General features: G+C 35.3%; 4 protein-coding genes and 1 non-coding gene across 8 annotated transcripts in view; 3 read left to right on the forward strand and 2 right to left on the reverse strand.

Annotated features, from left to right (window-relative positions):
- LOC137741695 (G-type lectin S-receptor-like serine/threonine-protein kinase At4g27290) overlaps positions 1–2,896 on the forward strand; it is a 4,890-nt gene extending 1,994 nt beyond the window's left edge. Inside the window, exons 4-6 of one of the 3 annotated variants that reach the window (XM_068481403.1) lie at positions 1,813–2,023; positions 2,116–2,386; positions 2,474–2,896. In XM_068481403.1, coding sequence (XP_068337504.1) covers positions 1,813–2,023; positions 2,116–2,386; positions 2,474–2,756 — 765 coding nt within the window. In that variant the 3' untranslated portion in view covers positions 2,757–2,896. Of the gene's footprint in view, positions 1–1,812; positions 2,024–2,115 lie in introns of all 3 variants that reach the window. The other 2 variants (XM_068481404.1, XM_068481405.1) reach the window with 2 other exon arrangements.
- Positions 2,897–11,068: 8,172 nt separating this feature from the next.
- Positions 11,069–15,071, forward strand: LOC137741694 (G-type lectin S-receptor-like serine/threonine-protein kinase At4g27290). Of its 2 annotated transcripts, none has more exons than XM_068481401.1 (7): positions 11,069–12,460; positions 12,580–12,696; positions 13,186–13,334; positions 13,428–13,638; positions 13,739–13,979; positions 14,077–14,227; positions 14,302–15,071. In XM_068481401.1, the coding sequence occupies exons 1-7, from the start codon at positions 11,179–11,181 to the stop codon at positions 14,590–14,592; spliced, it is 2,442 nt and encodes an 813-aa protein (XP_068337502.1). In that variant the 5' UTR covers positions 11,069–11,178; the 3' UTR covers positions 14,593–15,071. The 2 variants fall into 2 exon arrangements, with proteins under 2 accessions (XP_068337502.1, XP_068337503.1); XM_068481402.1 differs by having other exon boundaries at positions 12,583–12,696.
- Positions 15,072–24,398: 9,327 nt separating this feature from the next.
- On the reverse strand, positions 24,399–24,501 carry LOC137743959 (small nucleolar RNA Z103). The gene has a single exon (XR_011069564.1). It is a non-coding gene; the product is annotated as a small nucleolar RNA Z103 (small nucleolar RNA).
- Positions 24,502–40,663: 16,162 nt separating this feature from the next.
- On the forward strand, positions 40,664–44,176 carry LOC137742547 (G-type lectin S-receptor-like serine/threonine-protein kinase At4g27290). The gene is made up of 7 exons (XM_068482450.1): positions 40,664–42,117; positions 42,270–42,392; positions 42,514–42,647; positions 42,744–42,954; positions 43,055–43,292; positions 43,388–43,538; positions 43,630–44,176. Exons 1-7 carry the CDS (start codon positions 40,839–40,841, stop codon positions 43,927–43,929), a joined length of 2,436 nt encoding a protein of 811 aa, XP_068338551.1. The 5' UTR covers positions 40,664–40,838; the 3' UTR covers positions 43,930–44,176.
- A 5,703-nt stretch (positions 44,177–49,879) lies between these two features.
- On the reverse strand, positions 49,880–50,629 carry LOC137742861 (uncharacterized). The gene has a single exon (XM_068482806.1). It carries the CDS (start codon positions 50,627–50,629, stop codon positions 49,880–49,882), a length of 750 nt encoding a protein of 249 aa, XP_068338907.1.
- Positions 50,630–54,129: the final 3,500 nt, after the last annotated feature.

Consider the following 54,129-nt stretch of genomic DNA (forward strand, 5'->3'; position numbering starts at 1 on the left):
GTAAATTTTTATATAAAGGTTTTTTTATTACACCCCATATTCAAATTTAATATTAAATGATTTGTATACCTGAATATGCATTGACAATTTTGATCTTAAAAGGTTTAAAAAAAAAAAAACAAAAAAAAAACGAATTCTAAATGCACCCCAATCACTTTTAACGTGTATATTTCAAGATTATTTATCTTCATAACTCTCTAAACTACTCTCACTGTCAAGATAACATATAGAACAAAACCCTAACCAATGAACTACAGACACATTAGTTAAAAAAAATTATTTTTGACAAATGTAACATGAAATCTACGTTTCAGAAGCTTCACATGAGGTATGACTTCATACTTATTATTATTTTAGTGAGTTCAACGACATCGGCATGCCTATAGCTGCGTTAGGAATGATATTCCTATCGGCATGCCTATATCTGCGTTATGAATGATATTCCTAAAAAAGTATGGTTGATGATGACAATCACACACTAATAAACTCTAGCCATATGTGATCACAAAAATCCGAAGATGTGAAGAGTGTGTGGGGTTAAAAAATTAAAAAAAAATTAAAAACATAAAATATGTATTTGCACCTACGATGTGAAGAGTATGAGGTGTATGTAGAAAATGTGGGGTGTAAAAAATACGGGGTGTATGTTGAGAGTGTGGGATGAGGGTATTACGAGTAAGTATGTATGGTGTATTAAGATAAATTTTAATTGAAAAAGTAAATGCGGGGAGGGGGTGTATTCAATAATATATGAGTTGTTAGTAAAACAAGCCTTATATAAATAACAAATAAGAAGGATTACATCCAAAAAGGGAAGACACGGATGGAAGAGAAAAGCCTCTATCCTGTAATAAAAAAATCTGTAACAAATTTCCATAGAAAAAGAGAATTTCAAGGATGAAACTAAGAATTCCAAACCTAACGGTCCCAAACCACTGAAGGTCGCTTGCTCTATTTAATATCTTAGGCAAAAGAAAGCGTGAGATGACCGTCAAAATAATCAGCCCAAACCAAAGTCTCATCAATTTCAGCAGTCTTAGGCAAACAATGGACCAAATTTGATCCAAATAGGATGTAAACTATCATGGAGAGAGGCAGAACAAATCTAATTCCCATCCACAATAAAATTGGAGACCCGTGCATGCAAAGTTTTTCCCAAAGCCTTTGGAATATTTAAAACTTCAATTAAGGATTTATCCAACAAATTGGCATGCAAAAGAGAATTTTTTTGACATGAACAAATAATCCAACATGACTTCTGTTGTAATTCAAATAAAGAGGACGAAGACCAGGCCACATAGAAGAACTCTTGTACAAGGAGGAGGGCAAACCATGATTATTGAAAAAACGACCACGAAAAAGTGAAGAAGCCGAAAGAGAGGTGACCAAGATGTCCCAAAACTTTTCCAGAAGAAAAGCCTGATTCAAAGAAGTGAAATTCCGAATGCCAAGACCATCCTCATTTAATGGAGAATAACACATTTTCCAAGACTGCAATAAAAAAAAAAAAGAGGCGAAAGTGGATCACCTTGTCGAACACCACGACTGCAACTGAAAAGGTCCACCTGAGAGCCATTAAAGAGAATTGGTAAGTGTGCTGAATGAAAAATAGAACCAATCTACTGAACAAAAGAAGAATGAAAATCAGGAGCCCGAAGCACTCAAGTTAGGAAAGCCCAATAAAGAGTGTCAAAAGCTTTAGCAACATCAAACTTAGTTGCTATATTACCCTCATAGCATTTATTGTCAAGCAAAGTAATACATTCCGAAGCTTTTCAAGTTAGCAGTATTTGAGATAGAGTGAATTTCCAGGGGACACTAGCAGATGGACAAGAAATTGCTGTGAAGAGGCTATCAAGAAGTTCAGGCCAAGGATTGAACGAGTTCATGAATGAAGTTATAGTAATTGCGAAACTTCAGCACCGAAATCTGGTAAAGCTTCTTGGTTGTTGCGTTGAAGGAGAGGAGAAAATGCTGATCTATGAATACTTGCCCAACGGAAGCTTGGACTTCTTCATTTTCGGTTTGGACCCTTGGAACCTTATAAAGTTTTGCAGAACTAATTTGTTAATAGCTCTAAAATAATTTTGTGTATCGGTTCTAACTTCTAAGCAGTTTTGCATTCGGATTTACCTGTGCCAGATCAACCGAGTGGAGAACTTCCGTTAGATTGGCCTAAACGTTTCAACATTATTTGCGGAATTGCTCGTGGTCTCCTCTATCTTCACCAAGATTCGAGGCTGAGGATTATTCATAGAGATCTGAAAGCAAGTAATGTTTTACTTGACAATGAAATGAACCCGAAAATTTCAGATTTTGGCTTGGCTAGAACATTGACTGGAGGAGATCAAACTGGTGGAAATACAGAGAGAGTAGTTGGAACATAGTAAGTCTGTGTTGCAGTACCTTCTATTGATCCACTTTTGTCATGAATGGTTTGTTTTCTGATCTATAATGTTTGTACTTTGTACAGTGGTTACATGGCACCTGAATATGTTATAGATGGGCTATTTTCTGTGAGGTCTGATGTCTTTAGCTTCGGTGTTTTGGTACTGGAGCTCATTAGTGGAAGAAAAAATAAGGAATTCTACCATCCAACCAGCCCTAATCTTATTGGACATGCAAGTATCAAGTGTAATATTTCTTCTTCTTCCATAGTAGCTAGGCCTATAATTGATGAAGAAATTTTGGAATGTTTCAGGCATGGAGATTATGGAATGAAGGCAGGCATTCAGAACTTATGGATACATGTTTAGGAAGCTCATGCGTGCTATCAGAAGTGTTACATTGCATACACGTTAGTCTCTTGTGTGTGCAACATCATCCTGAGGACAGACCAAGCATGGCGTCTGTGGTTATAATGTTGGGAACTGAGATTGCATTGGCACCGCCCAAACAACCCGGTTTCTTTATGGAAAGAGAATCACATGAAAAAGGTCCTTGTTCAGGCAACGAATTATCCATTACGGTTTTGGATCCTCGATGAGGATCGACTATCCATGATTGAAAAGTAAATAGCCGTCTTTACTTGGTTCAAGCATTGAGGCAAGATAAGGACCATTTGGCTATAATATCTCAGTAGGCCTCTGTTGAGTCAGTCTTCTCCAATTAAGCAGCGAGCTTCTGTTGCACTTCATCAAATGCAGCCTTGTTGTTCCTCTTATGAATCAGAAGGGACCCCTAATTTAAATGATTGTCTTTGATTCCATGCATAAGTAAACCCCTGATATAAGGGATTGGGTTTTGGATTGGAACCGATTCCACACTGGTTCTTCACCACTTCTACAAAAGCTGAATCATTGGAGTTTTATATTTGCGACAATATTTATTGAGAAGATAATCTGGTTGTTGATTGCTTAGAATTTGTGGCCCGTGCTTATTTTACCAAATTATAGGTGTCTCACATGCGACCATTGATAAATAACTAATCTTGTCAAATTATTTTCTCTATTTTTATGGAAACATAAGAAACTAAGTCTTTTATTTTATTTTTTTTATTCTTATTCTTCAATACAACAATGGAATTGGAATCAAATATAAGACCTCAAGTAGTACAAAGAAAAATAATCTTAATAACTTTTGTAACTAAGCTACCTGCATACCCTTTAATTGTTAAAATCGAGTTCGACAACATATCTGATATTCAGGTTTGGCGCAGTTAATAGCCCAAATCGAATTCAACCAAACCGCTTGTACTGTATTGAATCTTGATACTCATTTAAACTTAAAGTATATATTTTACTTGAGAAAAGTTATTTCTGCACATATTATACATACTAGCCTTTCTGCACGCGCTTTATGCATGCGAAAGATTTTTTTTACATAAAGGCGCGCTACGCGCGGCATACAGAGTTTTAATAAAGCTAATAATTTTGAATACACTAAATACCCAAGGCCAAATTCTCACACGCAACATATGTCAACATAGCCCAAAGAATTATAGAGAACTTTCCCATTGTAACTAGTCAATATAAAATTCATTAAGTGGTTACTACAGATTGATCCTGGACTGCGTTGTCTCTGAAATTTGATGGTTAAATAGTAACCGTGAAAACTGAAATGCATGGAAACTCATCAACCAAAACCAGGAGGCACATCGGGGTCCTCATCACTACCATCACATGCTCGCTTGTGATCCATTTCTGTAGATATACCAGGTGCCAGTCTGTTATCATCGGGAGCCAGCCTGTCCTGCAGCTGACGTGAACTTTCCTTCCGTCCTTCCATGGCTCCCTTTACATGAGGTAGTTAATGGATATCAGGACAAAATAAAATCATCAAACAAAGAAAGCGAACAATGGTTAAGGGGATGTAATTAAAAGTGGCTTCTAGAACTTCAGGATCAATAACATTTGGAAAGATGTTAGGGTAGAGGAACTATAATGTTGGCATCAAATGAAACCTTTCTCATCTGACCAACAAAGTACATTACATGTCATATGCCATCATCATGGCTGCAAAAACCTTTTCGGTTAACACTTATAAACATGGAACAAACTCCAGAGTATAAAGATTTCACAAATAGTCAAATAGGTTAAAAAAAATTTGAACTTTCAGTCAAATGGTCTACCTTGTCTCTTTTTTTTTTTTTTTTTTTTTTTGGCATTACTGAAGGGGCAGATTTTTCTGTTTCTTTTGTCCTTGGCAGTGTTTGTTGGAATAAGAGTGTGTGCACCTAATGGAATCACCAACAAAGTGATTCAAACTTTTGCAGAGCCTGCAGTTACTCTCTAGAGGCCCCATCATTGTTCGTAATTCTGCAAAAGAAAGAAGAAAATGAGGATGGCGATGGAAGTACTCACCAATTCAAAAATGGACCATCAGAAAATTTAGATGGTGATTGAAGCCTCGAAGAGCTATATTCTTCTCTACCAATTAGTGCAGATCAGAAGAGTAATTTAAAAGACAAAAATTCCCCAAACCTAAGTCATGGAGGCGAAGCATACACATTGAACCAAAAGACAAACCATCAAATTATTAAAATCCAGTCAAACACAAATGAGTTAAACATAAAAAAGAAACGACCTCCATCATCAAAATTAAATCGTACCTTTGCATCGCCTACCCATCCGCGGGAACAGCAAATAGAAACCTCGCACTGGAATTTTCAGAAAGCATCCTCATCCACCCGAACAACACATAGAACCCTCGCCCTGGAATTTCCTTAAGGCATATGAATTAATAAAGTTTAAGTTTCTCAGTTAAACCAATTGCTCAAACAATCACTTTTTTTAATAAAATTGGGTCTTCATATATTTTCTACGTAAACAATCACTTGCATTTGCGATTTAAAATAAATAAATAAAAAAGGATAGAGTTTACCTGGGATAAGGGAACATATCAAGATGATAGTATATGGGCTTCGAGGTATCAATTTCATCTGGGGTTCGAAAAAGTCTGATTTCCACTCAATGACGCTACCATTTGAACTCGATTTCATGGAAAGTATAGGGCCTCACCACCGGTTGCTGCTCGGCTTCTGCTCCACCACCCCATCGGCTTTCTCGGCCATCGAATTTATGAAAATAGTGCAATGGAAAATTTGGATTAACATAACCAATAGTTCCATGGAAGCTGAAATTAAGCCCATTCTCTTCGCCTCGTCAAGAAGTATGATTTTCTTTTTTGAATCACTCGATTTCATTGAGTATTCAAGAAGTTATGAACGTTTAAAGTTTACCCTTATTCCGACGAGTTTTCAAGTTTTCCTGCAGAACAGTCAACTTTCAGACTATTTTTCGGTCATGTCTGGCAACCATTGGGCTTCCAAATAGGTATAATCTTGTTCTACACTTCCTATGTTCATTTTGATATATTATAGGTCGAATTTGGCTAAGAAACAATTGAGTTACGAAGTTTTGAAAATTGCCCAAACTTTCAGTCAAGAGCTCCGGGACACTTAACGGAGTTTTTAACAGAATGACCAAAATAATGGATGATGGACAATCATAGAAATCATTTCTATTGATTTGCAATCTCAGGAACCAAAGTGATGTATTATACAAATCTCAGGGATCATTTTGGCTAAAAATCCTTTTTTTTTATTTGATTAACAATTCAAACATACCTTTATTTTAGTAGTATATTGATTTCCTTGACAATTCAAGTAGATCTTTTGTGTGTGTGTGTTTTTTTTTTTTTTTTCGTTTCTTTTCTGGGTGTTTGATTTTATTTGAATTTCTTAATGAAAAGTGTTATTGGCACTCCAAAAATCTCATTCTACACTCTTCACAAGTGTATTTTTCTTTTCAAATATATAAAGTTTAGAGTGTAGAATGAGATTTTTGGAGTGCCAATAACAATTCCGTGTTCAAAGGATGCTTTGGTTAGTAGCCATTTTATTTATTGATTTTTTTTCTTTTTTTTGGATTTATGGCACCAAGGGTATTGGTGAATGGTGAAGAGTGGGTTCACGTATCTTAAACATGTAGTGGGAAGTGAGTGTTTTGTTTTAGTGTTTTAGATAATTTGAGGAACATGTAGATACTATGATTTGTGGTTGCTTTCTTAAACCATGATAAAGCAGTCCATGTAATTTTAACATAGATATCATTTTTTATCTAATGCAAGAGTATATGAAATGTTAAGACGATGAAATATTAGGCAACACTATGTGATTTAAAATGCAAAAAGAGAAAATGAACCGTGTTTGATATTTTGTTTGTGTGAAAGTTTGCATCTTTTTTATGGTTGGATTCATGGGTTTTTTCTTAAGCTTTGAAGTTCTTAGTTTTTATCAATAAATTTAATCTGGGTTTCATTTATTTGTGAAACTAGCACTTTTTTTGTGAAAGATTTTCAGTAAATGATTGCGTATTTGGCTTTAAATTTGACTTCTTTAAATATCCAGGTTGTTCTAGACTTTGTCAACAATGCAGGGTTGTCTTCGGCACAGCTCGATAGCAACTTTGGGTGAGTCTAAATTGCTAGTAGATATGATTTTTCTTTAATTTATTCATCTTTTTTCGAATTTATTTGCAAATATTTTTTAAGCCCATGTGATTCAAAGTTCAAATTTATTTGTGAAGTATAAGTGTGGGTGTGGACACCCAATATGACTTTTAAATGGTGTTGCTATCTGGTATTTGACAGAATTGTATTGGGGATAAATAATGATAATTAGAATGTCCTGAAGAAAAAAAAAGATCAAGCATTGTAGTGTTCAGGATGATAATTTGTATCCAATATGATCATTAGCCGGTCAGAGAACTTAATTTGGGAAGTGGGTTTTAAGGTTTTAATAGTTTTGTTGTGTGTAAATTTCTTGCTTTGCCTAGCTACCAAGAATCTGATAACCAAAGGCTTAGTTATTTACCCCAAATGGTTTTCAATTTGTTGTAGGTAAACGAGAGCTACTATATCGTTATGCACAACAACACGGGAATGGAAGGAAAGTAAAAATTCAAGCTTTTAATACAAATTAGAAATGAAGCAACGCTAAACAAAAGATAGGTAAAACTGACCATTACTTTTTTTTCCATTTAAATATAAATCAATTGATTAAGTGTGTGTTTAAAATGAAGTTTCAATTGTTTTCAAATTCTAACAACGAACTCCTACGCGTTAAGATAATTTATTTAGAGTTTTGATCCACTTTTGATTATTCAGAATTTCAATTTTTTTTCATATAAAGTTTCCATTTTTCTTTTGAGTGAGAGACAAAGCTTTAATTTGGGTTTACAATTTTTCCCTTTGTGGATTTTCGAAGTAAGACCGAGATTTCAAAAGGCACTTCAAGTTCTGGAAATTTTTTTTGTTATGCTTTTGTTATATCAGGTTCTAATTTGTGCAAACCATTTCTTTACTTAGAGAAAATTAAGCACAATCCTGCTTATATACATATTGTTATTTTAAGAAACAATTTTGTTCGTCTTAATAAGAAACTGCAATTTACTTTTGGGTTTCATCCTTGACTGAATTTGAATTTATGCCTAAGTCTAATCTTCTCCAAAGACAGGCTGAGCAAAAGGAGGAAATGTTTAAGCAGGTATGTGTACTATGTGTTTTCATCAGTTCTTTCTCAGAATGTGCCTTCATTGTTGGTTTATGTACTATTTTTCTCTGCCTAAAAAATTGAAATAAATATGATCTTTTCACTATTGCTTCTTCTTCCAAGTTTTTTCCACAGAATATAAAAAAAGAAATAAATATTTGTTTCCCTTTTTCTACTTTGTTCTTTTGCAGCAAAACAAGCATGATTTTGTTGGTACTGCTTATTTAGTGAAGCAACGGTTTCATATTGTGAATTGTCTTTGAATGTTTATCACTTTATTCTTTACGATTCCAGCTTCCTAAATGAAGTTTGACATGTATGGAATTTGACAATTTATAACCATAAACTTCATTTTGCCCATGGACACCTATTTTGTTCCTTATTGTTGGTAGAGTTGTATATAAATTTGCACATGCATGTGAATAGTATTGTCAAATGTATATACACATATATATAAAAAATTTAGAACTTCTACATGTGTTATACAATTTTCAATCTCGCAGCAACACACATGCACCCTTGTTAGTCTTTTTCTACATGTGCACATCCATGTTAGACATAAATAAAATAGACAAAGGATGTGTGAGAATCCCTTTTACCGGAAAAGGATCATTGCTGGATTCTTTTCCTGGAAATCCCGTGATCGTGACCGTTCATCATACATCGTGAGGTCAGAAATTATTTCAAAATTTAAAATTTAAAATTAAATATAAATAGTATCTAACGAAAACCGACCATATGATGTACAATAAACGACCACGATCATGGAAAAAGGATCCGACGAGGATCCTTTTCCCTTTTTACCAAACAAAATCGGGACCACATTGTTTATTGAACAAGACTTGACTGCTGAATATTCAGCAGCACCTCCTGCTGCCAACCAATCATGGCTAGACACGTGTCCAAGTTGTAAATTTTTTAATCAAATTTGGACACGTATCCAACCGTGATTGATTGACAGTAGAAGATGTTGTTGAATCTTTCAGCAGCCAATTCATTTCCTTGTTTATTTTACACAAAACTTCAATAACAAAATAAACCAACAATAAAAACGCAAAGAGAGGTAACAAATCAGAGTGAGATCACTTTCGTTGTCGCTGCCAGAAGAAGAAAAGCCACATCTGCAGCCCTGCTGTATCATCCTCTTTGCTGGCGTGCGACTGCCAACCATCACTCGAGTACCCAATACCCAATTTTCTGCTTTCAATCCTCTTTCGAAATTTTAAATTTGTCTAAAAAATCTGCAATTTTTCTTCATTGACATGTAACATATTTTTTAAAAGTACTGCTAGATAGATTAAATTTTGTTCATTGACATGTAACATATTTTTTAAGAGTAGTGCTAGATAGATTAAAATTTTAAATTAAATTTGCAAATTAAGTAATATGTCATTAATATGAAATAAGCATGTTAATCAATATTTAAATAATAATCAATTATCAACAACTACATCATTTGGTTTACAAAATTTGGTGTAAAAATTTAATCTTCCTAGCATTATTTAAAAAAAAAAATTAAAACAACAATGTCACTTCCACTCTAGCATCGCTATCATGGAAAATACATTGTTGTGAACATATTGCTACCATGGTATGTAACTTGAGTAATACGGAAGATGAATATATGAGGTTGAAAATAAAAGATGTAGTAGTTGTAGAAATCAAATCTAATAGCTAAAACATTTGTACTTGAGTGTTACGTAGCATTGAAGACAGACCTCAAAATCTGATGATGTTGGATAGAAATAAGGTTATTTCACATGCAATGAAAGTAAAAGAATGAAGCGGCGAGCAATCAAGAAAAGTAATTGGAGAATTGGTAATTCGCGTGTTAAAAGTTTATTTGCTGCTATCATATTCCGAAAATGTATATTTGTTGATTCACAATTGGCCGGAGTCAAAATTTGGCCTAATTCTACCTTTTAATTACCAAAAACGGGATTTTAATATTTTAAGATCTTTTTAATATTTTATTATTTGTTTAATTCCTTTCTTATTTGGTTTTGCTAGGGTTTCTAGGTTAAGAACATTATAAATAGGTCATCCTGGCCTTAGGTTTGTAATCTTATTCCTATTATTAGTCAAATTGGACTTTATTCTTTCTTCCTTCCTAGAGAATTCTAGGGGTTTGCTTGTTGTTTTGTAGCCAAGGAATAACGTTCGAGCTTCCTTTCTTATATATGCAATGTCATCTGTAAAAAAAAAAAAAAAAAAAACCCAAAACTTGTTTTAGACCTTTTAGTTTCTCATGAACTCTGAACTTCAAAATAAAATTTTCTTCCTTCCTATTTCTCTTTCATTTTCTCTCATCCTCTCACACATTTCATTTTATTTTTACTTTCTACAACAAATATTATGAAATGTTAATATCACTTAAATGTGATCATTCAAATATAAATGAAGAAGATGGAGAAGAATCTTACTCCCCTGCTCCTCTGTTAATATTCAACCTTCACGGCGACTGATAGTGACATTGACAGGTTGCCATATTCACATGGCAGAAAACAACGACCAAGATATACCCAGCCTGTACAAACTTGAGAGGACTCCAAGGAGTTGGTCTTTCATTCATATCATTGATGCACTCTTTTGACCTACCAGGGTATGAATCGATTGTACGGAAATATCTTGCTAGAGTAATGTTAGTCAGATTAATTTTTTAAATTAAAATTTGTAAATATTTATTGATAATTGAATTATTATTAAAATATTAATTAACATGTTCATCATTATAATTATTATTATTAAATGAGTTTCAATTTTATAATTTTTGTAATAGAATAACGTTGGTGAAGACGGTAGTGAATATGAGCACAAATGGCCCGAGCTAAATACGGTTACGCGATGGGTCGAGTCAGCAGGTAATAAAAGACTTTCAGTTTTGTTTTTATTTTTTTTTGCTTGAAAACCATTCATTTTCCACCACTGTTGATGCTTGAACGAGAAAATGCATATTCTTGACTGCTTTACGGAAAGAACAAAACTTAGCCGCTGAACAATTCGGCAGCCACTCCTGCTTACCCACACGTGTCCAAGTTTTGCTTATACGTAGTTGCCGGTCAATAACCAATCCTGCACGACATACATCTCCTATCTTCTGAATTAACGATCACTGGGGTCTTTTTTAGTTCTATCCTTAACTTGGATCAAACCCAGTAGGAAGGGAGATCAAAAACAAAAGTTCAATGGTTCATCTTTTATTTTCGTTGGTGATCGGTACTAATTTGCTCTTCATGTTATCCACAATTTGCTTTGCAGTTAACAGCATTAGCCCCTCCCAGTCTGTTCCTGATGGCACGACCTTGGTTTCGAAAGATGGAAGCTTTGAGCTTGGTTTCTTCAATTCAGGTAGTTCCACGAACCGTTACTTGGGGATTTGGTACAAGAACATTCCAGTTAGAACTGTTGTTTGGGTTGCAAACCGATGCAAACCCATCAATGATTCTTCCGGCATGTTGGTGATAAACGGCACAGGTAATCTTGTGCTGTTGGGTCAGAACAAGAGCGTCGTTTGGTGGACAAGCTCAGTTAAAAATGTCCAAAGTGCAAGGGTAGAGCTTTTGGATTCTGGTAATTTAGTCCTAAGAGATGTCGTCGCAGGAACCTATTCGTGGCAAAGCTTCGATTATCCTTCTGATACGTTGTTACCAGGAATGAAGATGGGATGGGACTTGAGGACTGGTCTAAAACGGAGTTTTTCAGCATGGAAAAATGCAGAAGACCCTTGTCCGGGAGATTTCACTTACGGGATCCAAATGCAACTTAATACATATCCTGAGGCGTATGTGCGTATAGGCACTGCAAAATTCTATCGTACTGGCCCATGGAACGGCCTGAGATTCAGTGGTTCACCAGAATTAAAGCCTAATCCACTTTATAGTTTCAAATTTGTGTATAATGAAGATGAAGTGTACTACATGTACAACCTTGAAGATAAGTCTGTAATCTCAAGAATAGTTTTGAACCAAACCACCAGGTCGCGTGATCGATCTACATGGATTGAAGCGGATCAAACTTGGAGGGCCTATTCATCGGTACCTAGGGACTTGTGTGATCATTATGGCTTTTGTGGAGCCAATGGAAAATGTATCATAGGTGAGAATCCAGTCTGCCAATGCCTGAAAGGATTCAAGCCTGTGTCCCAAGAAAAATGGAATTTAACCGACTGGTCTTTAGGATGTGTGCGGAAGAAACCATTGAGCTGCCAAGGAAGAGATAAAGATGGGTTTGTTAAATTTTCTGGATTGAAATTACCAGACACTACACATTCTTGGGTGAACAAAACTATAAATCTCCAGGAATGCAGAATCAAATGCTTGAACAACTGTTCATGTATGGCTTATACAAGCTCGGATATCAGAGGAGGAGGCACTGGTTGTGTCATCTGGTTCGGTGACCTAATAGATATCAGGCAGTTTCTGGTTGGTGGGCAGGAGCTATATATTCGAATGTCAGCTTCTGAGTTAGGTATGGAAATTTGCTCTGAAACAAAGTCCATTCTGCTTCTATCAAAATTAACTAATTGACCTTAATTTTTCCCTGTTCTCTGTTTTCGTTGCAATTTTATTTTGTCTACAATCATGAAGAAGACAATGATCGTCGATGGAAGACAGCAATGATAGTTGCAATTACCGTAGCAGCAATAATTTCTGGTCTTCTGTTAGCTGGATATTACATTCACCGAAGGAGGACAAAATTAAAAGGTAGATGAAGTGGAATGAGCCATCTTTGCACATTATCCGTGGATGTTCTTTGATTGTATTTGAATAGATATTTGAGAGAAAGGATTTGAAGTTCTGTTGTGTTTAATTTGGTTAGAAGAGATATGCTTAAACTAGCACATGTTCCATCTGCATATATAGGTTTTAGTTGGCTTAAACTAGCACATGTTCCATCTGCATATATAGGTTTTAGTTGGCTTAAACTAGCACATGTTCCATCTGCATATATAGGTTTTAGTTGGCTTACTCTTACTTGAAGGCTATAGCTAAATATTCTGGTCCCGGATGTTTTTTATTTTATTTGGATGAGATGGATGAGTATTTGAAAGAAAAGTATTTAAGATTTTATCGAATATAATTTGGTTGAGAGATATGGTTAACCTAGTACATATTCCATCTGCGTATACAAATTTTAATTTGCTTAATCTTACATAGCTAACGTGAAGTCCATTCGAATACATGAGAAAACAGAAGTAAGAGAAACAAATCAGAACAATGAAGCGGAACCAAAGGAGGACCTGGAGCTTCCTCTCTTTGACGTGACCACAATAGCTACTGCTACAGATAACTTTTCAAGCGATAACAAGCTCGGAGAAGGTGGTTTTGGATCTGTTTACAAGGTAAAGTTGTAATCTGCTTCATAATACAGGCCAAACTAACAAACAGTCACTTCATCCTGTGTTTCGTTATATTGAAATACTGTAAATTTTCAGGGGACGCTAGTAGATGGACAAGAAATTGCTGTGAAGAGGCTTTCAAGAAGTTCTGGCCAAGGATTTAATGAGTTCATGAATGAAGTTATAATGATTGCCAAGCTTCAGCACCGAAATCTCGTAAAGCTTCTTGGATGTTGTGTTCAAGGAGAGGAGAAAATGCTGATTTATGAATACCTGCCCAACAAAAGCCTGGATTCCTTTCTTTTCGGTTTGAAACATTGTACCTTATAAAATATGGTTGCTTTAAAATAATTTCATATATAGGTTTGTATACAGAACTGAAGTTGGATTTCGATTGAACTTGCCAGATCAAACAGGAGAATTGCTATTGGATTGGCCTAAACGTTTCGACATTATTTGTGGAATTGCTCGGGGTCTCCTCTATCTGCATCAAGATTCCAGGCTAAGAATTATTCATAGAGATCTGAAAGCAAGTAATGTTTTACTTGATAATGAAATGAATCCGAAAATTTCAGACTTTGGTTTGGCTAGAATATTAGTTGGAGGTGATCAGACTGGCGGAAATACAAACAGAGTGGTTGGAACATAGTACGTTTCTCTTGAAATTATTGCCACGATCTACTTTTCATTCTCATCGGTGGATTATTATGTTCTCACTGCTCTATGATGTTTCTGTGTTTTACAGCGGTTACATGGCACCGGAATATGCTCTTGATGGGCTATTTTCTGTCAAATCAGATGTCTTTAGCTTTGGTATTTTGGTCTTGGAGGTCATAAGTGGAATAAAAAACAAGGGATTCTACCATCCAAACCACAGCCAAAACCTTGTTGGACATGTAAGTAGCAAGACTAAACTTCATACACAGAGACCTATGGATAACAATTGACGGAGTTTTTTGACATGTTTCAGGCATGGAAATTATGGAACGAAGGCCGGCCTTTAGAACTGATTGATACATGTTTAGCAAGCTCATGTATGCTATCAGAAGCGTTACGTTGCATCCACGTTAGTCTCCTATGTGTGCAACATCATCCTGAGGACAGGCCAAACATGGCGTCTGTGGTTATAATGTTGGGAAGTGAGATTCCATTGGCCCACCCCAAACAACCTGGTTTCTTTACAAAAATGGAATCACACGAAGCAGGTAACCAGTCGTCTTCAACCAATGAAATATCAATTACGCTTTTGGTGCCTCGATAAGGGTCGTTTAGTTGTGTATAGGTTAAACACCTAACGCGTGCGTGGTCAGGAAAGAAGCAGTTTGATATACAGATCCAGGTGGTCTGTCTGTTATTGACCAATAGATGGGGCTCTTTATAGATGGTTCGAAGCAGGCGAAAATGATAAAAGAAAATTTGGTTATTCTTCTATACTACATTGATATACATCTTTCTTTACCAAAGTCTTTGTATATGCACAGTGCCTTGTTGAACAATTTTTGAATGAGGCTACGAGTGATTCGTATGTTCTTTCCAACAGGCCCAATAGAAGCGCTTAGCATTTTACTGTCGGACTTGACCTTTGGGTTGTAATTTTCATATTATTCAGTCAATAAATTTGGAGGTTTTCTCAATTGCTGATAAATTCCAGATTGGTAGTGAATTTTAACCTAGGGGACAGTGCATATTTGCGACTTTATGGTCAGATAATAAATTGTATGTTGCTCAAGGTTAGCATCAGGGCGGCCCTGAAATTTTAGGGGCTTGTACAAACTATAAGCAGAAATCACCTAAAAATAAGCTAAGTGTGGTGGTGGTCAGACACTTCAACTCATACAGAATTGTTTTGGGGTCAAAACTGCTTGATACTTTTTACGAACTTCTTGTTGGAGTTAATGATTAATATGAAGAAAAAAAAGAATATCGGGGAGATTCAAACTAGTTTGTTAAGAAGCGGAAGAACCACAGTGTGCACGTTTAAATATATGTATTCCCCCACTTTTCTTCCTTCTCCAAGTTTAACCATTGAAGGAAAATTTGTAAAAAACTAAGTTCATTAAGCAACTTATTGCATGCATTTAACAATTAAATGGCAGAAGTATGTTTGTATGCACTTTGAAACAAAACTTTAACTATGAAATTCAAAACCTAGTAGTTGTGATGAACCAAGACTCAACTCAAATCAAAGAGATAGAGTTGAGATTTCTTTATACCTTTAGAGTTCCTCTTTGCATGAGCAAAGGCTAATCACCAATGAGAGGGTCTTCATTCCTTTCCTTGAGTTAGGACTTCATGGCCTTCATCTTCATCTTGTAGCCTCCTTGGATTCTTCAATTTGGATGCTTGAATGATTTTCCAGAAGTCCCTAAAGTTGGAGACCTCTGAGTTCTGACACCAAAGATGGTGAAGGAAGAAGATGAGAAACCATGGGACTAAAGAGTACTAATAAAACTCCCATGGTAGCTAGCCTCCTAGAGGAAGAAGAGCGCTTTGTGTTTTTCTCTCTTTCAATCTTGGAAAACCCTAATGAGGTTAAGCCTTATAACTTCACTTATATACCATCCAACAATTGAGTGGTAAACTTGAAAATAAAGGCAACCCTCTCTATGGCCAGCCTCACTATGTTAGAGGGGCTTGTGCCCTTTTGTGTTTAAGTTGTCATACAACTTAAGATTATGGGCATGAGGCTCCTTTTAGCAAGGCTCAAAACTAACCCAAGGTCTAAAACGAACTTATTCGTTTAATTAATTAACTTAATTCTAACCACAAATAATTGAACTATTTACTTATTCTTACTCATTTTCATTAAATCCAACAACCTTTACGTTACACGGTGTGTGATCCATTAGGCTCCTTTTACCGAGGCAGTAAGCGATCAAAACATTTTCTAATTGATTGTGAATTGAAACTTACTTTCAATCCTCCCTTTAGTGATTATACACCTTTAGGGTTTCTACAAGCCATGAGTGACACCTAGCAATATGTCATGGCTACCTAAGCTAATCAGAAGATGCTGGAGAACCTATTCAGTTTGGGATTACAAATGCAATATTGTCTTTCTCTAATACAATACTCTTGAACAATTGTTTGGTTTGATAGTTTATTCATGTCTACTATCCAATATGATTCTCTTACTTATATGATTACCTTAAATGTGATTTGGAACGACTTCTTAAATCTCATTCATACTTGGCCGAAGATTCTTAATTGTATCATAGAGTATTCTCTCTCAATGGTTTGAACATTAGAGATTCCTTATTGCGCATTCACCTGCCTTCACAGTTAAGTAGCTTAACCCCATCTATGTCGTGCACACCCTCTGATAGAGTGTCTTTGACACTGTCAAAGATCAAGGACCTAATCACAAGATAACTATGATTAGGGGTGGGCAAACGGGTTCTAGACCTACAGGTCAGGCCTCGTACCCACGATTCTAAACACAAAACACAAAACGGATTGGGGCGGGGCGGTATACGAAATTAGTAGGGCGAGGTGGTTCTAAAAATAGAAGGGAACGGGCCCCCGGCCCGGCACGTTTCTAGCATACAATTAATTGGATTAGAGTTTTATCCTCATCCCAATCTTCTCAAATACACAGACTCAGACAAAGTTACTTGGTTTCCCTTTCTTCCATTACTTCACACTTTGATCTCTCCTCCTAAATTGCTCTCACCATCCCAGTTCCGTTCGCCGACATCATCATCAGACCTCAATCCAAGGTAATTGAAAGCCGCTCTCCTCTTTTTTTTGTCAATTTATGGCGAATTTTTTCCTTTTTTGTAGGTTTAATTTTTGAATACATGCAAGGAATTCATATGGGAAATGCAATTGTGATGGATGATCTGGTACTCCTTGATTTATAATGTAACCCTAAACCTCTACTATGTGTCTCTCTCTCACTCACTCTCTCGAAATCAGTCCCTCTTTCGAACTCGAAGGGACGAACAATGAAGTCGAAGAACTAATTACCCATCCCCTCTATATGACTCAGATTCATAGTTTTTTAAGGTATTATATTTTAGGGATTTAGGATTGAAAATTAAATTAGGGTTTTCTAGATTTAGGGATTTTGTTGGGTTGGGAATCTTGACCTCTGTTATGTTCCAATTTCAAATCTTTTATTCAAATGATTTGCGTGGATGGGGTCGAAATTAGGATTAAGCATCAGCTGGTATTAGTTTAGGAATTTAACCAAAGTTAAAATGGGATCATGGTATCTTTGAGAACTCTAATGTCAATGATTTGGGATTATATTTATATGTTGATGTGCACAATCTGTGTTTCATTACTCCTAATGTGTAATATGTGATGCTGCTGCTATGCACTGCAGTGTAGCAGCTGCTACCCCATTTTAAAATAATTAAAAAAATTGGAAAAAAAAAATAGAGTTGGACCCGTAAACCGGCCCGTTTGAAACATGTTAAGTAAGGTCTAGTTCCAAAACTAAAAATCTTTGTACCTGGCCTGGCTCTCCTCGTTACAATTTACAATGGGTAAGGTTTGGTTCCTTCAAAATTGGGCTTAGCACGGCCCGTGCCCACCCCTAACTATGATGCGTCAAGTGAAATGACTACTTTGCATTATCCCAACCATGTGTTCTCATGTGACATGAGTATGAGAACTCCTTGTTGATTGCATTCAATAGGCTCATTCTCTATTGAGCACCTATATATTTGTATTGATGTCAATTACACCAATGACTCAAGACCAGTCACTCTTCCGGAGAGAAGACATAGCATATACTGATCTTAATGGATAGTTAATGCCCAATTGGCAATCTTATGATCATGAACGTTTAGGATATGTGTACAAAAGAGAATGGTCTCATGAATCTAACTTCTATAGATCACATTCTCATAATTACATATTCCTTAGATCGATGGAGAAGGAAGGTAAGGGCTATCGAGGAAGATTGGGGGGTGTGGGAGTCTAGTTGATGAGACGAGGATGTTACGGTTTAGTACTATTCTTCTTCAGTTGTAAATGAGAGGTATAGGTTCGATACTCACCAAAAACAAATTTCAACCACATTATTGCTAGCTCATTATGAGACTAAGCCCACCCCTACCCCTCAGTGTAGATAATATTGTTTGCTTAAAAATACATGTGAAATGTTTGTAAAGTATCATCATATTATTGGGTTTAGAGCACACTAGCAATTGAGCACGCGCAATGCCGCAGGTTTTAAAATTATGTTAAATGTGTGAAATATATTAAAATCTATTTACATCCATATCAAAATTTATTTACATATTTATGTTCAATAAGAAACAAAAGATGAGAGATTAGATGTCAAATGAATCCATTGTGATGCTTATCAAATACCCTACACTACAGATTCTTATTAGTAAAGAACCATATGAGAAAGTGATATTAATGTCCCTTTTTGTGAAAAACCATAAAATGGTCACTTCCAAGTACAGGTATTCCAAATACCCCACATGATATGAAAAAGTGAATCTGTCCCAAAGTTTTGTAAAATCTATAATAAGATCTCTTCCAAGGACATGAATTATGTCACTCACAATTGCTACAATTTTATTCAAATACAAACATGTATACTGCTTCCAGATTCAATTATCCAGACACCAAATATTGGGAACTTTCGAATTATAAGCTCATTGGACATAATATCCCAACTATAGGCATAGGGAGATTCGAAATCACACGGGTATGAAAAGTGAAGCAAAAGAAAAAGCAAAAGCAGGAGAGTCCACTCACCCCAGGTGAATATGCCCATCCACGTTTCAAAAATTAGTCTGTCACAGCTACTAAATCCTTTTCAACTTTGTACCAAAAAAAAAAAAAAAAAAAAAAAAAATTCTCTTTCTTATGTTTACTTGGGAGTGTTGATTTCAAATCGGTGATCCCCTTCTCATCCTGGTAACATTTAACAATTGCAATCAATAAACTTTTATTGATAAGGGAAAAGAGAAGGGTAAGTCATAAGCAAAGTAGACAGATGTAACAGACCAACGCATATAAAATTTTATATGAAACTTGAATTCCTTTTAACTCTTAGCCTTCTAATAGTTGCAAGCAAAATTAAGGTTCACATTCTATGAACGTGCTATTGAGGTTTCATATAGAAAAGGTCAGTTGTTTCTTATTTTATATACTATTATTCAATTTTGAAAGTTTGAAGGGTTTTCTAGTTGCTTCATTAGATTTTGAAAAGAGAAAAAAAGTACAAAAATATAGAGTGCAGGGAAGATAAACCACAAATCTTAATTAGCAAGGACTAAAATACGTATAAAAGCACTTGGAGTCAGGAAACGTCCATAGAAGAGAATGCGTGTGTGTTCTGTCACTCCATGTTCATGTTTACCTCAACCACAGCCAAAATTTGATTTTTCACACCCAATTTGATCAATTAAATGGCTTTGCTTATTGGTATCCTCGAAAGATGTCATCAAAACCATCCCCATTATCAGGGAAATTAAAGAGGTAAAATCCACTGACTAATGATTAAAGCATAGAATGTATGAAAACAACTAAAATTATTGACAAAAGATACAACAAAGATAAAAGAACTCATGTAATTGGAAAACCCAATACACAGTGAATGACGATAAACACGTCACATAGTAAAAGAAAACTACCTCAACAGACCATCCATTCATCCACCACAAATACATCTAAAGAGTAGCCATTGGTTGTCGAGAAGACGTGCTCCACGGATGTTAAGTCCTAAATCTGAAAGCAAGGAAGAAATCTACAGAAAATGACATAAGTTAGAAGGATGCGACCAGAGTACATCTAAAGAGTAGCCATTGATTGTTGAGAAGACATGTGCTCCACGGATGTCAAGTCCTAAATCTGAAAGCAAGGAAGAAAACTACAGAAAATGACATAAGTTAGAAGGATGCAACCATAAAAAACATCTTCCAATACGTCTTCTGACAATTATATTTAATACCCAAGCTTACTGTATTGAGGTGCCATCGTGTTTAGAGTCTAGACTCTAGACACAAAAAAACATCTGATGGAGAACCATAAAACATGAATGATAGTCAACCACGGGAAATACAATTATAGAAGAACCAACACACTAATAGCATAAAATTAAGCATCCAACTCAAACTTAATCACTAAGAGAGAAGTAGCAACTTTCGTAATTTCTTTTTCAGTACAAAGGAATGAACATCCTAATACATGGATAATGTTGTTTGGTAAACAACTCTCCTCCTCTACTTCTTCAAAACTCAAAACTTTCACACTCATTGAATCAAGTAAGCCTTGTTAATACCCTTTTGGAGTTTGATCTACCAGTTCTTTAATAATGCAAACAAAACTACATAGTTTTACAGACACAATCATATAACAAAAGTCTAGTGGTACATTACTCTGAAGTGGCTAGAGCTGAATGCAATACATCTTCTAGATAGTTCTCCGCAGCAGCATATTGCCTTCTCTTGTCCTCAATTGCTAAAGCATCCAAAGCTTTATCCTGCACAAATACATATCTCATAAACCTCCCAATCTTTCTAGGACCTAAATAAAATTTGACCAATTAACCAAAGTAGAAAACTACCGGATGCTCAGAGTATCATGAACAGACTTTTGTCTTCTCTAATTCCTTTCTGTGTTCGGCCAATTCAACCAGCACCCTGTGGCTAATCTTTGGGGTGTAGTCCATGCAACCAAGTTCTGTAAATCACATTCAAACCACCCCCACCCCCCCCCCCCCCCCGGCCCTTCTCCCCACAACAAACCCAGAACTGTAATGAAAAAATTTAATCCTTAAATTTAATTAGACAAAATCATGAAATTTTTCTAAAGCCTAATTTTATTATATCACAAATTCAAAACAGATTTTAACATGCAATACAGCTATAAGATAAGAATCCTAGACTAACCTGGATGGTGGCCATCGCCGGAAAAACTCGAATCCAATGTTGATGTGAAATTCAACATGGAAGGGTGAAGAAGAGGAATTTCAACTGGAAAGATCTGGAGCACAGTGGCTACTTGGTGAGGAGAAGTCGCTCCAGAAGGTTTTCAAATGGAGTTCAGTGATGGGGAACTCTGAGTATCATTGGCTTCTGATGATTGGTGAAGGGGAGGAAATTGAGAGCGAGGGAGGGCTAATTCGAAAGGGACAGAAATCCCCAACACTCAAAAGCTAAAAAAACCCAGAAATCCCTAAAAATCCCACAAATTCAAAACCACAAAAATCCAATCTAAAAGATCCAATCACCAAGATCGTTTAACATGAATCACAACCATCCGAACACAAACTGTAGTTCGTAACTATTGTACAGAGTAGAACTCTTACCTGCAGATCCACCGCGTCCTTGCGACTGCCAATACTAATCACTCACAAACAATCGGATCGGAATCGAAACGAAATAGATAGAGAGATCGACAAGGGCAAACACAGACGGAAAGAGAGAGGAGAAAAGAAGAGGAAAGGGAAAATGAAAGATGCTGAACACGAAAAGTGAAAATGAAAGGTAAAGCAAGCAACCCAGTCGAAAGAGAGAACCCAGCGATGATTAAAGTGTGGATCAAATGGGCAAAACCGACTTTTGACTGTAGAGAAGTGAAAACAGCACGGCAAGCAGAGAAGAAATCAGGGGCATTTCCATCCTATCACCATTGATGAACAGTTCCAGACCCAACTGAGTTCTAGTATATACTAGCAAAAAACCCGCGCGATGCCGCAGGTTTACAACCTAGTTCCACATAATTACAACAATGTTAATAATTTTATTCCAATTATACGCATGTGTACCGTATCCCTCTACAATACCCCACCACCACCAAGGGGGGTTCATGATTCGTTGTGACGCATGCTTTAAATTCAGGAACTTTTATTCCTTTTTTGTTCTTTAATTATTAAATTTATAATCTTTGAGCGATACATATCTTATATTAAGAAGACATCATACAATAACAATGAATGTTTTACACTGTGCAAGTGGAGCAGCTTTCATTTGCCAATTTCTCATGCGATAATGCAAGCTCCATTGCTGAATTAAAAAAGAGTAGATAAAATTGAACCCGAAAGGCAAAAGCCTTCTCTAACAAATAGATACATATAAACAGTCATTTGTGATATAGATATGGGTGTACCTGGAAGAATAGAGATGCACTGAGTCAGAGAAAGCAAAGAGAGTAGAATTTTGGAGGAATAATGGACGATGACGAACTGCGCGGCCAGAGCTGTTGGTGGCAGTGATTCTGCATCGAAAGACAGTTAGAACAAAGTATTCAATAAATCTTACAGAACTGTAATAATTCAGTCATGAGCTTCAGATCATTGGCATTTCAATTATAAGGATTCATAATTTCAAATTTTAAGATAGAATTAACGGTTTACAAAATTAGAGACAGCTGATGGCATAGCGTACTGGCTTCAAGTATGCTAAAGTTAGACATAATCTTCCGTATGTAGAGGTGTTTTCTTTTCTCAACCCTCTGCACAGTAACTCACCAGAGTGAGATTCTAAAGCAACAAAAACCCAAGAAAACATGCTCTTGGTTCTGACTCGCTCGCACAAACACACACACCACTTATGTATTATACTTCCATATACCCCCACTACAGTATATTCACCAGACTCAAATCAAATCTAGGGTTTAAGAAACCCTAACAAAACAATTCAAGAACAAATACTAAGACCAAATTTAGCTACTTATACACAAAATCTGCACTAATCACATATAAAATTATTCCTAAAAAAAATTATATAACTCAAGCATGAAGTAAAAAACACAAAAATTGGCACCTTCGGCTCACTGCGCTGTTCCCCAATTCTGGGTTTTATTCAACCACCGAAACCCTAAAAAAAAAAAAAAAAAAAAAAAACCAAAGAAATCAATGAAATTCATGCACCAATTGAACTGAAGCTTCAGGCGAAAATTGAAGTGATGCAAATACTACAAAAGGAGAATTATTTAACAGAAATTTTGAAAAAGTATATTAAACCCTAAACCCTAAACCGCTATGTACAAATCAAACAAAAAATCTTGACTTTCCTAGAAAATTTCACTTCTTTCTTTGATTGATTGATTACCCGCTTTCACTCACTCCAATCCTCTAAGAACCCATCACTGTGGAGCTGGTCGCCGGATTTGGGCGAACTGGTGGAGAAGCAATTTGCAGAGTTGGCGGTGGTTTTGTTTGATTGAAAGAGGAGGAAGGCTATCGAAAATGGAGCACTGAAGCAGGAAGAAAAGAGGTCGAAGAAAGAGAGCCAGCATCTTTCCCTGGAAAACCGATAGCCACGCACGCGCAACACACATGACCAAGGGCAAAATGGTCAATTCACTACACAATCCCACCAAATTCAGAAAACACTGAAGAAAATGAGGGGTAAATCCATCCGCACACACTGCATAAATAGTACCCAAAAATGGATTTTAGTATTACTAGTTTAAGTCCGCGCATTGCTGCAGGTTTTAAAAGTTTATAAAATATGTATAAAGTTCTATTACAATAGTAGAAAATAATAGTAGGCAATAGAAGCAAAGAGAGCTAGGAGCATAACAAAGCTTCAGTAATGCATATTTGAATGAGAAAAAAAAAAAAAAAAGATGTTAAAAGAAATAAGATAAAAATTGGTAGAATGATAAATTAAAAGAGCAAGTCGAAAGGTGTATACAAATGATTTCATCAAATGCAAAAGAAATGACTGCTAACTACTAAGACATGCAACTAACACAAAAACAGTTACTCTTGAGCTTACAATTATGATTGTTGTTTGACTGAGATCATTCAGCTCAATGTCCTCCCTTCATCTGTTTCTTACGCTTTCTCTCTTGATCTCTCAAACCTGAAACGAATAATAATAGCAATACAAACACAGTCAAACATAGCCACAGAAGCCAAACACCAACAACCTCACATCCTCCATCCAAAAAACACACATAAAGAAAAAAGAAGAAGAACGTACGTGTTTTATCCTCTTCTCTTTTCCTCCTAAAGATACTTACAATGGATATCATTGACAATGATAATATATTATCGTCTCTTTGGTCAAATGTAATATAATATTGTCAATTGGTAGTTAGTTCTATAACATTGCTTTTGCAAAAACAAATAAAGAATGTTGTAGAAAGATGGATCAGATATATTTGGTTTGGTGTCTCTATGTAATATAGAGATATAATTTGCTGATTTGTTTCAGCTTCCATGAATTGGACAAATAATCATCACTTCCATCTTTTCTCTTCAGATGAATCGACTGTTATCAATTTGTAGATAAAGATTTTCTTCTTTTTATTTACTGTAAATACATGGCCAATTACTTGATTGTTCACTAAGGAATTTATGGACATCTAAAAGTATAAATAGAGAAGCTCCCACCAAAGATATACTTTCTCTACATGTTTTAACCAAGCCAAAAAACATCTTGGAGGTAGGGGAATTGTTAAATCTAACCAATAAGTAATGAAAGTGATTTATGTATATATTTAACAATTTATGTATTGCCAAGGTGTTCGTTGGCTCGATTAAGGCATGTAGAGAGGGTATATCTCTAGTGGGGACATCAAGATTGATACTCTTGGATGTCCAACTGAACCGATCAATGATCAGCTAAGTAATTGGTCAAGTATTTAGACCAAACAAAAGGAAGATAGTTGTTATCTACATTAGTAACAGGCGATTCCCCTGAAGAGAAACATTAGTAAACATTGAATTTAAATGTAAAATATTAGCAAAAGAAAATTAATAATCTGAATTGTTTTGGCATACTATTGAATCGTATGATTGTAGTTTAGGATATAGGGTAGGCAAGGACGAAGTCAACATCTTAAATAAGTGCAAGCACTCATACCTTAATTCAATTTCAAGCTTAACTTTCTTCTTGAAAATTGTTAAGCTACAAAAATAAAATTAGATTTATGAATAAGAAGCTATGAGTAAGAAGCTTAACAACCGCTAGGAGCAAGAAAAAAATGCAAGATGGATTGGTACAAAATGCTACAAACAATAAGCAAATTCATGTCCATTTTAATATGAATATAGCAGCAACATTACCTGCCATTCTAGTCAGACTGAAACCTATGAAAAGGATGAACAATAGGTAAACTATCAAATCAGTCAATATCGTCTTGTTTCCCAAGCATAATCCCATAAATGCCTTCCTTTGTTTCAGGCCAATCGTTTCTTCGGCAAACATCCAAGAAATGAAAAAAAAAAGGAAAAAACAAATAATACATTTATATACCTTATGGTTACAAAAATGATCTGAAAAACAAACGCATCAAACGTGCAAAACTCACCTGGAAATGCCGGATTAGATGGGTTTCAACTGAGTTTGAAACGAATCTAAAATAAGCACAAAATTTCTGAAATAAAAAACCAAAGCACATGAGATACTAACAAAAGCCTGAGATACTAACAAAAGCCATAAAAAAAAACATGGAATCAAAATCTTGTGAGGCAACAAACATGCAGAACTCACTCGGAAAATCCAGAAAAAAATTCCATTCTAAATGTTGGAAAAAGGGAATGATAATGTTACATTTGACTGGATTCGTAATGGCGTTGTAAGGGAAGTTGGTATCATGAGACATCATTTGACAATTTTTTTGAAGAAAATGGGCCCATGCAATCATTAATTCACAGTTTTAAAAGTGAAATAGTTTACAACATTTGAAAGCTTGAAAATAAAAATGAATTGATCTAAGTTGAATAAACAGGAATCAACATTCACAGATAGGAAAAGGTTTGAGTTTTTAGTTGCTAGTCTAGCTATAGTAACCAAGACTACAACTCCTATTCAAAGGTCAATTCTTTTTCCAATAGAAAACTGTATGTTAAGACAAATTTATTCAAGTAGAATGAAACTAATGAGATTAAAGCCAGATTTTAAAACTATGGTGGAAAATGGATTTGACAGCCAAAAAAATGATGATAGGATAGGTTGGAAACCTTGGTAAAGCAGAAGGGTTTTGAAAGCTGCTGACAAAAGCCACATAAAATGGAGACCAACGTTGAAACAGAAAAAAAGAATTAAATTACATATTCAAATGATAAATCTAATGATATAAACAGAAGATCTAATTTGATTTTATATTAACCATTCTAACCTTCTTTCCGATATGGAGTAAACGTTGTTTTTTGTCTTGTCTTTGCAGTGATTGCACTATTTATCCTGCATTCATAAAAAGCACATAGTGATAATGCCGAGTGGTGATTTCAAAACTATAGTTAAACAACATTATGCAGCTGTTTCAATTGTACCTAATAAATATATAAGGTTTTAAATATGGATTAAGTAAACTAACAGTTTGATTGTAAATTTTGTAAGACATCTTTAAATACTATATTTGCAATATAGTTATTTACATTGTTTTCTCCATTTCCTATCAAGATTTTTAGACCTTCTTTTGATGTCACTCTAGATAATGCAACATATAATTGACCGTGGGTAAAAACAAGTTCAGGAAGATATATGTCACGCCCCGATCCCGACATACGTCTAGGATCGATACGTGACGTCACCAAATACCCATATCTCAACATATCTCGCCTCCGAGATGTGGCAAATCACAACTCAAGAATCGAATCGCATAGTAATTTTTCGTATACTTTATGGCTGCATCTAACCTCCTCGTTAGACTGCCTACGTACCCTCATTAGAGATCAAGTCATTCATAGTTCGTCGTTCACTAATTTAGACATTTATTCTGGTGCATTCTAACAAGCATACATAGCATTCTGTAATCAATTATTAGAACTTGACATGCATGACATTACCAAGCTCAAGCTACAAAACAAACCAACATGCCATTCAAGATTCTCATTCCATCCATCATATAAATTCCATGTTTTCAGCACAATACTTCCATCCACAGCATGTAACATATCAAATAACCAACGAAGCACATAATATTCTTAAGCGACATTGATCAACTAAAATAATCATAATAATAACAACCATAACCAAGGTCATTCCACAATCCTGTCAATCAATCAATTCATGAATCAAAGATACATGATCTTAGCATTTAATTACGTTAATCAAACAATGCAATAACTTATCATTTCAAGAATTTAACCAAGGAACTCTATATAATTTCCTACTTGGATTATGAGCAATAACATGGTAAATCTATTTTATATTCACAAGGTCTATTGTGAGTAATTCTCATTTACTCAAATCTAGGGTTCTAGACTAACCTTATGGGAATGAGCGAGAGCAAGGATTCCGGACCACTTGACGGAACCAAAATATCAAGTGGTTTCTCATAATCTACCCAGATCTATCATATGAAAAATCAGTGCCTACATCATGAGAATGGTGCACCCGCCAAACGGAACTCGGATAAGCTGCGAAGCTCCAGTGAGTGACAATAATACAAGTATGTTATAATCAATAAAAAGAAAGACCATTGATCACAGTTTATAAACCTCAAATATAAGTTCGTAAATATGAAAACATAGTCAAGTCTCTAACAACTTTGAAGGAGTCACCCAGACATCCAACGGCTTTTCCCATTCAAACCACCAAGATTCTCAAAAACCATCGTTCATATGTACGTTAAAAACTAGGGCTAGAGGGACGCAATTCTGCCGAAGCCTACATAAGTAACCAAACAGGAAGTGGCCCTCCATAGCGAATTAACCAAGTAGAGCCACCCCTGAGTAACCATGTAGGTAATGACCCCCATCGCAGATTAACCAAGCAAAGTCACTCCCACAAATTTGTTAGGCAATGATCACCCATCGCGGATTAACTAAGCATGATCACCCCTAAGTATGTATGGCCATAAGGATCGCCCATCGTGGATTAACCAAACACAATCCATAAATAATATGGTCTCCCATTGCGAATTAACCAAGCAGGACCACTAATGACCCCCCATCGCGGATTAACCAAGTAGAGTCACACCTATGAAACTGTTAGGCAATGATCACCCATCACGGATTAACCAAGCATGATCACTCATAAGTATACATGGCCATAAGGATCGCCCGTCGCGGATTAACCAAGTGAGATCCATAAATAATATGGTCCCCCATCACGGATTAACCAAGCAAGACCATCCATGTACCACTACAACATGGTGCAGACTCGGTGTCACCTAACCCCGTGACACTAGGGTAACGGTCCCCTACTAGCCCTCGTATTTCTCAACATTTCAAATGTATATTTATAACACAATTCATAAACATTTCACTATGCACTTCAAATCACCTTTTCACAAATAGTTCCAATCCATGAATCAAATCACATTTAATGAAAATACATCGACGACCAATTATAAAATCACATTTTAACAGAAAACACGTTTATAAAACCAAGTCATACCCACAAAGGATACTAACATAAGAAAACAGGGTAATAATCATATCACATATACTAAAGTCACTCACCAAGACAAGTCCGCAAAGCCTCACTAAGTCTTTAGCAATACTAATTTTAGTAATTTAAATGATTCAATACTTATTGACCAAAAGTCAACTTCTAATCAACGGTGGGGTCCATATCCCTACGTAATTTGATCCGGAAGATCCACACATTAGATTTTGGATTTGTAATCTTCTAAAATCCACATTATGCCTTTAGAACTACATACTAAAATTTCATCACGATCCAACAATCGAATCGTGGATTCATATTTTGATCAAGTAAAATATCATAATGAAATTAGGTTCAAACGATCAAACCACGTCATAAAAATATCAAATAAAAATTCAGGACATCTAATTGAACTTAGAAAGGCATCGTCGGCCCACTGGCCAAAGCGCCACCGCCGGTGGCGATCGGGAGCCTTAACTTGCCGGAAAATTCAACAATTTCCAAAAATTACCAAATTTTATGGGCAAGTATATCTCAATGAGGGGAGCAATTCTCATACCTATGGCCAAGTTCAATTCGACCAGGAAGTGTCTCAATTTCATCCAAACCCGCCGAAGGTCCTAGAAATGGGGGTTCCTCGATTCATCGCCAAAATGAACTCTGACACCTCATCCAATACTTGGGCCTTGCTCTAGGGGTTGAGAGGAGTCTATTGGTAGTGATGATCGACAGTAATCATAGTCGGAATCACCGTAAAATGAGAAAAATCACCGGAAAACCCTCGGCACTTTGTGGCTTCGACCTAGAAAAATGGAAAGGAAAAATGGAAATCTAACACAACAGGGATGAAGGACTTGTCAAGAGCTTTCCATGGATACCAAGATTACCCAAAACGGAAGTCGGATGAAGAAGATATGGCCAGGTCAAAATGGCGGTTCGTAGGTGAAAAATGACCCCTTTTTTGGGTTTCTCATTTCCCCTCCTTACTCCCCCCTTCCCATTGGTCACTCTTCCCTTCCTTTTCTCTCCTGCCACCTGGCAGCATCCAGTCCTCTTTTTTTTTTTTTTTTTTCCTTCCCTCCTGATTCGTTCTCCTTTTCTCTCTTATTTCTAATTGGTCCCTCACTCTCTTATCTCATTGGTCCCTTTCCCACAAGGCCAGAGTTTCAAAATAAATTAGAAATCTATAATTTAGTAACAACTTCAAATGTCCGTAACTATACCGTTCAAAATTCGGACTCTCAAATGGCTTCCGCCTATGTGCTCGTGGTTTCGAGATCTATTCGAAAATGTTACTTGTGATCTTGAAAGATCAACGAATCTTAAAGATTAATTACGAAAATTCAAACCCAATAACTATTCGATTTAATTCCCAAAATTTACAGAATTAAAATTAAGTAATAAAAATAACGTAAACGTGAAATACGAATTTAAATTACGAGATACATAATGAATAGTGAAATTCTGAGGATGGGATTTCACAATATAAGCCAACTTGTTTCAAAGATTATCCTTGACTTTTGTTAATAGTCATTACATAACATGGTTTGATCGAGAATTGGTGTCTTTTAAAAATAAAAGCCCACTTACTTTCAGTTGTTGTAAGAGTGATTCTTGGTATGAAAACTTTGTGACCAATATTGTTTCCAGCATGTATTTTAGCTTCAATAATCCTATCAAATAATTGAGTAACAACTAATCTAGTTCCATTGCACAAACCTAAATATTGATTTAAATTTCGTAATAGCATAATTGGCATTCCTATTTTTAAAATTAAATTATGTGCAGGTAAACCATTGAAATCCAATAATTATATAACAAATCAATTATATAATTATTTATATCTGTAACAGTTGTGTTCATGTGTTACAATAGCACGTTCTCTTAAATAAACAAAATTGTCAAAACAATTTTCAAAATTGGGATAAGTTGCAAGAAAGATTGAATAAATTGGATTTGCAGAAGAATGAATTATCAAATCTTTAGGTATTTCTATCAAAGATGTGTCTTTATCATTTGAATTATTTTCATTATTTATATCATTAATTTTTCCATCATCTATTTGTAAAATCCAATTTGCAAAATCACTGATTTTTTTTTTCTTTTCTTCAATGCTTAATCCACTTCTTGATAATGACACACCCCGACCGAGATCAGGGAGTGCTGGCCGTCACACGGAGGTGACGTAACCATGTGCACGGTGCGGAAGCTAATAAAATAGTAATACAAATAGTACGAATAAATAAAAACTAGCAACATAAAGTAATAAAATCAAGTGCTAGCGTAAGTGAGACACAAGTTCAGAGCGTAAGCCTACAGCAGTCCAAAAGAAAATGATACGACAACAGTACACTCGAAGGTGACCCTACTCTGGTGCTCGTCTGTCAGAAATGCCGGGAAAGCCCTCTGGGAAACCACCGAACCTGCTAGACAACTAGAACCTGGAGGGGCGCAAAACAAAAGCGTGAGTGGGCAAAAACAAAGCTTTTCAAAAACCATTTCAAAAACAAGATTCTAACCCCTCGCCGTAAAACCTGTATACTTCCCAGAAAATGAACATATGTGCGTATGTATATAGATATGCCAATCATGTTCAAGAATATGCCATGTCGAAACCTCAGAATGAAATGCAAGTGCTCAGGTATAAATCATATCAATAACATATAATCTGGCAGCCGGAGTCACCTAACGTGACCTGTACGGCTACATCTAGAGCTCAAATATCAAAATCAATAACTAAACCTGCCCACGAGTCGGAACCACCTAAAGTGGTCTATACGACAGGCCTGGGTGTAATACATATAAACGCTCTAGTGCTACGATCACGTGAAGGCTGTGCGAATAATCGCGGGTCACCTACGGGTCGGAACCACCTAATGTGGTCTGTACGACAGGACTGTGCACCTAACTTGGATCCAAGCTAAGCGTGTGGTGCGGGAGGTGAACATCACGTGAAAGACTGTGCCCTACTCTGGGCGGGAGCACTAACACCGGGGGTGCAGGTTAAGAGCTCTCTAAGCATCTCGAATCGCTACTGAAATATAAACATGAATGACACTTACCTGGCACTTACCTGTGCGTCCACAGCACCCAATATGCACATGTATATGTATGCAACTAATAATGTGGCTAATGGTGCATCAACAACGATAATATAATGCATGACATGAAACAAATAACCCTTTCAATCAATTTCTGGGAAAATAAATGTATATAGGTATATACGGAAAACCAAAAGTCCACTCACTGGTATGTGGAAGGGTCGTAGCCCCCCTGCCTCGAGTGACCACGCTCGTCCTCGGGATACGTATCACCTATATGCGAAACAACTACAAAAACGTCAATTTTAAAGCACATAACCAACCTTTCGTAATAACTTCTCATACATTGCTCAAATTGGGCAAATGAATATACCAACGTGCTCTACTCAACCTCAGGATCACACCCAAATTTTTAGAAAAATTTTCCACCGCCGCACGCGCCGGCCACGTGCAGGCACGTGCCTGGCACGCTGACGGCGTCAACTGACGCCGTAGGGAATATCCCGTCAGTTTTGACAGATTCCGTCAACGGCGTCAGGAATATTCCGTCTCCTTCTCCGGCGAACCTCCGGCGCCGGAAAACTGGAAAATTTTCAAACTTCAATATCTCCTTCCTTTTTCGCCCAAATTTGACAAAATTAGTACCAAATTGAAGCTTGGAACTAGAGGAACACAATTATACTACTTTTAAGGGTTAAAAAAATCACGAAATCTCATCTGTCAAAACAATCCAACTCCGGCCAACTTCGAAACCAGTGATCCTGACGTCCAAATCCTTCAAACGAACCACTCCGAGCCTCCTTGGGACCTCACCAAGCTACCTACGAGCTTCAAATTTCCTAAAACGTGAGAAATCACGTGTGCATGAACAGTGTTCGAAATCGGACGTTATGGTTTCAACGTGAAAACGGTAGTGTTCTTACCTGAAAATGGTACGGTTGGACTCCCACGAGCCTCACGAGCTCGAATATGGCCTTGGTTTCCTCGATATGTGGGTGTTTGATGGGTTTTGGGTGTGTGTCCGTACGTATATGGTGAAAGGGAAGGGAAATGGTGCTCGGGAGGATCACAGGGAAAGGGACAGAAAAGTGTGGAGTATGGGAGTGTGTGTGTGGCTCCAAACATGCCAACCAAACTCACAACAACAATTAAACGTAAAGAAATCGAACTAGGGGCAATTTCGTCTTTTCACACGTACGTTAAAATGTTTCTGGGACGGGCTGTCACAGATAACCTCATATTTTATTTTAAATTAAAATTTTTAAAATGTGATCACAAATAAAAGCTATTTAAAGAAGCATTTATTATATCTTCTTTGCTTCCTCCAGGAATAACATGTAATATTTGTCGAAAATCACCACCTAATAAAAAAGGTTTACCACCAAATGGAATCTTACTTTCTCTGAACCATGTAAATGTGACAAAATATCATAAATCGATTTATCTAATGCTTCAAAACAATATTTATGATTCATAGGTGCTTCATCCCATATAATTAAATCTGTTTTTTCAATTAATGTTGCAAGATGTGTTTTTGTTTTTTTTTTTTTTGGACAAATTGAAGAATCAGTAATAACCAAGGGAATTTTGAATCTATAATGAGTTGTTCTACCACCTGGTAATAACAATGATGCTATTCCTGATGATGCCATTGCTAAAACAATTTTTCTTTCAGATCTAAGTTTAGTTATGATAGCATCCCATAAAAAAGTTTTTCTAGTACCTCCATGACCATAGACGAAAAATAGTCCTTTTTTTCTATTTACAGTATCTATAACACAATCATAAACATGTTTTTGATCTTGATTAAGTTGCGATTTCAAAACTATGTGTTTTTTGGACAATTCTTGACAATCATAATTTAACTCTTCTCTTAAAAGTTTAATTTTGATTTCTAACATTTTTCTTGCATCGGCCATTGGTAAATGATATTTATCTAAAGAAGTTGATGCATTATCTAAAGAACTTGATGCATTATTAAGAAGTAGTTCTAGTTCAAATAATACATAGTTTTTTACATCCTCTGGTACAATCATATCAGGAATTGCAAATTTTTTTCGTAACTTGTACAAAATATCATCATACATGTTTTTCCAATGACTATCAAAAAGAATTTGAGGATTTGCTACATCACAAAACAAAATTATTGTAACAAACTATTGTCTCAATTGAGCAGATGATGCAACATTTACAGCACATGACAAAGCTTTAATCCATTCTTTATCATCACTTAACAATCCCAATGAATTACATGCAGCATGATATGAAGAATGCAAAACACAATCAATAGTTTTTATATCATCAAAACTTAATGCACCATTTTTCAAATTCAAAAGCATTCTCAAATAATATAATTCACCAGATGCAAGATGTACATATGATATTCTACATATTGAACCTTTTTGTTTTCTTGGTTTCCAAATTTTTTTTTCGTGCATCATATACAAATTTTGACAGAAATTGTGTATAAGTCAATGCGTGTGCTTCGTTATAAGTTTTGTTAGCTTCAAACCAACTTGTTAGCATTGTATGTTCAGAAGCATTTTGATTAATAATCGACTGCAGTGATTGATCACCATTGAAAACAATATTTTGCTCTAATGGTAAATGCACCGGTAATCGTTCCACAAAAGGTTCTCTATGGTGTATAGAATATTGAAACAATCTCCAAACAGCTTCATAAGACGATATGTATCTACAACGATTATATGTCACTAGAATATGCTATTGATGCGTTATTCTCTATCAAATTCGATGTCTTTAGCTTCAGTATTTTGGTATCAGAGATAATAAGTGGAATGAAAAACAAGGGATTCTACCATGCAAACCACAGCCAAAACCTTATTGGACATGTAAGTAGCGAGAATAAACTTCTTCATACATATAGACCGATGGATGGCAATTGACCGAGTTTTGACACGTTGTAGTCATGGAAGTTATGGAATGAAGGCCGACCTTTAGAGCTGATTGATACATGTTTAGCAAGCTCATGTACGCTATCAGAAGCATTGTGTGGACACCATGAGGATAGGCCAAACATGGCATCTGTGGTTATAATGTTGGGAAGTGAGATTGTATTGGCTCACCCAAAACACCTGGTTTCTTTATAGAAAGGAACCACATGAAGCAGGTGACCAGTCGTCTTCAACCAACGAAATATCAATTACGCTTTTGGAGCGTCGATAGGGGTCGATTGGTTATAAACAGAGTGGGGAAACTCTATACCTAAGAAATAAAGTTGATTCATCAATTATCTATTTCAAAGAAAATAGTTCCTGGTTTTTATTAGAACCCAGTATACAATTTGCCGAAGAGATGTAGATGCATTTTTAAGGTTTAGGTAATTAAGTAAGGGAATTGTTATTAGCACTCAAAAAATATCATTTGTCATTTCAAACTTTTTATATTTAGAAAGAAAAATACATGAGGAGGAGTGTAAAATGAGATTTTTGAAATGCTAATAACAGATCCCTTAAGTAATACCCTTTAAAAGACAAACCACTAAAGGAGACGGCTCCGTTGCGCCACCCTTTGATGCATAACTTTTCACATTAAACTGACTTTTATTTTTCATTCATATTTTAAAACTAAATATTACAAAAATATTTCATTTCCCTCAGAGCCAATCACAAAAGGATGGAACAGGAGCCGCCGGCGGCGAAAACAAACACCAGTCGAACAAGAACAGACTTTGGAAAAACGAGAGAGATGCTTCATGGAGGGTTGGAATCCTCCAGTCAACGGGTGGATAATAAGACGGAGAAATGCACATATATTTAATGGCCGTGACCTGCGACTTTATGGTAAGATATTAAATGATATGTTTTGACAGATTAGCTTAACATGTTTCAAGGTTCAAAGAGACCTGAATATTATAGTCACCCAGTGATGTGATTAAATTTGTCATCCAATTAGATGGATTGTGATTGAATATGCACGCGATTAAGAGATTTGACTAAAAGATTTAAGCGGTGTTCTTTCTAGAAGCTCGTTGACTAAGAGCTTTTTTTTTTTTTTTTGAGTAAACGATATTATCTACATTAAGAGGTGGAGGAGTATGTTAAGCCTCACAATATACTAGCAATAATATAGTTAAAATTCATCTTTGATGAGAGTTGAACCTAAGATGTCTCACTTACAAGCAAAGAAGAATATCACTAAACCGTAGTACTAAGTGACTTTTAAAATAATAAAACATGTGTTAAAATATTATTTGATCAATTTTTTTTTTTTTAACAAACAATATTGTCTACATTGAAAGACAGAGGATGAACTTAGCCTCATAATAAACTAGTAATAATGTGATTTAAATTCGCCTTTGACGAGAATTGTATCTAAAATCTCTCACTTACAAGTGAAGTAGAATCTCACTAGACCGTAGTACTAAGTGGCAAATGAATTTTGGTTGGTTGCAAGGTTGACTCTTGGTTTTCATGATTTTACTGTAATTAGAACGAATCGTTACAAATTCCTCTCACATATTTATTTCAAAACAAAGAAAAATCATACAACCTAGTGATTAAATCAAGATTTACAGAGTCAACTATTAAAAATTTAAACCATCGTCATTTCAACCATTCATTCTCGCTTTTACTTAAAGTCACTTAATACTACGGTTTAGTAGTATTACTCTACACTTGTAAGTAAAATGTTTTAGGTTTGATTTTCGCTAAAAACGAATTTGAATCACATTATTGTTAGCCTATTGTGAGGCTAAGCCCTCTCCCTTCTTAGTGTATATAATATCGTTTGTCCAAAACAAAAACAAAAAAAACCTTCACCGGCTACATCATCAAAGATTTATAATATTTGGATACTCACTAAATTCTTTCCCTTTTAAATTTGTCAAATAATATTTTAACATATATTTTATTATTTTAAAAATAAAAGACATATTATTTAATTTTTCTTAAACATTAAAAAAAGTAACACTTGATATTTTTTATTAAATCAAATTAACAAATAAATATATAGAGTATATATTAGTGATTACTAAAGTATTATTCTTAAAATGAATAGTCACTTCGTATTATGATCTAGTGATATTTCCTCTTGTAAGTAAGAAGTCTTAAGTTTGATTCTTGTCAAAGATGAATTTAAATTACATTATTGCTAACCCGTGAGATTAAATACATCGTTTGTTTAAAAAAAAAAAAAAAAAAAAAAAGTGGCAGTTATTGCCAATTTGCCAACCGAAACCAACCCCAACCAACTCCTTTTGGATTTCTTCGAATTATCTTCTTAAAATGCGCAAGTGGCAGTTATTACCAATTTGCCAACCCCAACCAACCCCTTTGGAAAAGGGTCGTTTGCGACTTATGACGATGTAATGTAAAACCTTCATCAAAACCAAGACGTTGTGTTTTAGTCCACTTTTCTCATTACAATTTGAAAGCCTCGTCAAAGCTTTCAACTTCCCCCTAGACGTCTTTTTACAGTTAACTGCATTTTGCAATTAAATTTATCAATAATGCTATTTTTACCATAATTTTATACTATATTTCTTTAACATCTGAGATTGCAAATGAGTTGGATAGCTACATCATCTAAATTAATTAGTATTTAATCAAAATGTTAATCAATAATTAATAAAAAGATTGTTAATTAAATGATGATTATGGTATATGAGTAGTCTCATTCTTCCACCTATGATTATTTAAGTATTTTAATTAATAAAAATATTGAAATTAAATGATGTAGCTTGTCCAACTCATCTATCACCTAAGATGGTAAAGAAATGTGGTATAAAATTATGGTAAGAATAACATTACTCTAAATTTATTGAACACACATTGATAATCATATGGTTTGTATCATTATAGTCTTTGGTAGCGTGACCATCATGTACCTGAAACATTTTTAATTAGTAGTCAACACCTATTATATATTTTGATATGTTACATTTGAGACCACGATTTTCTTGAGCAGGAGTAAGATGGATCGAAATATGAACACTACCGATAGGATTTGAGTTGCTCAATTGTGCTCTGGAAGGTAGACAAAGTCTTATTCCGCAAGACACAGAAACCTTGATCTGATTGGGGATCAGACATGTTTCCTATATTCTTGGAGATTCTTACAATCTAGGGATTGGCTTGTGCCGCGTGTAATCAAACTTTTAGGAGGAAACAATATCTAATCCTAGACATCCTCTTGGATTCACCCAGTTTAATATGGATTTCATACCTTAACATGCCTCTCACTCGACTAAGGTAAATACACTCATTTAGGGTTCATATCTGGAAACGCAACTATCACATACATTATTTTCTTGCGTACTACTTGAGTCTCATATTACTTACTAACTTGACCGTCTAAGAGTCTTTAGCCAGTACTTCACCATTGTTTGGTCTTTGACATATAGCCCAATTTGCCCAGCCCCTCTGTCCGTGGCAGTGCACAAATTTAGTTCCAACACTACAATAAAATAAAATTAAGTATACAAACTGAATGTCTGGATCATCTAGTCACAACGATATTCATTATTCAACATCTATTCATTTTTTTACATAAACAAAATATCTAAAATCAAACCTATGACTCTCACTTACAAAGTAAAGAAGAATACCACTAAACTACTGACTATTTAAAATATATTTAGTGAAAATAAATGATTCTAAGTTCAAAGGATCGTATCTATTTTAATTAAATGGACTATTGTTAATATTAGCTAAAAAAAATTGAACTTATATCAAGTTTTCTTAAATACACATGACACTAACATTTTAAGATAATGTACAATCAAATTGTTAAAACAAACACATGTTTAATCTAAAAAACTTAAAAACGACGAGTCTATTTCAAAACGCCTATATGTTTTGACACATTGGCTTAAAATGTTTCGATGTTCAAAGAAGCCTTAATAATATATTCCCTCGGTGAACTTGCTCACTCAAGTTAAAATAAACTGATGTGATTAAATTTGTCATCTAATTAGATGGATTATGATTGAATATGCACCCCATCAAGCGGTGTTTTTTTCCAGAAGCTTGTTGACTAAGAAATTAGACTCTTGGTTTCATAATTTTACTCTATTTACAACTAATCGTTTACATGTCTTAAACAAGATTTTATTTCAAAACAAAGCCAAATCATGTAACTCCTGGTGTGATATAATCAAGATTCATAGAATTAGCGCAAAGTCAACTATTTTAATTATTAATTTAATAATTTAAGGATCGTCTTTGGAACCAACTAAACTATACCTGCTACATGAGATATAGATGATACTAGGGCACTCACTAGTGAGTACTTACATTTTAATTTTGTCTAATGGTATTTTAATTTTAGCACATATTTTATTGTTTAAAAAAAGAGGAAACTTGATACGAATCCAATTTTGTGAGTCATTTTTGAGATAAGTCCAATTATATTTCATGTCAGTTTTTTTCATTTTCATACCAATTTACTCCTAAAATTACTTGTAAGTAATCAATATTATCCCTTGATTTTAGGATTAGTATTTGTGATAAGTTTTACCTATTTGAGGTTTAAAGAATAAAATTCCCTTAATGATAGGATAATTGTTGGAATAAAATTACTTCCTATATATCTCTAAGTCAGGATACGCCTCTTCATTTCTTCTTCATTTATCTATTATTTCTTTTTGGTTTGTTATCTAAAACTTTTTTCTTAGTTAGGATTTATCATTTGCCTTGCGAATCTTTTTCTTCTTCATCATTATTCAGTTTTCCTCTTCTCTTCTTAGGCTACCACTATATATGAAATTTGATTCTGTTTGATCAAAGAATGGAGGTTGGTTGGCTTCTTTCATCAAATTGCTGGTTGTATTCAAATTAGTTAATTTCATGGTCAAAATTGGATCTTCATTTGAGTTGTATTTTTACTCAAATTAATTGGTTTCATGGCCGATATTAATCTACCTGTATCACAAGATTTTGTTATATAACCTACCTCTATTATAGGTAGATTATATTTTTCTATTTCTATTATCTATCTCTATCACAGATTGCTTCTATATGTTTTCCTATATTACATAGTAATTTATCTTGCTTATAGGTAGGTAAATTGTGTATTTGTACCTTTCAGTTCGTTTATCTACCTATTGATTAAATATATTTTCTTCGTTTGATATCTTACTTATAGGTATATGTACATTTATGTATTAGTACCTTTTAATTAGGTTGTATATTTTTGCAACTTAATCTGTGATAAAAATATTTTATTTTATTAAAAGGGTAAATAATTGAAACTTTTTTTAAATGTTTAGTGGATTGCAGATGTTTAAATATTCAAAATTCGAAAACAAGGGGTAAAATAGGTTAAAAAAATAGTTAAGTGGACTTAAATCAGAAATTTCAAAAAATTGGACTAAAGGTAATAGTACGTCAATTTTTTGGACCTATATCTTAATGCCCCTTAAAAAAATAATAGACATATTATTTAATTTTTCTTGGGTTTAAAAAAAATAAAAAACATGTGACATTTTTTAATTTGGCCAAATCAAAAAATGAATATATAAAGTACTCACTAATAAGTAATATTATTCCTAAAATTAGTACGTGAAAGTTATTGCCAATTTGCCAACCCAAACCAACCCCTTTTGGGATTTCTTCGATTTACCTTATCAATAGGGTTTGTTGTGATCTGTGAGGATGTAAAGTTAAACCTTGACCAAAACCAAGAGCACTGCCTTCTTCCTCAAGGGTGTGTTTTAGTCCACGTTTCTCGTTGAAAGTTGAAAGTCTGATTAAAGTTTTCAACTTTCCACTAAAATATCCTTTTTATTATTGTATTTTGCAATCAAGTTTATCGACCACATATTGATAATTATATCATTTATACATCTATAGACTATAGCCATCGTAGGATTAAATTATCAATACTATAGGCGACATGTTTGTCTTCTATCGACAATCATATCATCGATACATCTCATCAATACATCTATAACCGTACAATTAAGTTACCAATAATACAAACAACACGTCCGCATCTATAAAAAAATAAAAACAAAACAGTGAAACTCATGATTAAAAAAAGCTCACTTGTTAATATCGGCGGTACATCCGCATTTTCAGTACCAAATCTTTATCGTAAGAAAAAAGGGAAAAACAAAATCTGCCGTCCCAAGTCAATGTCTGATACAGCCAAGTCAACTCCGTTTAGTTCATAGTCTTTGCCCTGCTAATCCTCCATCAAGTACTATCAAAACTTGAACTTTTAAAGCAGTAATCTAGTATTCAATGGAGCTCCTCTGTTTCATGGTTTTCAGTATTTGTTTGCTCTTCCCTGTGAGCCAAACTTCATCAGCTGCTGATACCATCACTGCATCTCAGTCCCTCAGCGATGGCAAATCGTTGGTTTCTTCTCCCGGCGGAATATTCGAGCTTGGTTTTTTCAGTCCAGGCATCTCCAAGTCTCGTTACTTGGGAATCTGGTACAAAAATATCCCAGTCCAAACCGTTATTTGGGTTGCAAATAGGCAGTCTCCAATCAATGGTTCCACTGGCAGTTTGATGATCAACACCACAGGGCATCTCGTCCTTGTCGAGAACAACCAGACAGTTATTTGGTCTGCGAATTCGTCGAAACAAGCCAACAGCCAGAGTCCTGTCCTGCAGCTGTTGGACAATGGCAATCTTGTCCTGAGAGACGAGAGAGATACCAACTCAGGGATCTACTTGTGGCAAAGCTTTGACTACCCTTCTGATACTTTACTGCCGGGAATGAAGCTCGGGTGGGACCTGAAAACCGGACTTAACCGGCGTGTAACAGCATGGAAGAGTCCGGACGACCCTTCTCCGGGGGACTTTATATGGGAGATGGTGCTGCACAACAATCCTGAGCCTGTTATGTGGAAAGGGTCTAATGAGTTCTTGAGAAGCGGTCCATGGAACGGTGTTTTGTTCAGTGGAAGACCCCCTAAGGCGCTTCCGGCTTTGAACTTCACTTTTGTCTCCAATGAGGATGAGGTTTACATGATATTTCAGATGGTGAACGAGTCGTTGCTTGGACGGATGATTATGAACCAAACCATATCATTTCGCCAGCAGTGGATTTGGTCACAGGCAGAACAGAATTGGACACTCTACGGATCGTTTCCAAGAGACCCTTGTGACAGTTATGGCCACTGTGGTGGCAATGGCAATTGTGTTCTTGGTTCATCCCCAATTTGTCAATGTTTGGAGAGGTTTGTTCCTGCGTCGCTTGAGAAGTGGAAATTGAACGATTTTTCAGGAGGTTGCGTGAGAGGAAAACCGTTGAACTGCAAGAATGATGGGTTTGCTAAGTATCACGGGTTGAAATTGCCGGATACTACGCATAGTTGGATAAATAAAAACATGAACCTCGATGAATGCAGGGCCAAATGCTTATCGAATTGTTCTTGTTCGGCTTATACAAACTTGGATGTGAGAGGAGGAGGCAGCGGTTGCGCCATCTGGTTTGGTGATCTTGTTGATATTAAGCAAATCCCGGGTGGTGATGAAGATATATACATCAGGATATCTGCTTCAGAACTAGGTATAAACTCAAGTACAATTTCTCTGTTGTGTGTTTTTTCTTTACTAGTCCAATTTGATCATTAGGGATTTAACGTCCCCTTTAGCTTAATTGTGTAATTTTGTCTGGTGATCAACTACGTATGTTAATAATGTCTCGATTCGTCTACAAAGGAGGGAAAGACGAGAAATGGAAGATAGGAGTGATAGCTGCGTCTGCATTTGCTGTAATTGTTGGGATGCTCTTCGTTGGCTATTGTTACATTCTAAGATTCAGAGGCAAGAAATATCTCAAAGGTAAAACTATCTGCTCTAACCTCCAGTGATGAAAATTCCCAAAAGGTCTTTTTCGATATATAATTATAGAATCATTAGTTTATTATCACTTATTGTTGTTACTTTTTAATGATTATATAAGGTGAGGACATTGAGGAACAGAAGGAAGATGACCTGGAGCTGCCATTGCTCGACTTCACAACAATAGAGAGTGCCACTAATTACTTTTCGATCAACAATAAGCTTGGAGAAGGTGGTTTTGGACCTGTATACAAGGTAATTTTTGGTCTGCTAGCACATGAAACGTAATTTAAGGAAGCACTTGATTCCTGAAGGAGTAACAATCTTTCGGAAAATGTGAATAATCTTCAGGGTAGATTAGTAGAGGGACAGGAAATTGCAGTCAAGAGGCTTTCGAGAAGCTCTGGACAAGGAATAAAGGAGTTCAAAAATGAAGTAATACTGATTGCCAAACTTCAACACCGAAACCTTGTAAAGCTTCTTGGTTGTTGCATTCAGGGAGAGGAGAAATTGCTGATTTATGAATACATGCCCAACAAAAGCTTGGACTACTTCCTTTTCGGTGTGTTCCCTTAAAATTCTGTTTCTTGTTGGACTTTATTTTTAGTTTGATCCCTTGAGATTCTGATAGTTTATGGGACTTCAAATTTACAATTTTCCAGATGAAACACGGAGTAAGTTGTTAGATTGGCCTCAGCGCTTCCAAATTATCTGCGGGATTGCTAGGGGGCTTCTCTATCTTCATCAGGACTCCAGACTGAGGATTATACACAGAGACCTCAAACCAAGTAATGTTTTGCTCGATAGAGATATGAACCCGAAAATCTCAGATTTTGGTCTTGCTAAAACTTTTGGTGGGGATCAAACTGAAGGAAATACAAACAGAGTGGTTGGAACATAGTAAGTATTTTTGACACATTCTTCGCATAATATACATTATGTGTCCTTTTGTTTGCATTTAACATGCTCAATTGTTTCAATGATCACCTCTACAGTGGTTACATGGCTCCTGAATATGCTACCGAAGGGCAGTTCTCTGTAAAATCTGATGTCTTTAGCTTCGGTATTTTACTGCTAGAGATAATCAGCGGAAAGAAAAGTAAAGGATTCTATCATCTGAACCACCGGCTTAACCTTATCGGAAATGTAAGTTACAAAAGTATGTTAAAGCACAATTTCGTTTCATTCTGCATGCTAAAACAATTGATTACTGATTAAAATGCTTAACATGTGTTAGGCATGGAGATTGTGGAAAGAAGGAAGGCCACTAGAACTGATTGATAAAGGGCTTGGGAACTCATGCACTCTATCAGAGGTGCTGCGATGCATCCACGTCAGTCTCTTGTGTGTGCAACAGCAGCCTGAGGACCGGCCAACCATGTCATCTGTCGTTCAGATGCTATGCAGCGAAAGCACCTTGCCTCAGCCTAAAGAACCAGGGTTTGTTCCGGAAAAGGGTTTACTCGACGGAGAGTTTCCCCTAATCAATGAACCGTCATCTAATGGATTAACCATTACACAGCTCGAGGCTCGTTGATCATATAGATCTATGCTGTGTTGTTTTGGCATACATAGTATATAAACCTTAAATCCTCCAGTATCCTAGTTAAACTAGTCCTTTTTTATTGAAAAGTTCTTGTTTGCAGGGGATAAATGTCATTTTCTACCTGCAACAATGTACTCAATATTAAAACAACCAGTGCCATTTTCACTCTACTTGATATCTGGGGTTATAACGACAATCTATCCAGCGAATAAGAAAATCTGTTCAAGTATATATTGAGCATGCATGAACCATTAATTTCAAACAAAGTAGCAGGCCGGTCCTGAGATTTTTGAGGTTCTGGGCGACGCCAAAAAATATGCTCTAACTTCCTGTAAGAAAAATTATTTGTTTTCTCATGTAAAATTTCAAGAAATTATACTTAGAAAAGCTTTTCAAACTCAATAATTTAGAAACACGAAAAAACTAATTTAATTTGTATTGAAAGAAGGAAACTAAAAAAACCCTGCCCATGGATGATGAGTTTTGTTCCCCCTCTATCTGAACTTTTAAATTATTTTCATATAATCGTGAGGTGTTTTTCTTATTTACTAACCTTGTCAATACGGAACTAAAAAAAATATTCATATTTTGGAGTCTTTAATTGATATAAGCAATGAATGAGCACCAAATTAAACCTAGTAAAGGCATACATATATTAATTTATATATTAAGGGCTAATGCTAGGGAGACCAACTTGTTAAGTCAAATTTTGTAAACCATATGGTGTGATTGTTGATGATTGGATTATTACTTAAGTGTTGATTAATATGCTTATTTTCTATTAGTGACACATTATATGAGTTGCAAATTTAGTCTAACAATTTGGTCTACCTAGCATTACTCTTTGTTGAAGGTTAGACTTGAATTGGAATGAATGTCAAAAAGTTGCAACTCACATAGCTACTAGTTAGTAGTTATAATCGAACAGAAGGTAAAAAAGAATTAACAACCAAACAAAAATTTGTAAAAATTGGAAAGAAAAAAACACACATAGCATTTTGAACGCAAGACCTCCACAATAATTTTAAATAGCAAAAACCAATACTTATGGTTAAACTTCTTGGGCATTTGACCAAATTTTGTAAGCTTATACCCTTATGGAAAGAAATTCATAAAAATTGGAAAGTAAAATGATATGATTTTGAACCCAGACCTTCTCTTTATTGAGGAGAAACCATCCCTTCTTGTTAAACTTCTTTCAAATTAACCAAATTTTATAAATTTATGTTCTTACGAAAATGTAAATGGATCTACCGTCTTAATGTTTTTTGTGCCTCCAATTTTTTAAGGTCCGGGACCATCACCATGTTCGCATTGGGCCAGGGCCGGCTCTGCAAAGTAGCCTACATAACTCAGAACGCAATGAAGGAACGAAGGAAGACGACTAAAACCGATTCATGAAGGGCTCGGGAATTCCTGCACTCTATACGACTACTGTATTATGCATCCATATGATTTTTTGTGCGCCTTTCCTGAGGACAAGCCAAGATTGTCCCATGTAGCACATGTATGCGGTACGAAGAAAGTTCAAATTTTCACCAAAAAATCAATTGATAATATATGAAATAACCTTACTAAACACGACATGTTTGTTCTAGTAAAATGATTTATTCAACGAAGATTGTCTTTACTTAACAAGGCTCGTTAAGGATCATTCGGTTTTATCATCAATTTGATGCAGTGTTGTTTATCACATATTATACAAGTCCAACCGCAAAAACAAACTTTCAAATAAAAATAAACTATATTATGTTAATTACCAAACGTATCAGTCATCCAACAACCATCTTCTGCGTCTGCCTCTCCTTTTTTTTTTTCGAACTATAAATTCTCTGTTCTTTTGAAATGTTGGATATCCCATACTTTTTAGCTGTTAGATTTGTGGATAGAAATATAATAATAATTTGTTCAGAATATCAAATTCTCAATCAGACCCCACACCCTCTAGAACAAGTGAATATTTCACCACTGTGGGCGCACACGAAGTCAACAATCCTGTGGGTGGAGCTCAATTGCAGTATACAATATTGTATTTATTGTAACTTGGAAGTATGTATGTGCATCAACCCATCTCAGACGGCATCTGCAACTTGAAGCAATGGAAAATCAAATGTTTTTTCATTCATTTTTGTTGGAATTTATTTGTCCTTCTCCTTCAAAACCCTCACTTGCAGCCGATGCTATTAGTTAAAAATCCCAACCCCTCCGAGTGGTTACGATTCACAAACCCCGATTTTTATAGCTCAAACTTCTTCCATCACTTGAAACTATTATCGTTACATCAACGATAGACTGCGAAGGTATAAATAATGTTGTGAACAAAACAAACAGCAACCTAGCTATATTTGTGGTAATTAATTAAGCAGAAAACAAGCATGACACACGGAAGTTTTGTTCCCAACCTACCAGTTTCATACAAGTCAAAGATAAGATTAAAAAGGCTTGCTGCAGTTGATAATTTGAGAGAAGACCATATACCAACAACTGTGAAGATATGACACATATAGTTAAATAAGACCAGTCATATAGTTAAATAAGACCTTTGTGCTTGTGTTTTCTCTCTTCAGTCTTCTGGAAGGCCGAAAGTGTGGACTGCTACCCTCTGTTGACTAGTATGCACATCATCTTTATAAAAACAAGGGCAACCGTTGATCTTTACCATTGACGCACTCATGCAGCCAAGGGATGTGTCCATTAGTAGATGAAGAAGGAGGCAACAAAAAAATAAATAAAACTAGTTTTGACTTGTCTCATGGAGCAAGATTTTTCCGAATTTCGCACAATTATTTGTCGCATGAATTGGAATGGAATACTGAACAACAACGTCCTTTTCATTCTGATTGTATCTTTAATTTGAAGGATACGATTACCATTAGGCAGAGAGCTCAAAAACAAAAAGAATTCAATGAAGTGTTTTGGTTTTTTGCTAGTTTGCATCTATCTAGAACTCGTGTGAGATGCGCTTAGCCCGAGTTTCACGTGTATGTGATACTTGAGTGCAATTTTTACACAGAGATTGTTCATGTGTTGAGACCCTCTGCATGGACTCGTATGTCTACATTATTGTCGGTGCACATGAGCATGCTTTTACCATTTTCGTTGATGATGGTATTTTATAATCTTGAAGATTTGGAATATCATTTTTATAGAAAATGCTTATGCTTCTCATACTTTTTACTTAGTATGATTTTAGAAATGATACGGGTTTTGAAGCGAGGAGTTAGTATGATACGAAAAGAAAAGAATTTTAGAAAATAATTATTTTTGCCCACTCACATTTTCTGTTTTTCACCCCCATGAGTTAGTAGCTATACTCTGGAGGCGACGAGAAATCACTGGCAGTTATGACATCCACTCTTATTCTAATTTTGTTTTCAAACGTTAATTTATTCGTAATTTTTTTTTAACACATTACTTTCATGTTATGGATTTGTCACCTTCAAGTGGATATCAGTATCCACATGAATATTGGAGTCGGAGTGCATTTAGCCCAATATTCTCATAAACTAAAACCTAATTATATCCATAGTGTCGTTCCCAATTATAAGACACACGGACGACCTAAACCTAAATCTCATGGCCTTTTTAGTTGTCCACCTCTTATTCCTTCTCTCCTGTTTCTCCTCCTTGTCCTCTCCCCCACTTTTCTTCCTTCCCCAATTCATCTTGGCCAACGTTGAACAAGCTCTCCCAGAACAACAGACAAGTATGGATTCATAAAGTTACAAATGCCACAAACAATGCCGTTGAAGCTGCAAAGAGGGCCGGAGGCATCACAAAAGAATGGAAGAGGTGCCGCTTCATAAGGCGGCCAAACAAACACTAGTCGAGCAAGAACAAAGCTTTAAGAGAGAGATATTGCTTGATGAAAATTTGGCCGGGTACAATCCTCCAGTCAACGGGTGGATAATAGGACGTAGAAATGCCCATGTATCTGATGGTTGCTAAAGCATGGTGTAGATTTGCCACTTTAAATTATATGTTTTACACATTGGATTAAAATGTTTCTACGTTCCAAGAAAACCTTAATATTATAGTCATCTAATTAGATGTCTTATGACTCCCTCAAAAATGAAATTTTCTATGATCTCTCTATCACTTCACACTTTAATGTCAATTCGCGTGTGTTGACATTATAAACATTGTTGAAATCCCACATCGGCTAGAGAAGTAAAGAAATAAGAGTTTAAATATCTTAATTACACTCCAACTAATACCAAGACCTTTTGTGATCAAGCCCCACACCTGACAGATTGTGCATGTGGTAATTACCAAGTTAGGAGTAATATATGTGTTGTTGGAAATGGGTTGTATGACTCGTTTCTCTGATAATTTTACATGGTATCAGAGCCAAGGAGTGGGCCGGTATGTATTACCACATGATGGGTGGGTCCCCTTAGCCTCGCGCGATAATGGTGGGTCCCTTGGCCCCGCGTGTAGGGTGAGTCCTCTTGGCTCTACGTGGTTGCCGATGTGTGGATCTCTCACGTGTGACCCACTAATAGGATCTCATATGAGGGGGCGTGTTGAAATCCCACATCGACTAGAGAAATAAAGAAACAAGAGTTTAAATATCATAATCTCACTCCAACTAATACTGAGGTTTTTTGTGATAAAACCTCACACCTGACGGATTATGCAGGTGATAATTATCAAGTTAGAGATAATATTGGTTTTTTTGGAAGTGGGCCGTATGGCCCGTCTTTCTGATAAGTTTACAAACATTGTGTCAAAAACAAGAAGTGGCAACAAAAAGGCAAACCCATTTATAACATTTCTCTTATTTATATGCACGCCACTAAGAGGTTTTTTTTTTTTTTTTTTTTCCTAGAAGATTGTTGACTAAGAAAGGAAAACAAAGAAGCACCCATCGCCATTGTCAATTCAATATCCATTATGCGCTTGATCGGAAAAAAAGTCATTTGACTCTTGGTTTTCCTAAATTTTATTCTATTCAGGACGAATGGTCTACAAAGACAAATAAAGTTGAATTAAAATAAAATTGAATTAAGAATTGTTTCAGAACAAGGACAAATCGTACAAATCGTGCAGTGAGTAAATCAAGATTTACACTCGATAAAGAAATCAACTATTAATAATTTAACAATTGTCCTTTCATTGGACCAAAAAAAATAAAATAAAATAAAATAAATAAAATTGTCCTTTCAACCAACTAAACTTCACTGCTCTACGAGGCCACCCCCAACCCTAGGCTATGGGCTAAACTTCATCCCAAAATTTCCCCCAAACTCAATCCAACTCAAGGAAAAAATTTGAACTAAATGCTAAATGGGGAATTGAGGTCAGATTTAACCCAAAATTTAGCCCAAAAGTTGGTGTGGGCTCCATCGAAGGGATTGTTTTTCAGCATTTGGGCGCCAAACGCAGCCCACGATGACGCGTAAAACACCTAATGTGCGAGGCTTCCGACCACCAGTGACGCACCCAAGTGGGGCCTGTCGACCACGTTCCGCATGAGCCCCAACGGCTCCTTCCATCCACTGGTTGTGATATCAGGCCGTTGGTTAATATAACGACCTAGATTCAAATTTCTTTTTTGTTTAGTTTTTATATTTATATATTATTAAATTCAATGGCTGATCGAATATAATCAAATTTAACAGTAAAATAAAAGATCTAACAGCCCAAATTTAAATCCAATGGCTAAAATAATTTAAAAAAAATATTTAACTCAAAATTCACCAAAAAACTCTGTAAATACCTATGTATTTGTTCAAACATCCACACAAAACTCAATTTTCTCCTACAATATCTATGTAAGACTCTTGCCTATGCGAAAATAATTTCTTCTTTGCACTATCGGGATGAGAAAAACTTTTGACAAAGGTAGACCAACTAGGATAAATATCATCAGTTAGGTAGTAACCTAGCTCATACCTATTACCATTTATCTTGTACCTAAATTCTGGTGCCCATCCATTCACAGCATTATCGAACAGAGGAGAAGACCAAAGAACGTTGATATCGTTGTTTGATCCAGGAGCGCCGAAGAATGCATGCCAAATCCACGGGTCGTAAGATGCCACAGCCTCGAGCACGATGGTTGGTTTGTTATGACGGCCCTTGAATTGCACTCCCAATGCATACAATCGAGACTTCCTATCATGCCAAGGAAGCCTCTTTTGTCTGCCTTGCGTAGTAGCCTCTTCAAGTCTTTACGATTTGGCTTGCGAAGGTATGTGGCTTCATATATGGCTTGAATTGCCTGACATAAGCACTTCAGTTTCTCAATAGTAGTACTCTCCGCAATTCGGCAATACTCGTTAGTTAAGTCTGCAGAGCACCCATTAGCTAGCATTCGAAATGCAAATGTGAACTTCTGATGAGGTGATAGACTTTGATGGTCGACGACATCTATCTTCCTTGCAAAGTAATGGTCATGATTGACAATTGCGTTCAAGATGCTTTCAAAAAGCTCTCTCCTCATTCGAAACAGCCTCCGAAAATCATGAGCAGGAAATCTCGGACGCTCAATGAAATAATCTTTCATCATTCGGTCATGACACTCTTCTCTATCATGTTGCACAAATGAACGCCCCATGACAGAACCATGATGGCTAGATTTGCCATGGTGCTCATATTGCATAAGCGAGTTTACAAGTTCAGCTTCGACATTCATCAATTCTGCATCCTCAATGTCAAGCCTTACTTGGTATTGTGCCATCTGCATTGCGCGCTACGCCTTCTTCTATCACCCATTGATAAGATATTGAGGATTTTTTGGAAACAAAAACTATTTGAAAGTTGAAAGATTGGTGAATATAAAGGATGATTGAAGGTTGAAAGATTGTGTGATCAACTAATATTGGTCCTGTGTTTATATAGAGGATGATTGATGAACGTTGAAAGTTTGGTGTTGAACGGTTGGTAAAAGTTGAAAGTTTGGTGAAAGTTGAAGACTTGCTTTGTGGAAAAGTTAGTGATTTTTCAATATTTATCGGAATTTAAATATTTTTAAATTAAAATGTTCATAAAATTAATTTACAATAGTCTACATATATATATATATATATATATATATTCTTAAATTTAATTTAAGAAAAAAATTAGCTTAAGTTCATTCTTTAATAATCTCTGGCTAAAATTTTAGGCCAGAAAGGTTGGAGCAGAAAAGATGTTTCTAGGCTAAAAGCTAAATTTTTCGAGCTAAAAAATTTGGCTTTTAGCCCAAGGGTTGGATATGGTCTGAGAGATAGATAAAACGTCGTTATTCACTTTTTCATTGTCAATGAAGTATATGTTTTATTGTTATAAAATATATGTTATTTAATTTTTTTGAACTATTCAAAATATAAAAATATATGACATTTTTTATTGAATTAAATCAAAAAGTGAGTACATAAATTTTTTTAATGAGTATCTAAATATTATCTTAAAATAAACTAGCATATGGGCACACACAAAGTGTGTGAGAAATTTTTTTGTTTGTTTTTGAAATAGAAGGAGAGAGGAAGAGAGTGATAGAGAATGTGAGAGTGAGAAGTTTTTTTTTATTTTTTATTTTTTTAATTATTTTTTTAAATTAAAGATATGTTAGGATTACATGTAGATGAGGCTTTGAAAAAAAAATAGTAAAATTTGGTTGTGTGAAATTACATTTCTACCTCATATGTCTTATTCATGTTATGTTTTAATTAGAGGGTTAAACTAGTAATTTCATAGGATTTTGGTTGACAATGAGTGTTTTATTAATTAGTAGAGGTACGTGGCAGTTATTGCCAATTTGCCAACCCAAACAAACCACTGTTGGGATGTCTTCGAATTACTTTATTAATAGAAGAGCATTTTTGCTCACTACCATAACTTATGGTGTATGTTTATTATTGACCTAATTATTTATCATGTGTTTTTTCAACAAACTATGGTTAACTTTCACATTAAATGTTATTTTTTTTTTAATTTTGAAAAAAATTAACCAAAATTAAGTGAAATGACACATAACAAATGATTAAGTATGTGATGAGCATACCTCAAGGTTTAGGGTGGAGAGCAAAATACGGGTTGTTTGCGACTTGTGAGGATGTAAACTAACTCATTGACCAAAATCAGGAGGACGGCTTTCTTCCTCAACCACTATTTTTTAGCAAACGATTTTATCTACATTAAGGGAGAGCTGATAGACTTAGCATCACAATGGGCTAGCAATAATGTGGTTCAAATTCGCCTTTAGCGAGAATTGAACCTAAGGCCTCTCACTTACAAATGAAGATGAATGCCACTAGACCATAATACTAAGCGGCTTCCTCAACCACTTTTAGTCTACGTTTCTCATTGCAATTTGAAAGCCTCATCAAAATTTTCAACTTCCCACAAAAATAGTTTAATTATAATGTTGTTAACTGCATTTTGCAGCTAAATTTATCGACCGCATGTTGACAATCATATAGTTTATATCTATAGGTTTTTTAGCGCCATCATGTACCTAAAACATTTTTAATTAGTAGTCAACATCCATTATATATTTTGATATGCTACATGTAGGATCATTATTTTTCAGGGCTAAACTAAGACAGATCGAAATACATATACCTCAAAAGTTCAATTATGGACTCAATAGTTCTAATCAGATTGAGTTGCTCAAACGGATCAAGAATGACTCCACATCTCATTGTGCTCCGGAAAGGTAGGTGAAGTCCGCCAACTTTGCTAAGATTGACCATTCTTGTTTAGCAAGACACATAAACCTGATCTAATTTGGGATCAGATGAGTTTCCTATATTCTTGGAGATACCTACAATTCAGGGATTGGCGTGCGCCGCAAGTAATCACGCTCGAAAGAGGGGAAAAAATATCTAATCCTAGATATCCTCTTGGATGCTCTTGGTTTAATATAGATTTCATATCTAAAAGGTCTCTCTCGACTAGTATAAATACCCTCATATGGATTCATCCATGGTAATGCATCTATCACATACATTATTCTCTTATATACTGCTTGAGTCTCATATTGCTTACTAACTTAACCGTTGGAGAGCCTTTGGCCCACTGGTACCTTAAGTTAATCGTGGTTGTTTGCTCTTTTACATTATAGGTAGTTGGATTTGCCTAGCTCCTGTACAAATTTAGTTTTAACACTATAGTAAAATAAAATTAAGTAAACAAACTAATTGTCTGGATCATCTAGTCACGATGATATTCATTACTCAACATCTATTTCTTTTTTTACATAAAGAAAAAATCTTACATGACCGATAAAAATGTTTTTATCTCAGTATTTTTACATAAAAGTGGCAAGTCCTCCATCTTGATTAACCAACACTAATCAAAACGTACCAACTCTTACCATATCAAATACTAACAAAGAGATAACTCTTGCATCTTCATTAACCAAAAAATACCAATCCTTCCCATATCAACTGTAATCTAATTATATAATTGAAAACAGAACAAATTTAAACCAACTATTGAACGATAACAAATATATAATTAGAGCCAGTGCACAAAGAATAAAAACATGTGACCTTAAAAGACGACCAAAACCAACGCACCAAACTAATAGCTTGAATAAAAAATGTAGTACTAGAATCTCATCAGTAACATCGACCTTGGTACGGAAAGAGGACATTTAAAACTTATAGTACGTTTATTGATAGGAAGAATGGGCCGTTGAAAAATACACTTCATGAAGGAAATTAACATAATTAATATCCTTAAATTTAAATCCTTTTTATTTTGAGCCTCAATTTTCATCTTGAATTAAAACTCTAAGACATTAGTTAGCAAGAATTTAGAAGCGCTCATTTCTTTCGCGTGGAGGAGCTGGACACCAAAGTCTTCTTTGTTAAACGTTATGGCAAGTCATGTAATTTAAGTACATTAAAATGGATTAATTAAAATATGGGCATTTAGGTTTGGGTCAAAAAATTCAACACACTATTAGGTTAAGTTCATTATTACCTTTTTTTCACTTTTATTTGTTACTCATTTTACATTTTTAAAAATTATGAGAGATAGTTAAAATATTCTATTTTCATGCATCCTTATGTTTGTATTTTTGAATTCTGAATAGGGAAATTTTATTTAAACCCAAATAATCTTACTTTATACTCAACTTAAATTTTAAATGTGAATGGTCTTTTTTATCTTATTGTATAATTACTATTAAGTACAAGATAAATAAATAATAAAATTAAAAATTATTAATAACCCACACCTAATAGTCAAATATTT

Source organism: Pyrus communis, chromosome 8, assembly GCF_963583255.1.
Source record: "Pyrus communis chromosome 8, drPyrComm1.1, whole genome shotgun sequence".
Lineage (NCBI taxonomy): Eukaryota > Viridiplantae > Streptophyta > Magnoliopsida > Rosales > Rosaceae > Pyrus > Pyrus communis.

Coding starts and splice junctions, on each gene's coding strand:
- LOC137741694 (XM_068481401.1), top strand. CDS start 11,179: ATGGTTCATCTTTTATTTTCGTTGGTGATCGGTACTAATTTGCTCTTC. Junction 13,335..13,427: donor GTTTTGGATCTGTTTACAAG/GTAAAGTTGTAA, acceptor GTAAATTTTCAG/GGGACGCTAGTAGATGGACA. Junction 14,228..14,301: donor GCCAAAACCTTGTTGGACAT/GTAAGTAGCAAG, acceptor GACATGTTTCAG/GCATGGAAATTATGGAACGA.
- LOC137742547 (XM_068482450.1), top strand. CDS start 40,839: ATGGAGCTCCTCTGTTTCATGGTTTTCAGTATTTGTTTGCTCTTCCCT. Junction 42,955..43,054: donor CTTGGACTACTTCCTTTTCG/GTGTGTTCCCTT, acceptor ACAATTTTCCAG/ATGAAACACGGAGTAAGTTG. Junction 43,539..43,629: donor GGCTTAACCTTATCGGAAAT/GTAAGTTACAAA, acceptor AACATGTGTTAG/GCATGGAGATTGTGGAAAGA.
- LOC137742861 (XM_068482806.1), bottom strand. CDS start 50,629: ATGCAGATGGCACAATACCAAGTAAGGCTTGACATTGAGGATGCAGAA.